Below are 72,089 nucleotides of genomic sequence, written 5' to 3' on the forward strand. Positions count from 1 at the left end.
GACACTTTTCCAAAGAGAAAATGGCTCAAAAGCATATGCAAAGATGCTCAACTTCACTAGCTATTAGGGAAATGCAAATTAAAACCACATTGAGATATGCCCTCACACCCACTAGAATGGCCATTGTTAAAAAAAAAAAAAAGAGAAAACTACAAGTTGTGGAGAGGTTGTGTAGGAAAAAAATACACATTCTCACTGTTGGTAGGAATGTAGAATGGTGCAAACACTTTGGAAGGCAGTGTGGTGGGTCCTCTGAAGCTAAGTATAGAATTGCTGTATAATCCAGCAATCCCATTATTAGCTATATACTCGGAGGAACTGAAGGCTAGGACACAAGTGAACATTTGTACACTAATGTTTATAGCAGCATTATTCACGAATGCCAAGAGATGGAAACAGCCCACATGTTCATCAATGGAAGAGTGGATAAACAAGCTGTGGTATATACAGATGATTGACTATTATACAGCTTTAAGACAGAATGAAGTCATGATATAGGCAACAACGTGGATGAACCTTGAGCAAAATTATTCAAAAACAAAAGGACAAATATTGTTTGGTCTCACTATTATGAACTACCTATGATGAGCAAACTCTGAGAGTTCAAGTTAAGAACAGAGGTTATCAGGAGGTAGAAAGAGTTTAGAGATTGGTACTTGATGCTGAAGGAGTACAGAATGTTCAACACGATTGTAAAGATCCAGAAATGGATACCTCAATAGTATCTGATGGTTCCCCAATATTTAAGTATAATGAACAAAGCTGAGTATAAGTATGGTTGAAAGAGGAAGGCTAGGGTCACATCTGACCCCAGAAGGAAAGACAGAGGATAAAAACCTGGTATTGTATAATTTAGCAAAAACTAGAGTGGACAATGATGATGATTAAATGTAAATATATAAGAATGTTTTTACATGAGGGAGACAAGTGAATGTCAACATTGTAAGGTGTTGAAAATGAGATGGTGTGTAGGAAAATGATAATCAATGCAAACTAGGTCTACAGTTAACAGTAACATTGTAATATTCTTACATTAATTTTAACAAAGGCAATAAACCAAAGCTAAATGTCAACAGAGGGGTATATGAGGGAGTATGGAATTCTTGTTCTTGTTTCTCCTTTTTTATTTTATTTTATTCTTTACTATTTTTTTTCTTCCTTCCTTTTTTTTTTTTGGCAGAAGAAAAAGTTCTCAGATTGTGGTGGTGAGAGCATAACTATGTGATTATACTGTAAGATATAGGTTGTTCACTTAGGATGGACTGTATGGTGTGTGAATAAAACTGTTTAAATAATGAACAGAAAGATACAAGTGCTGGAGAAGATGTGGTGGGAGAGATATACCTATTCACTGTTGCTAGGGAAATAGAATGGTGCAAACCCTCTGGAGGGCAATGTGGTGGTTCCACAGGAGTCTAAGTATGGGGTTGCCATACTACCCTGCAACATGTTATTTGGTATATACTTGGAAGACCTGAAAGCAGGGAAGCAGTATGCATTTGCACACTCATGTTATGGTGGCAATATTCACCATTTCAATGGATGGTGGTGGCCTAAGGGTACACTGATGGTTGAACAGAGAAGCAAAATGTGGTATACACATATAAGGGAATACTGAGCGGCCGTAAGGAGTCAAGTTGTGAAGCATGCAACTAGGTGAATGAACCTTGAGGGCATTATGTTGAGCGAAATAAGGTAGAAAAAAAAGAACAAATACTGTAAGGCTTCATTAATATAAATGAACTATAACGGGCAAATGCTGAGCATTGAATTTGGGAGCATAGGTTATTAAGAGATAGAAGGTGGGCACAGATTGGGCAAGCAATGATGCAGGAGTACAGGATGTTCAATATGGCTTATTGTAAAGGTTCCTAGATTGTAAGCTCTTGCAGCAGTCACCTCTATTCCTGAGTTTTAACTGTTATAAAAGACATGTTTATTTGGTACAAAATTTATATTCTCTTTAGCACACTTTCTAATTTAACTTGTATAGTCAGTTTATTTAAACAACATAATTACACGAACCTAGAACAGAGAATGAGATCTTGTTATTCTGTACAGGTTAGTATAATACCCTGATACATCCCAGAGTATTTTGGACAGAAAATAATAAATGTATGTGTGAAATCTACTTGAGGGCCTGGGGAAAAATGTGGAATATTAAACTTCCCCACCTGGGGAATTCCTGATATTCTAACAAGCATTGGGAACCACCAGTTTAATAGGACAAGTCCTCAGTCTTGGGGCTTGTCCTTATGAAACTCTGATGTGACCTCTCTCTTAGCCAACTCTGCAATGAACTCACTACCCTCTCCCTCTACGTGGGACATGACTCCCAGGGATGAGCCTTACCTTGGCATCATGGGATTGAGAATGCCTTCTTGACCAAAGGGGGAAAAGAAATGAAACAATATAAAGTTTTAGTGGCTAAGAGATTTCAAATAGAGTTGAGAGGTCATTCTGGAGGTTATTCTTATGCATTATATAGATATCCCTTCTTAGTTTCTAGTGTATTTGAATAAGTAGAAGGTAATACCTGAATCTGTTGTACTGTAATCCAGTAAGCAGACTTAATTCTTAATGATGATCATATAACTATGTAAGTATTACCATGTGTGTATATATATAAATAATAGTGGGGAATAAGGGGTATGGGATATTTTGTGTGTTCTTTTTTATTTTTGTTTTTTTTTTTTCTCTATTTTGGAGTAATGAAAATATTCTAAAATTGATTGTGGCAATGAAGGCACAGTTATATGATGAAACTGTGACCCTGTTGTATATGTTGGATGGATTGTATGTATGTGAATATATCTCAATAAAATTGCATTAAAACATATATATTTAATTTTTGGACTTTGACAAAATGATTTTAAGTTTACTTGGAAAAAAAAAAATCAGAAAACACACAGGAAAACTCACCAGGCTTTACTAGATTAGAAATAGCATGAATAGAGAAGACATAGAGAAGGGTTAATCCTATCTGGCATTAGTAGATGTTTTAAAGCTATAATAATTTAATCAATAGACTGGACATGCCAATGGAGGAAATAGAGGGCAGTATACCACAGTAGTTAACAGCATGGGTGTTAGTTTCTAAAGAAAACCTAGGATTGGATATTTCTGGTTTCAACTCTGGCATGTAAAGAGCTTGGAAGTCATCACTTCCATCCTCACAATGAGAAAAGAGCTGAACAAACTGAAAATCATGGCGTTTTCTTCAACCCTTAAGAGAACTGAAGTTCAATGTAAACCAACACCATGTTGGCAAATACAGATAATCATAGCCAAAATCAGCTTGCTTGGGGAAGCCTTTGGAGCCCATAAACTGGTAGGAACACTTAAATAGCAATTTTAGCAAATTGCTAGAGATTCAGTGTGGATTAGGTAGAGTGTGAGAACGTCTTGGGGGCCAAGTCTTGAGGAAGCCACCACATTTTTACTTCAAGGAAATCTCCCCAGAATCTCAAGAATTGAAAATCTGGTGAAAATCCCCTTGTGATTTTATGGGCAAGGAGTAGAGAAAAGAAACCATTTTGAAATACGCACAGAGCATTTTCCATAAGTAAAGTCTGCTCTCCAAGGGAAGCCAGAGCCTTACCTACCTGGAGAAGGGCAATTAATTAATTGCCTTCCTGTCTCACATGTGGGGAAACATTTCTTAAGGTCACACCCAGGGATTCAGGTCCATTCAAAAACAGGTTAGAATGTGGTAAAATAAAAGTGGGTTGCAATGAATAGAACTGCAAGACCCAGACTCTATTTAAGGTGGAATTCTTAGGGGCACACACACACACACACACACACACACACACACACACAGAGGAAACAAACAAAAGGATGCTAGAGAAAATTGAAGGCTTTGGCATCTACAGCTCTAGAAAACATTAAACATATCTCAGCTCTTAGCCAGATACATCTTGTCTTGTTTTCAACAAACATTTATAAAGTGTCCTAAAGTAGGGAAAATCACAGTCTGAAGAGACAAAACAAGCCTCAGAACCAGATTCAGATATAACACTTATTTTGGAATTTATCAGAAAGAGAACTTAAAATAATGAGAATTAATATGTTAAGAGCTCTAATGGGGAAAAGTAGAAGGCATGCAAGAATATAAGGGTAATAAAAGCAGAGAGAGAGAAATTCTAAGAAAGAATAAAAATGAAATACTAGAAATAAAAACACTAATAAAAATGACTAATTCCTTTGATGGGATCATCAGTTGACTGGATATGGCCAAGAAAAGAATAAGGTTAAAGATATATCAGTAGAAACTCCCCAACCTGAAATGAAAAGACCAAAAAAAAAAAAAAAAAAAAAAAAAAAAAAAGAAATTCAGAACAGAATATCCAAGAACTCTGGGACAATTTTAAAAGGTATGACATATATGTCATTGGGGTAGCAGAAAGAAAAGAAAGGGAAGGGAAGATAAATATTTGAAGTAATAGTGACTGAGAATTTCCCAAAATTAATGATAGGCACCACCCCACAGATCCAGGAAGCTCAGAGAATATCAAGTAAACTAAATACCAAAAATATCTATAACTATGTATATCAAATCCAAACTAGAGAAAACCAAAAAAGAGGCACAGGAAAGAAACATTGCAGTTTTAGAGGAACAAGGATAAGAATTACATTAGCCATCAGGGGAATGCAAATCTAAACCACAATGAGATACCATTTCACAGCCCCTAGAATGGTAGCTATTAAAATATGGAAAATAACAAGTCTTGGAGAGAATGCAGAGAAATAGCAACACTCATTCATTGCTGGTGGCAATGTAAAATGGCACAGCCATATGAAAGACAGTCTGGTGGTTCCTCAGGAAGCTAAATATAGAACTACCATATGACCTAGCAATCCCACTACTATATACATACCCAAAAGAGTTGAAAGCAGACACTAGAACAGATATTTTTCACATATCAATGTTCGTAGTGGCATTATTCATGATTGCCAAGAGATGGAAGCAACCCAAGTGTCCATCAACTGATGAATGGATAATAAAATATGGACTATACATACAATGGAATATTATTCAGAAATGAAGTCCTGATGCATGCGACAACATGGCTAAGCATTGAAAACATTATGTTGAGTGAGATAAGCAAGATACAAGGGGACAAATATTGTATGATCTCACTGATTTGTAATAATTAGAGTAAGCAAATTTACAGTCAGAATCTGGATCATAGGTTACCAGGGGTTAAGATGGGGATAGGGAATAAGGAGTTAATGGCTTAAAAAGTACAGAGTTCCTATGTGAAATGATGTAAATGTTTTGGTACTGGATGATAGTGATGGTAGAAGAACATCATGAACATAATTAACAGCACTGAAATATATACATGCATGTGATTAAAAGGAGAAATGTTAGATTATATATAATGTAACAAAATTTTTGCAAAATCCATGGAACTACACTACACAAGCAGTGAACCCTAAGTTAAACCACGGATTATAGTTAATAATACAATTATAAAATTGTGCTTTCATCCATTGTAACAAATGTTCCACACCAATGCAGTGTGTTAATAATAGGGCAAAATGCGAATCCTGTATTTTATGCATGATTGTTCTGTAAACCCACAACTTCTCTAATAAAAAAAAAAAAGAAAGTTACTGTCATAGTGGATAAAAAACAAGGCTCAACTATATGATGCCTACAAGAAACTCACTACAACTATAAAGACACAACTCAGATAAAAGTAAAAGGAGGGAGAAAGATATATCATGTTAACACTAATCAAAATAAGGTTGGAGTACTCTTCAAAAACATTGAAGAAGAGGGAAAGCTACCTAACTCTATGAAGCCAACATCACCCTAATACCAAAACCAGACAAAGTTACTACAAAAAAAGAAAATTATAGACCAATTTCTTTAATGAATGTAGATGCAAAAATCCTCAACAAAATACTCGCAAATCGAATCCAGCAGCACATTAAAAGAATTATACACCACGACCAGGTGGGATTTATTCCAGGTATGCAAGGCTGGTTCAACACAAGAAAATCAATTCATGTAATACACCACATCAATAAATCAAAGCAGAAGAACCACATGATCATCTCGACTGATGCAGAAAAGGCATTTGACAAAATTCAATATCCTTTCCTGATGAAAACACTTCAAAGGATAGGAATAGAAGGGAAGTTTTTCAATATGATAAAGGCAATATATGAAAAACCCACAGCTAACATCACAATCAATGGGGAGAGACTGAAAGCTTTTCCTCTAAGATCAGGAATAAGACAGGGATGCCCACTACCACCATTGTTATTCAACATTGTGCTGGAAGTTCTAGCTAGAGCAATTAGGCAAGAAAAAGAAATAAAAGGCATCCAAATTGGAGAAGAAGAAGTAAAACTTTCACTATTTGCAGATGACATGATTCTATATGTAGGAAATCCAGAAAAATGTACAGCAAAGATACTAGAACTAGTCAATGAATACAGCAAAGTAGCAGGCTACAAGATCAACACGCAAAAATCTGTAGTGTTCCTATACACAAGTAATGTGCAACAAGAGGAGGAAATCAAGAAAAAAATCCCATTTACAATAGCAACCAAAAGAATCAAGTATTTAGGAATAAACTTAACCAAGGACACAAAACACCTTTACATAGAAAACTATAAGAAACTGCTAAAAGAAATTGAACAAGACCTAAAAAAATGGAAGAACACACCATGTTCAAGGATTGGAAGACTAAATATAGTTAAGATGGCAATTTTACCTAAACTGATTTACAGATTCAATGCAATACCAATTCAAATCCCAACAACTTACTTTACAGAAGTAGAAAAACCCATAACTAAATTTATTTGGAAGGGTAAGGTGCCCGAATAGCCAAAAATATCTTGAGAAAGAGGAATGAAGTGGGAGGTCTCACACTACCTGACTTTGAAGCATATTACAAAGCTACAGTGCTCAAAACAGCATGGTACTGGCATAAGAACAGATATACTGATCAACGGAATCAAATTGAGTGTTCAGAAGTAGACCCTCACATCTACGGACAACTGATCTTTGATAAGGCAGTGAAGCTGAAGCAACTGGGAAACAGCAGCCTGTTCAATAAATGGTGTTTGGAGAACTGGATATCCATTTCCAAAAGAATGAAAGAGGGTGTCCTTCTCACACCTTATACCAAAATTAACTCAAAGTGGATCAAAGACCTAAACATTAGCACCAAGACCATAAAACTCTTAGAAGAAAATGTAGGGCAATATCTTAAAGATCTTGTGATAGGTGGTTTCTTAGACTTCATACCCAAGGTGCGAGCAACCAAAGAACAAATAGACAAATGGGATCTCCTCAAAATTAAACACTTTTGTACATCAAAGGACTTTGTCGGAAAAGTAAAAAGGCAACCTACACAATGGGAGATGATATTTGGAAACCACATATCAGATAAGGGTTAAATATCCCGAATATATAAAGGAATCCTGCATCTCAATAACAGAAAGACAAACAATCCAATTAAAAAATGGGCAAAAGATGTGAACAGACATTTTTCTGAAGAGGAAATACAAATGGCTCAAAAACATATGAAAAAATGCTCAACTTCACTGGCTATTAAGGAAATGCAAATCAAAACCACAATGAGGTATCATCTCACACCTACCAGAATGGCCATTATCCAAAAAACAGAAAATGACAAGTGCTGGAGAGGATGTGGAGAAACAGGCACACTTATTCATTGTTGGTGGGCATGTAGAATGGTGCAACCACTCTGGAAGACAGTGTGGAGGTTCCTCAGGAAGCTAAATATAGATTTGCCATGTGACTCAGCTATTCCATTGCTAGGTATATACTCAGAGGAACTGAAACTTAAGACACAAACAGACATTTGTAAACCGATGTTTATTGCAGCATTATTCACAATTGCCAACAGACGGAAACAGCCCACGTGTCCATCAAAGGACGAGTGGATAAACAAACTGTGGTATATACACATGATGGAATATTATGCAGCTGTAAGACAGAACAAAGACATGGATCATGTAATAATGTGGATGAACCTTGAGGACATTATGTTGAGTGACGTTAGCCAGAAACAAAAGGACAGATTCCGTATGGTCTCACTAATATGAACAGACATTAATGAACAAACTTTGGGAGTTAAAAGCTGACAACACAGGCGACCAGGAGATAGAAAGAGGGCAGAGACCAGCCATTTGATGCTGAAGGACTACAGAATGTTTAGGATTGATTGCATAGATCCAGAAATAGATAGCATAATACTGTGTGATGGTAGCACGGCATTGTAAGTACACTGAACAAAGATGTCTGTGAGTAAAGCTGAAAGAGGTGGGATAGGAGAATGTATGACACCAGAGGTAAAGATAGATGATAAAGACTGGGACGGTATAACGTGGCAAAAACTGGAGTGGCCAATGACTGTTACTAAATATACAAATATAAAAATGTTTTTGCATGTGGGAAAGCAAATGAATGTCAACCATGTAGAGAGTTGAAAAGGGGAAGGTATTCAGAAAAAAACAATCAAAGCAAACTGGAGTCTATGGTCAACAGTAACTTTGTAATATACCTCCATTAAATGTAACAAAGGCAATATGCCAATGCTAAATGTATATGAGAGGGGATATAGGGGAGGAATATGGGATTCTTGGTAGTGGTGTTATTTGCTGTCCTTATTAGTATACTGTATTGTATGATGTTATTTTTCTATCATTTTTTTATTGCTAAAAAAATTTTTTTTCTTGTAGTAATCAATATGTTCAAGTGCTGATTGTGGTGATAAATGTACAACTTTATGATGATACCATGAACAACTGATTGTACACTGTGGATAAATGTATGATATGTGAATATAACTCTATAAAATTGTAGGAAAATATATATATAGGAGTAAAAGTGTTGGAGAAAACATGGTGAGAGGGATGATGCCTCACCAATATGGACTAACTACAATGTGTAAACTCAGAATTGAATCTTAGAACATAGCCTAATGTGGACATAATAATTGTAATAGTCCCTAGATTGTAAGCTCTTACAGCAGTTAACTCTATCCCTGAATTCTAAGTCCTATCTCTAAACTTTGAGATGCTGATCCCCTAGTGTATAACCTGATTGGTCTCTGGAACAATGCATATCTCTGAGACACCTGAAACTCAGAGCTAGAGCTCGGCAGATATGAATGTCAGTATTAGTGCATACAGCCACTGTCAAAAAAAAAAAAAAAGAAGGCTGAAAAAGAGCCCAGACTTCAATTAGTGATATGAATGAAGCAGGTCTGGTTAAGACCAGGGCAAGCCAGGCCAAAGGGTAAAGGTTGAAACTGATTGTGTTTTAAAACTTCAACTTTCATATGAGACCAAGGGAATAGATATCCATTTGGTACAGGATCTAAATTTTCTAAACGGTACAACTCTACAGTCGATTTATTCAAACACCACAATTGCATGGAACTTTGAATAGGAAGTGAGATACGGTAGGTTAGTATAGGCTGGAGTGAAATAGTGACACATCCTAGAGTAATTTGGGCAGATAATAAAAAATATATTTACAGCCTCCCCCTCCCCAGCCCTGAGGATCTGGGGGAAGGTGTGGATGTGTTGGACATCCTCACCTGGACTGGTGTTGATGTTGTCACAAACACTGGGACTGGTGGTTTGATGTGCTGAGCCCTCGATTGTGGGACTTGCCCTTATGAAGCTCATTACTGCAAAGGAGAGTCTAAATTTGCATGTAATTGTGCCTAAGAGTCTCTCCCTGGGTACCTCTTTGTTGCTCAGATGTGGCCCTCTCTCTCTAACTGAGCCATCTTGACAGGTGAACTCGCTGCCCTCCCCACTATGTGGGACCCGACTCTCAGGGTTGTAAATCTCCCTGGCAATGCAGAATATGACTCCCGGGGATGAATGTGGACCCGGCATCATGGGACTGAGAGTATCTTCTTGACCAAAAGGGGGATGCAAAATGAGACGAAATAGTTTCAGTGGCTGAGAGATTTCAAATGGAGTCGAGAGGTCACTCTGGTGGACATTCTTATGCACTATATAGATAACACCTCTTAGGTTTTAATGTATTGGAATAGCTAGAAGTAAATACCTGAAACTACCAAACTCCAACCCAGCAGTCTGGACTCCTGAAGATGATATATAATAATGTAGATTACAAGGGGTGACAGTGTGATTGCGAAGACCTTGTGGATCACACCCCCTTTATCTAGTGTATGGATGACTAGAAAAATGGGGATAAAAACTAAAGGACAAATGGGGTGGGATGGGGGGATGATTTGGGTGTTCTTTTTTCACTTTTATTTTTTATTCTTGTTCTGGTTCTTTCTGATGTAAGGAAAATGTTCAGAGATAGATTGTGGTGATGAACGCATAACTATGTTATCATACTGTGGACAGTGGATTGTATACCATGGATGACTGTATGGTGTGTGAATGTATTTCAATAAAACTGAATTTAATAAAAAAAAATTCAAAAAAAAAATAAGGTTGGAGTAGCTATATAATTTCAGACAAAGTGACCAGATGAATGAGAATTATCAGGAATAAAGAGGTGCATTACATAGTGATAAAGAGGTCAATTCTTAAGACACAATAATCCTTAATGTATACACATCTAACAACAGAGCATCAAAATGTGAAGCAAAAACTGATATTACTGCAAGGAGAACAAGACAAATCTAGTATAGTGGGAGACTTCAACACTCCTTTATCAGTAATTGACAAATGTGGTATGCAGCAAATAGGAAAGGTTATAACTGAGCTGAAGAGCACCATTAATCAAACTGGATCTAGTGAATGTACATGGACTGCTTCATCCAACAACAGCAGAATACATGTCTTTTTCAAGCTCACATGGAACATTCACCAAGGTAGACTACAGTCTAGGTCATAAAACATACTTTAAGAAATTTAAAAGTATGAAATTATACAAAGTATGTTCTAGGATCACAATGGAATTAAATTAAAAATAAAAAATAGAAAGATAGCTGGAAACCTCACTCAGAAATAACACATGGGTCAAAGAAAAAATTTCAAGAGAAATAAAATATTTTGAACTAGGTGAAAATGAAAATACAACTTATCAAAATTTGTGGGATTCGGGGAAATTAGGATTTAGAGGGGGAATTTATAGCATTTACTGCATATATTAGAAAAGAAGCAAGATCTAAATAAGCCTCCACTTAAGGAAACAAGAGAAAGAAAAGTATTTTAGGCTTAAAATAAGCAGAAGAAATAATAAAAATCAAAGCAGAAATCAATGAAATTGAAACCAGGAAATCAATAGAGATAACCAGTGAAATGAAAAGCAGGTCATTTGAAAATATTTATAATCCCTAGTCATGCTGACCATGATAAAGAGAGAACAAGAAATTAGTAAAATATCAAAAATAAAAGGGGAATCATCACTTCTAATGGTCAGTAAAATGAAAAAAATGAATATTACAAAGAATTCTATACCCATAAATTTGATGACTTAGATGTACCATCTTTTTTTAAAGACACAAACTACCAAAACATAGACTTCTAACTATGAAAGGAAGCAACACAATAATTACTATTCAAAAAAAGTAAGCTCTAAGCCCATAGGACTTCACAGGTCAATTTTTGAAGCCTTTAAAAAAGAAATACCAATTCTGTACAATTTTTTTTCAGAAAATGGAAGCAAAAGGAACACTTCTTAACTTATTCTGAGACAAACATTACCCTAATACCCAAACACAAACAGACATCCCAACAAAGGAAAAATATAGTTCAATATCTCACATGAATATTGATGTAAATATCCTTAGCAAAATATTACCAAACTGAATCCAAAAATATGTAAGAACCTATAAACCATGACCAAGTGGGATTTATCCCAGGTACACAAGGCTGGTTCAACATTCAAAAATCAATTAATATAACCCACCATCTCAACAGACAAAAGAAGAAAAATCATATGACCATACCAGTTGATTCAGAAAAAGCGTTTGACAGAACCCAATACCCATTCATGATAAAAACTCTCAGCACACTAGGGACAGATGGAAACTTCATCAACTTGATAAAGAACATGTACCAATAAATAGATAAATAAATAAAAAACATCTAACTTCATAGTTATGGTGAGTAACTGAATTCTTTAAGACTCAGAACAAGTATGTTCCCTCTAACACTGCTATTCACATAGTACTAGCTAGTGCAATAAGATAAGCAAAGGAAATTAAAAGTATATGGGATGGTAAGGAAGAAATAAAACCATCTTTGTTCACAAATGACATGACTGTCTATGTAGAAAATCTCTAAGAATTGACCAAAAAAAAAAAAAAAAAAACAAAACTGTAGAATTAATAAAAAATTATAGCAAGTTTGCAGGATCAAAAGCTAATGTGCAAGAGTAAATTGCTTTCCCATGTAATAGCACTGAACAATGAGAATTTGAAATTAAAAACCCAATAACATTTTCAGTACCAAAAGAATGAAATACTTAGGTATAAATCTAACAAACTAAGCATAGTATCTATATGAGGAAAACTACCAAAACTGCTGAAAGAAGTCAAAGAAGAGCTAAATAAAAGGAGAAATATTCCAAGTTCTTGGATATGAAGCCATTTTGTAGGTACTGACTAATTGATTCTAAATTTCATAAGCAAAGGCAAAAAAAAATAAAAAATAAAAAATAAAACCAAACCCACACAGTGTAACTAATACAACACTGAAGAACAAAAAAGTTGGAGGCCTGATATTACCCAGCTTCAAGACTTACTATAAAGGCACAGTGATCAAGACTGCATGGTCTTGGTGAAAGAATAGACACGTGTTGTTGGAGAGAATGGAGAATCTATAAATACACCCACAGAATTTGGTTGCACTGGGTTTGTCCCTCCACATTTTTTTGTCCACCTAGGACCTCCCAATATGACCTTATTTGGAAGAGGATTCCTTGCAGTTGGAATTAGTTAAGATGAGGGCATGGTAGACCAGGGCCCTAAATCCAAAATGACCTGTGTCCTTATGAGAAGAGGGACATTTGGACATGGAGACACAGCTACAGAGAAGACAGCCATGTCAAGATGGAGGCAGAGACTGGAGTGAGGCTGCCACAGACCAAGAGAATCCTGGGGCTGCCAAAAACTGGAACAGGCAAGGAGGCGTTTTCCCCTGGAGGCTTTGGAGGGAACATAACCCTGCCAGCACCTTCCCTACAGACTTCCAGCCTCCAGAACTGTGAGACAGTAAATATCTGGTATTCTAAGATACTGTATTTATGGTGCTTTTTTAGGGCAGCTCTAGGAAACAAATATAATAGTTGATCTTTAACAAGGAAACAAAGGCAATTCAATGGAGAAAGGGTAGCCTTTGCCACAAAAGGTGCTGGCACAACTGGAAGACAGTTTGGCAGTTTCTTACAAAGCTAAACATGGTGTTAGCATACAATCTAGCAGACACACTCCCAGGTATTTACCCTACACCAAATGTTTATAGCAGTTTAATTTATAATTGACAAAAACTAAAACTAGACTCAATCAAGATGTCCTTCAGTAGGTGAATGGATAAACTGTGCCATAGCCATACAATGAAATATTATTCAGCTATAAAATAAAGGAGCTATTAAGCCATGAAAAGATATGGAGGAAACTTAAAAACGTATTGCTAAGTGAAATACACCAGTATGAAAAGGCTACTTACTGTATGGTTCCAATTATATGACATTATGGAAAGGGCAAAAGAATAGAGTCAGTAAAATGATCAGTGGTTGTCAGGGGCTTAGAGAAAGGAAAGAAGGGACGAACAGGTAAAACAGAGGAGAATTTTAGACTGGTAAAATTATTTCCTATGTTACAATAGTGGTGGATACATATCATTATACATTTGCAAAAACCCATAGAACTTTATAACATAAAGTGTGAACCTAATGTATGCTAATTAAAAAAATCATTTCGGAGATTGGGAGATCCCAGGAAATAATAAAGACTGTAAAGAGAGAATCTAACTATATTACAAATGTATGAATCAACTTTAATGAATGGAGTGGTGGAAAATGTGCTGATCTAAGTAACTTTGGAAATGAATGGAATTTGTAACACTAAAGGCGAAATGAACTCCATGTACTTACTCTAGTTGATAAAATTGGTTTTCACAGGGTTATGGGTTAATAATTCTGATACTGCTATACACATACATTGTAATTGAACAACTATGTAAATGGATGGTGAATGGTGGGAGCAAAGTTTCTCAGTCTTGAAGTGGGAAGTTACAGATGAAGCGGAGGAGGGTACAATGATACATGATGTAATAAATCTAAATTGGAGACATCAGTAAAGACTTATGCTTAAGTTAATGTAGATATAATGGCTGCATTTAGAAATATTTACAAATATATGTATATACATGGATTAGCATACACACATAGTTTTCTTTTCTCTGTCAGCTAAGAGGACCTAAATGCCAGTAGCAACGAGTATACCTAGCACCCCAATCTTCATTTTCTAATACCATTTTCCAATAAAAGGAACCAGGGCTCTTGGAGAAATTGCTAATTCTAGGACTGGGACAGAAAATACATAAGATGAGCCTGGAGTATCTTGTAGTGTCAGAAAATAAAGAAGTGCTTAAATAAACACACACATTGATAGGATAAAACTGAAAGAACCCTCAATGGCCAAAGGTGTAACACTTGAACAAGAAAATTAATAAAGTAATATTGGATTATAACCTGATGTATAAAATAAGTATACATAAATGACTGAATAAATTAATAAATGGGGGAGAAGAGGTAAGTCTGCCTGCAGAATAATTCCAAATAAATGAGGTAGATATTGTACCCTAAAAGACAGACAGCATAACTCTCCACTCCTTAGTGTAGGCTGCAGATAGGGACTTCCTTCCAAAGAGCATAGTGTGGAAAGAGAGGGGTTAACTTTGCAGTGGAAAAATCTGACAAACACTACTTCAGCAAGGTAATCAGGATGAACATCAACAGATATGAATTGTGTTGTCAGTATGTACCTCTGATATGATACAGTGAAATAACACTTTATTTCTAAGATCTCTCCAAACCCATAACTTTAGTCTAGTTATGATAAAAATATCAAAAAAAAAAACCCAATTGAGAACCTTCTACAATATATCTGACTATACTGCTCAAAACTGTCAAGATCATCAAAAACAAGGAAAGTCTGAGAACCTGGAAAAGCCAAGAGGAGCCTAAAGTGACATAACAACTAAATATACTGTGTTATCTTGGATGGGGTGCTGGAACATAAAAATGACTTGAGGTGAAGACTAAGGAAATCTGAATAAAGTATGGACTTTAGTGAATAATAATGTGCCTATATTGGCTCATAAATTGTAATGAATGTACCATACTGATGTACAATATTAATAATAGGGGAATTGCATGTCAGGGGCACATAGAAACTCTCTGTGTTGTGTGTTCAATTTATTCATAAATTTAAAACTGTTCTAAAAATAAAGTCTATTGTGGGGATCCATAATGGCAGATTAGGAGAGAGACAGCAAAATTCTCCTCCGTGAAAATCACTAGACAAAGGACAGAAAATGCCCCAGAGCAGCACTTCCAGGGTTCCACTGGCTGGGCACGGACTTCTACACCCATAGTGACTGTGTACTTGGAAAAACTGAGAGGCTGCATTCAGAAATGTTTTGTTTGGGCAAGAATACTTCCATGGAACGGGCAGCCATGAGTGTGGTGGGGAGCACCCTTCCACACCCCAGGCCCCCTCCTCAGGACCTGGCATGGATGATAACCCTTCACAGACCCATGAACAAGAGCCCCTGTACCAAGAACTGGCCATTGGAACAGGCAGACGATTGTGGAAGGGGGTCGATTTCTAGGCTCTGGGCAGCCATATTTGCAGCTGACTGGGAGACACCCCTACACAGGGCTGCGGCCGAGAGCTTCCTTGAGGGAATTTGGGGTTTGGCAGGCTTGTGACAGCATCCACTCTTCCTCCACAGAAACCCATGATGTGCACAGCCTAGAGGCAGGGGTGCTGCAAAGAAGTGCCAGAAGCCCTCCCCCAATCCCAGGGACTCATGGGTGCATGGCATAGAGGGACTGTGGCACAATTGAGCTGGGGTGTAAGACACGCAGATCTACAGCCCCAGAGTACTCCATCCACAGACCCAGGAATGGCCAGGACCACTGGGTCCTAGAGCAGACTCCCTGTCAAACTGCGCAGGGCAAGCCCCACCCACGGGGCTGGCAGTCCCCAGTGTACACGGAAAATTGGTGCACTGATTGGACCTCCACATGCTTTAGACTCCCAGTCAGTGCATAGACAAAGTTGGGGAGAACTGGCCTGAGGATAAGAGGTATCTCAGGAGCACCATCTGTTGGTAGGTCAGGGAAAGTGCACTCCACCAAGATGTTGCTCTGTCAAATTATAGATAAATGGTCAAATAAGCCTGAATATCCTAAAAAGAACCCTATCAAGATAAGCAAATGCCAAGAGGTCAAAAACAACAGAAAATTATAAAGCGTATGAAGAAACTAGAAGATACAGATAACCCAAATGCCCAAATTAAAAAGCCAGAGGAAACACAGAACTTGGAGCAATCAATGAAAGAAATACTCACAAACATAAATATCATAGCTCAGGATATAAAGGATATGAAGACCCTAGAAGAGCATAAACAATAATTTGCAAGAGTAAATAAAAAATAGCAGATATTGTGGAAATAAAAGATTCTGTTGATCAAATTAAAAAGATTCTTGAGACACATAACACCAGATTTGAAGAGGTACAGTAAAGAATTGGCTAACTCGAGGATAGCATGATGGAAAGTGAAAGCACAAAAGAATGAATGGTGAAAAAAACTGAAAAATTTGAAACAGATCTCAGAGAAATGATGGAAAACATGAAGCACACAAATATAAGAATCACTGGTGTTCCAGAAGGGGAAGAGAAGAGTAAAGGGCTAGGAAGAGTATTTTAACAAATTGTTGGGGGAAAATTCCCAAGTCTCAAAATAACATAAATATGCAAATCATAGATGTTCAATGAACTCCAAATGGAATATATCCAAAGAGACCCACTCCAAGACATATACTGATCAGACTGTCAAATGTTGAGGAGAAGGAGAAAGTTCTGAAAGCAGCGACAGAAATGCAATTCACCACATACAAGGGAAATAACTTAAGACTAAGCAGTGACTACTCAATGGGCACCATGGAGGCAAGAAGGCAATGGTAAGACATATTTAAAATACCAAAAGAGAAAAATTGCCAGCCAAGAATTCTTTATCCAGCAAAGCTCTCCTTCAATTTTGAAGGAGAGCTTAAAATTTTCAAAGACATACAAATGCTAAAAGAATTTGCTAACAAGAGACCTGCCCTACAAGAAATACTACAGGGAGCTATCCTGGCTGAGAAAGAAAGAAAGGAGAGAGAAGTCTGGAGAAGGCACAGAACTGAAGAGTTTTATTAAGGGTACCTTAAAGGAAATAAAGGGAAAGGGGGAAAAATATATCTGACAAGAAAAATCTGAAGGATAAGATGTCTAATTCAAGAACTGCCTTCATAGTAATAACACTGAATGTGAATGGATTAAACTCCCCAATTTAAAGATATAGATTGGCAGGATGGATTAAAAAATATGAACCATCAATATGTTGCTTACGAGAGATTCACCTTAGACCCGGTGACACAAATAAATTGAAAGTGAAAGGTTGGAAAAAATATTCCATGCAAGCTACAGCCAAAAGAAAGCAGGAGTAGCAATGTTAATTTCAGATAAAATAGACTTTAAATGAAAGGATGTCATAAGAGACAAAGACGGACACTATATACAAATAAAAGGGACAATACTCCAAGAAGAAATAACAATCATAAATGTTTATGCACCCAATCAAGGTGCTCCAAACTCAGTGAGACAATTACTGGCAAAACTGAAGGAAGCAATAGATGTTTCCACAAATAATTGTGGGAGATTTCAATATACCACTCTATCCTATAGATAGATCAACCAGACAGAGGACCAATAAGGAAACTGAAAACATAAACAATGTGAAAAAGGAATTAGACTTAACAGACATATATAGAGCATACATCCCAAATCACCAGGATATACATTCTTCTCTAGAGCTCACAGTACTTTCTTCATGATAGATCATATAAAGGGCCATAAAACAAGCCTTAACAAATTTGAAAAGACTGAAGTTATTCAAAGCACATTCTCTGATCACAATAGCATACAACTAGAAATCCATAATCATCAAACATCTAGAACATTCACAGCTATCTGGAGGTTAAACAACACACTCCTAAGCAATCAGTAGATCAGAGAAGAAATGGCAAGAGAAAATGGTAAATATCTAGAGACAAATGAAAAAAAGAACACAACATATCAAAACTTATGGGATGCAGTGAAGGCAGTATTGAGGGAGAAATTTATAGCTCTAAATGCATACATTAACAAAGGAAGAAACAGCTCAAATCAAAGAACTAATAGAACAACTAAAGAAGCTAGAAAATGATCAGCAAACTAATTCTAAAGCAAGTAGAAGAAAAGAAATAACAAGAATTAAAGCAGAAATAAATGATATGCAGAACAAAAAATAAAACAATAGAAAGAATAAATAAAAACAAAAGTTGGTTCTTTGAGAAGATCAACAAGATTTACAAGCCCTTAGCTAGACTGACAAAGTCAAAAAGAGAGAAGACCCCAGTAAACAAAATAATAAATGAGAGAGGGGACATTACTGCAGATCCCAAAGAACTTTAAAAAATTCATAAGAGGATACTATGAACACCTGTACAACAACAAACTAGATAATTTAGAGGACATGATAATTTCCTGGAAACACATGAACAACCTAGACTGACCAGAGAAGAAATAGAAGACCTCAGCAAACAAATCACAAGTAAAGAGATCTAATCAGTCATCAAAAAGCTTCCTACAAACAAAAGCCCAGGGCCAGATGGCTTCACAGGGGAATTCTTTCAAACTTTCCAAAAAGAACTGACACAAATCCTTCTTAAACTCTTTCAAGAAACTGAAGAAAATAGAACACTACCTAACTCATTTTATGAACCCAATGTCACTCTAATACCAAAACCAGATAAAGATGGTACAAGAAAGGAAAAATACAGGCCAATCTCGCTAATGAATATAGATGCAAAAATTCTCAACAAAATACTTGCAAATTGAATCCAAAGACACATTAAAAAAATCATATAACATGACCAAGTGGGGTTCATTCCAGCCATGCAAGGATGGTTCAACACAAGAAAATCAATCAGTGTAGTAAAATACATTAAAAATTCAAAAGGGAAAAATCAGTTGATCATCTCAATAGATGCTGAAAAGTCATTCAACAAAATTCAGCATCCGTTTTTGGTAAAAACACTTCAAAAGGCAGGAATTAAGGGAAACTTCCTCAATATGATAAAGGGCACATATGAAAAACTCACAGCCAGCATAGTACTCAATGGTGAGAGACTGAAAGCCTTCCCTCTAAGATCAGGAAGAAGACAAGGATGCCCGCTGTCACCACTATTATTCAACATTGTGCTAGAAGTTCTAGGCAGAGCAATCCAATAAGACAAAAAAGAAAAGACCCCTAAATTGGAAAGGAAGAAGTAAAACTGTCATTATTTGCATATGATATGATCTTATATTTGGCAAACCCTGAGAAACTGATCACTCAGCTACTTGAACTAATAAACAAATTCAGCAAAGTGGCAGGACACAAGATTAATACACATAAGTCAGTAATGTTCCTATGCACTAGAAATGATCTAACTGAAGAGACACTCAAGAAAAAGATTCCATTCTCAATAGCAACTAAAAAAACCAAGTACCTAGGAATAAACTTAAACAAGGATGTAAAAGACATCAACACAGAAAATTACATAACTTTACTAAAAGAAATAGAAGGGGACCTAAAAAGATGGAAAAATATTCCGGGTTCATGGATAGGAAGGCTAAATGTCGTTAAGATGCCAGTCCGACCCAAACTGATCTACAGATTCAATCCAATTCCAATCAAAATTTCAACATCCTATTTTGCAGAATTGGAAAAGCTTGTTATCAAATTTATTTGGATGGAAAAAATGTCTTGAATTGCTAAAAACATTCTAAAAAAGAAAAGCAAAGTGGGAGGGCTTATACTTCCTGACTTTGAAGCTTACTATAAAGCCACAGTAGTCAAAACAGCATGGTATTGGCACAAAGATAGACATATTGATCAATGGAATTGAATTGAGAATTCGGAAATAGATCCCCAGATCTACGGTCGACTGATTTTTGATGAGGCCCCCAAATCTACTGATCTGAGACATAACAGTCTCTTCAACAAATGGGACTGGTAAAGCTGGATAGCCATATCCAAAAGAATGAAAGAGGACCCCTACTTCACACCCTATACAAAAATTAACTCAAAGTGGAACAAAGACCTGAATATAAAAGACAATACCATAAAACTCCTAGAAGATAATATAGGGAAGCATCTTCAAGACATAGTATTAGGAGGTTGCCTCTTATACATTACACCCAAAGCACAAGCAACAAAAGAAAAAACAGATAAACAGGATCTCCTCAAAACTAAGCTTCTGACATCAAAGGAATTTGTCAAAAAGGTGAAGAGGCAGCCATCTCAATGGGAGAAAATTTGGAAACCAAGTATCTGATAAAAGAAATCCTACAACTCGATAATAGTACAAATGACCCTATTATAAAATGGGCAAAAGATATGAAAAGGCCTTTCTCCAAAGAGAAAATACAAATGGATAAAAAACACATGAAAACAATGTTCATCTTCACTAGCTATTAGGGATTTGCAAATCAAGACTATGGTGAGATATCATCTCACACCAATTAGAATGTCTGCCATTAAACAAACAGGAAGCTACAAATGCTGGAGAGGATGTTGAGAAATTGGAACTCTTTGGGACTGTATAATGGTTTAGCCACTCTGGAGGACAGTTTGGTGATTCCTTAGAAAACTTGATATCGAGTTACCCTACGATCCATTAGTTTCACTTTTTGGTATATATCCAGAAGATATGAAAGCAGTGGCACGAACAGATAATTGCACACCGATGTTCATAGTGGCATTGTTCACAATTGCCAAGAGATGGAAACAATCCAAATGTCCTTCAATGGATGAGTGGATAAACAAAATGTGGTATATATACATGACGGAATACTACATGGCAGTAAGAAGGAATGACGTCATGAAACATAAGACAACATGGATGAACCTTGAAGACATAATGCTGAGTAAAATAAGCCAAATACAAAAGTTGAGATATTTTATGTTACCACTAAAGTGAACTCTGTGAAAAATGTAAAATAATTGTCTTACGATGTAGAATATAGGGGACCTAGAGATGGTCAGAACCTATTAAAGAGTGAATGATAACATAATATGTACAGATGTGATAATGAAGGAAATCTTAATGGCATGGGAATGGTCAGGAATGACTGTGGTTCCTGTGCCAGTATGGATGTATTATGTCCCCCAAAATGCTATTATCTGTGATGTAATCTTATGTGGGCAGACATATTAGTGTTGATTAGATTGTAATTCTTTGAGTGTTTCCATGGAGATGTGACCCACCCAACTGTAGGTGATAACTCTGATTAGATAATTTCCATGAAGGTGTAGCCCTGCCCATTCAGCATGGGCCTTGATTAGTTTATTAGGGCACAATATAAGCTCAGACAGAAGGAGTGAGCTTGCTACAGCCAAGAGGGACACTTCAAAGAACACGGGAATTGAAAGAGGAGCTGCAGCTTACAGAGACATTTTGGAGACGGCCTTTGAAAGCAGACTTTTGCTCCGGAGAAGCTAAGAGAGGACAAACACCCTAAGAGCAACTAAGAGTGACATTTTTGAGGAGCTGCAGCCTAGAGAGGAACATCCTGGGAGAAAGCCATTTTGAAACCAGAACTCTGGAGCAGATGCCAGGCCACGTGCCTTCACAGCTAACAGAAGTTTTCAGGATGCCATTGGCCATCCTTCAGTGAAGAGATCCCTTTACCTTGGACACTTTATGGACTTAAGACTGTAGCTTTGTAACCAAATAAACCCCCTTTATAAATGCCAATCAATTTCTGGTATTTTGCATCCTGGCAGCATTGGCAAAATGGAACAGTTCCTTAATGGGATTATAACTATCAGTGATGCATTGAAGGTGAACATGTTCGTAAATGGTGGTTTAAAGGCATGTAACCCACAGAGTAGCACCACAAACCTACATAAGGGTTAGCATGATATAAGGTATGACATTGGTGCAGAGGGTTAACAACTGAGTGGTATGGAAAAACTACCCATTACATATTAATGACTATATTTAATAAGGATATCTTACCAACTCTATACTAATACTGGAGATGAATAATTAGCAGCCAATAAAAGCTCTGGGATGTATTGTTATGATAATTGCTTAAAGTTGAGAGTAATGAGGATTGTACAAACTGTAAGAAACTGCCTGTTTATCTCAGGATGGAATATATTAAGTCAAGTTAGGAACCCACTACTTAATAAATGAAGTGCTCGATTTGAGGCTTGCTCCTGTGAAACTTAGGCTTGTAAATGGGAAGCTGGGCCCCCCTATAATTATGCCTGAGAGGGCACCTCCAGGGAACGTCTTTGTTGCTCATATGTGGCCTTTCTCTCTCTAACCCCAACTCAGCAAAGAAATCATTAACCTCCCCTCAACAAGGAACATGACTCCCAGGGGAATGAATCTCCCTAGTGACATGGGACGTGACTCCCAGGAATGAGCCTTCCCCTGGCAGCAAGGGATTGAAAATGCCTTCTTGACAAAGTGGGGGTGGGGTGGGACGGTGGGGGTATACAAAAGAAAGATAGCAAGCTGAGTTCACAGTGGCTGAGATCACAAATAGAGTCGAGAGGCTATCCTGGAGATTTCTCTTATGGAAGCTCTAGCTAGATATCCCAAATGGCCACAGTAAGCCATGCCCTTAACAAAAGTAGTCCCCAAATACCTAGGTCCCTACCTGAGATTCTATAAAAGGTGCACTCACTAAGTTTTCTCTTTCAGAAACTTAAATCCACCAGAGTGTTCCTATATCTGACAAGTCCTAAAACCCAGAGACAACAGCCTCTTTAAGATCAACTATCAGTTGTGGCCCCCTTCCCCATACTGTCAACACCCCCTTTAATATCAACAAGTTAGGGTGCTCACTGCCTAGACACCCCTGAAGATGAAGAAAGAGACTGAGAGGAAGGAAGAAGGGATAGCAACACACAAGATAAGATGGAACAAAGGGCTATGAATACTGAAACTATATAATTATACATATATATTTTTGGGTGCTGGGGTGTTGGAATAGCTTGAAGGAGGTAAATAATATGGTGGAATTCTGGCCTATAGCATCCTCTGGGATTTACTCTATAGTTGCTCGTTGAATTGTGCTTTGAAGGTCTTTACCTTTCTGTATATACCTTGTATTGCACAATAAGGAAAGAACTGAAACTGTGGAACTATAACCCATAACAATTTTTCAAATTACCTATATGACTGCTTGTTGAGCTGTACATGGAAAGATGACACCTTCCTGTATGTATATTATATTCTACAATAACGGAAATGGCTGAAGTTGTGGAACTGTGACCCATAACATTCTTTGAGATTTGCTCTCTAACTACTGGTGAAATTTTACTTTGAAAGTTATCACTGTTATGTATATATATGTTAAATGTCACAATAAAAAATAAAAAATAAATTAAAAAGTAAAGTCTATTACTAATAAAAGAAACATCCTACCTTTGAATCCTGTCTCAACTATTTACTAAATACGCTACTTGTACAAGTTTTTCAAACTTGATTAAGCCTTAGTTTTCCCTCTGCAAAATGGGAATAACATTATAGTTTGCTTCATAATATTCTTGTAAATATTAAATTAAATAATGGACAAAAAGTGCTTACTGCAGTAAAAACATAGTAAATGCTCAATAAGTGTTAACTATACTTACAAATATCATTATTACCTCCAAAAAATATGAATACATTTGAAGATGTCTTAAAGAAGACATAAAAATACACTGGAGAAAGACAGAATTATTGGTTAGCCATTAGGGAGAAATTTTCCTTTTTCAGAGTTTTACCACTTATCATATACCTAAAATATTTCCATGGAGCTTAATGAGTTAGTAACAAAACACCAAACCATAAACAACGTAAGAAAATAGTGAATATCAATTCTCCAAATGTGGAATATATTTTAAGTTTAAAAGAATTGGAAAAAAGTCAATAGATTTGACTTTATATAAATTTACAACTTTAAAAACAATTAAATGGATTCAAGAGGCAGACTCCAATCTGGGGAAAATGTTTTTTAAAAAAAAGGTCATCTGACTAAAATCCATACTATTGATGTCTATAACTGAGCAAATTAACAGACAATTTAAAAAGTGAGAATATGCAGTGCAAATAGGGCTGGTGAGATGGGAAGTCCTAAATATTAATGGTTGGAGCAAAAATTGTTACAGCATTTTACTAAGCCACTTGGAAAAATGTATCAGAAATGTTAAATTACTCATTTTCTCTAACCTAGTAATTCTACAGCTCAGAGAATACTATTAAAAACATATAGTTTTCAAAGATTTATACACAACAATGAACACTATTATTTATATTGGTGAAAAACTGGAAATAATTGGATATTCCCCCAAATAGGGAGATGGCTAAGTCTTTTTTAATCATATTCATAATGTGTAGTGTTATATGGCAATTAAAATAGATAATTTCAAGTTTTCCAAAGGTCACTTTGTTTTTTGTAAATAATATAAACTTATTATGAAGAATTTAATGATTTAGAAAAACAGGACAAAGGTAAAAATTTACAAAATCCACCCACCCCAGTTCATCATTAACCAAAGCAAAACAGCATTTTAGGCATCTAAGTACATAAATATGTAGGTAGACAAATATATTTATATAAGGAACTACTCATGTATTAGAATGACTTTTTTTTTTGTATGTAGTTATTAGAGATATACTTTATTATTTTTTTAATCTTCATTTTATTGAGATATATTCACATACCACGCAGTCATACAAAACAAATCGTACATTCGATTGTTCACAGTACCATTACATAGTTGTACATTCATCACCTAAATCAATCCCTGACACCTTCATTAGCACACACACAAAAATAATAAGAATAATAATTAGAGTGAAAAAGAGCAATTGAAGTAAAAAAGAACACTGGGTACCTTTGTTTGTTTGTTTGTTTGTTTCCTTCCCCTATTTTTCTACTCATCCATCCATAAACTAGACAAAGTGGAGTGTGGTCCTTATGGCTTTCCCAATCCCATTGTCACCCCTAATAAGCTACATTTTTATACAATTGTCTTCGAGATTCATGGGTTCTGGGTTGTAGTTTGATAGTTTCAGGTATCCACCACCAGCTACCCCAATTCTTCAGAACCTAAAAAGGGTTGTCTAAATTGTGCATAAGAGTGCCCACCATAGTGACCTCTCAGCTCCTTTTGGAATCTCTCTGCTACTGAAGCTTATTTCATTTCCTTTAAAATACCTGACAATAGTAAGCACTGGCGAGATGCAGAATGAATGAAATTCTCATAAATTGCTGGTTTGGATGCAAAATAGTACAACCACTTTGGGTTTCTTATAAAGCTAAACAAAACACACATACTATATGACCCAGAAATCTCATTTTTAGGGATTTATACAAGAGAAATGGAAACATATATTTGCACAAAAAAACTTGTGTGTGAACGATTATAGCAGCTTCACTCATAATCATAACATCTGGAAACAACCCAAATGTCCTGAAATGGTGAATGGATAAACAAATTGTGGTAAATCCCTAAAATGGAATGATATTTAGCTATAAACAGGAACAAACACACAACAACATGGATGAATCTCTGATGCATTATGCTAAGTAAAAGAAGTCATACTCAAATGTACTATATGGTTCCATGTATATAACATCCAGAAAAAGGCAAATCTATAGAGATAAAAAACACATCCATGATGGGATAAGGTCTACTGGAGTGGTAGGGGGAATATGGGAGAGGAATGACTACAAAGAGACCTGAGGGAAAATTTTTGAATTGATGGAGATATTTCACATCCTGATTATGTTTACCTAAAAAGGATGAATTTTATTGTATGTAAATTATACCTGATGAAACGAAAAGAACAAGATATATATGTACTACTGTTATTTTTTAAAATATATAGAAAAATTTCAATTTTACTGGGATTTAATTATGGAATACACTATGATGAAACTAAAGGAAAGCTGAAATTCTACTCTATTATTCTGTATCACAGATTTTTTCATTTCCTAGAAGATCATTTTAAGGGTAAGAAAATAATCTATGAAGAATCGTAAATGACTAAAGTCAATATTTTTTAACTTTTTATTTTTTAAAAATTTTAAACCTACAGAAGAATTACAAAAATAACACAAAATCTCATACAGAGAACTCTAAGATACCCCTATATCCCCAGATGCCCAGATCCACCAATATTAACATTTTGTTACATTTGCCACATCATCTCTATCCATCCATCCATCCATAAATTTATTAATCCATTTTCAGAATATCTGAGTGTAGGTTGTATGTTTCTTGAAATCAATATTGTTCTTAATAAATATGTTATCCTTTGGCACAATACAGAATGACTCCTTACCTTAAAAATGAGGGCATTAAGATTTGCACTGCCCTCCTATGTTCTACTCTTTCCTCTCCAGATATTAATTAATTGTTTGCTTTATGTTGTCAAGGTTTCTTATGTTTACATTATAAATTGCATAATTATTTAGTATTAGATAACTCTATCTTTAAGATGATTGCATGTATTGACCTCCAAATCATATCTATATTCTTAAATTGTTTATTGCAAATAATTTCATAATTTAATTTTGTGGTCATATAGGATTTTAAAAAATTTCACAATGAGCACATTAGGGATGGCTTGTGCAGTTGTAATCCACGAGTTCCTTTAACATTTTTGAATATCTGCCTGTTGCCTTTAGACTTGATTTACATCACTCTGGTGCTTAACTTTCTTTGTCACAATTGCTTTCATCCAGAACTTTGTTGGAAAACCTGTGACTCCCATCACTGCATATTAATGAGGAGAACTTTGAGGATACTCTGCTCTTCACTGATGGAGGCTACTTACTTTTTCTGTCAAGATTCCTGAGGAATTGTTTATTTTTCCCTGAAGTTTAACACATCAAGATTGTCTTGCTATACAGTGGGCACTTTTAATTTGCAAATTCTATTTTTTCTCATTCCAATAAATTTTCTTTTAATATCTTTCAATGCCTTTTACTTTCAATTCGATGAGTTCTTTAATTTAGGGATGCCCATTATGTGGCTTTGTTCTTATCAGTCTTCAGTTTTTATCAGCTTTTCTCTGATTGCTTTAATTCTATGTTTTTCATGAGCCTTCACTTTGTTTATCTCTAACCTTTTTCTTTACCAATAATGTAATTATCAATTATGCACGCCATGTGCTTCACTGTTTCTAATTTACTTGTTAGTTCTTTAATGATATTTTTTGTTCTCAATTTGTTTCCTTAGGCTTGTATCTCCCTTCTCATTCATCTTTGGTTTATTAAATTTTTATTCTTAGGAAGTTTTCTATAAAAGAAAACACATGAATTTAAGTACATTATATGAAGAAATCCTCTGAGGTAATTTGCAGTCCATCTTTGAATACCAGGGCTCTGTCACCTTAAGGCTCAGTTAAATGTTCAATGCCAATGTCCACCCATCTAATTAGGAGGTGTACCCCGTTCTCACAGAAGGACTCCTCTGTCTGTAGGTATCTTCCCCAGACTGATATAAGGGGCTGGAACCTTGATGTTCTTCTGAAAATGTTGTTCCCATTGGCTCTTTATCATTTCATGTGTTTCTCCCCAGGAGTTGTTGCCACTTCTTTCTAGGAGGATATCTTCTTAGAATGGTACTTTAAGATGTGGGGGTACTGGTGAGCATACTGAGGTGGGGGTGACTCACCAGTGAAATATTTGTGGGTGAGGGGGGTAATTATTAGAATGAAGCCACTCTGCACTTTGTCTCTCCACCTGCTCCTGAATATTCCTCAGTAATTATGACACTGGAACATTCTCTCATAAAGGTTCTCTGTAAGAAAGGTCTATCTAAATAAGGAGATTCCTGCATTACTACTTCCAAGGCAGCACTATTGCTTTCCTGTCTGGGGGTGCTTAACTCTTTGAAACACAAAGACAAAATGTAATGAGCCATTCAGTTGTTCAGATGCAAATCATGAACTTGAATTATAAAATATCTTTCTTCAGTGTGTCTTTGAACCCAACGCTAGATATTCCCCTTAACATATTCATTCATTCATTCTGATAACTGAAAGGAGGGAAAGTCTTGATTAGTTTACTGGAGTACTCAAGAGAAACTAAGCCAACATAGTTGGCTTGGAGATGACTGGAGACTTAAAAGGATGATAAGATAAGAGATGAAGCCCAGAGTTTGCCCTGAGAAGCTAAGAGAGGACCCCCAGATGCTGAGAGAGAAACCCCCTGGGAGAAGAAGCAAGGACACACAGGAGCTTAGTGAAAGAGCTAAAACTGAAGCCCAGAGACATTTTGGAGATAGCCATTTTGAAATGCAACCTGGGAGCAAAGGACCAGCAGACAATGGCCACATGTCTTCCCAGCTGACAGAGGTGTTCCAGATGCCATCAGCCATTCTTCAGTGAAGGTATCCTCTTGTTGATGCCTTACTTGAAGCACTTTTATGGCCTTAGAACTGTAAAATTTGAAACTTAATAAATCCCCTTTTTAAAAGCCAATCCATTTCTGGTATGTTGCATAATGGCAGCTCTAGCAAACCGGAACATAAATTGATGGTCTAATACTGCAGTGTAATTACTTAATCTATGCTTGATAATGGATTTTCTTTCTGGAGTCCTACAAGCCAAGACCACAGAAAAATACCTCACAGGATCATTTCCCTTCATCTCACTTTTGTGTGCTTTTCTGTTTGTTAGGTTCAGAGAAATGAGAACAAATCAACATATTATTTTGGAATATAGAGTAAGACGGCACTTACCAGAATTTGAAACTTGAAATGGATTTATTTTGCCCACACTGTCACCCCTCTCCCCCAAAACAGACTCACACAATCAAAAATACAAATAATTTGCTGAAGTTCTTTCTAGGTTTCAAAGATGGAAGCAGAGTTTCTTGTTATCTCTAGGAAGTGCCCTTAAAAATCAAATCTAACTTTGTCTGACTTTCTTCTTAGTTAATGGATTTCCTAGAGCTGTGGAAAGGACAGCTTTGCACATTGCAAGCAGCAGGCTGCTTTGATCTTAGTTTGTAGCCACTCTCTTTCCTGCCCTTCTAGACCCTTCATAACCACCTGACATTCTTCTACTGGGATTACAAAGAGTGATCCCTATGGCCAGCAAGATAAGCAAATATGATTACAAAGAGTGGTCCATGTGGCCATCTCCATATGGTTAACCAAGCTGTAGACTGATGGAAATGAGAGGAGAGGAGATAAGAAGAGTTGCCATGCTATATAGTCCTTTATCTAAGCTATAGGATGTATCCACCTGCCTCCTTGGGAAAATAAAACCTAACTGCTTTGCACTGGGCTTACGTCTGAAAAATTTAAGAGAGTGGGGATGCATCTTCAATCAGGAAAGAACTTAGAGGAAGGGTCTTCTCCCCTCCAAACAGAAGTCCCTGTTAGCCTCAGTCTAGCCTGAGCTATGTTTACTGACTTAGTTCACTTGTACCAGGGCAAAGCAGCATCCTGGTTGAGGTAACCCTACAGCAGAGCTCTGGCTGGGCCTGCATATGGACTTTGTTGAGGAACAGCAGGGTGAGCTATTACTATAAAAAAGAAAAAGGTGTTTTCTCATTCACCTTTGAGCTGTAGGAAAGGAAAATAAAAACTGAATAAAAAACGTAATTATCTTTTATTCATTCATATTCTAATTGGTAAGAGAAAAATTTTATGCTTTTGGGCTTGGTACCCTTTAAAATATAAAAAAATCAATCAATCAACTAAATTAGGTACTTTGGAATTTTACTGCTGATGCCAAGGACACACCATAGGGATTACATATGAATTCAAAACAATTTTTTTCTAAACCATATTGCATTAAAAACATTTTGAAACAATTTTAGCAATACAATATAATAAAAATAAATGTGGAAGGAGAAATAATGACAACCAGGCACAGGCTTCATTTGGAAGGGAAAGAAAAATTCCTGCAAAACTTGGCTCTAGTAAATTTCAAAATGGCATGAGTGATTTATTTTTCAAATGAAACTTCAAATAGAGCAAAGCCTATTAAAGCCCATCAGTGGCCTTGTTGTATGGTCTGGAGAGTCTTTGCCACATACTCATTGGCCTGAGAGCTCTTCTGTTTAGAAGGGAAGGCAGAGGAATTCATTATGCAGGGTCACTCATTCTTCCCCAGGCAGTGCCCAAGTGCCTGGTAGATCTAAGGCTGGTCCCTGGACTGAAGCCCAGGCATATGCACCATGGACTTAGCTACCAAGGTGAAGGCAATGCTTTGTAACCCTGTGTATTTTTGTCCATCTATCCAGCTATCTTGAGATGCAACTATTCATTTATATGCTGATAACATTGGTGGGCACTTGCATATATGTTTTAAATCACACATTTGTCAGTTGCTTTGTATACTCTCTGTTATCAGAGCTTTAGTATCTAAAAATACTTATTAACTAACACTTTTTTTGTGCTCTTGGGACAATTAGCTGTGATACAGAGCAAGTTACTAATCAGTCTGAGCCTTAGGTTCCTCGTATGCAAAACCATGTACTATCAGGTAACTCAAACAGCTGTTGACAGGATTAAATGTGAAAAGTACCTAATCTGAGCCTGACTTACCAGTGATGTACAATACAATTTGTTCTCTTCATCTTTTCCCAAGGAGTCATCACCAAATGTTCTTAAGGATGTGGGGGTAATGTAGAGTCCAGAATCTGGGCAGGAAATGGCTGACTGTACCGTCACCATGACTCAAAGTGTGTCAATCAGAGCTAAGATCTGGATGTCAGGGCCACGAGAGATGGGAGATAAAAGCAGAGTAATACAGAATAGTTGGTATATCCTAGAATATGGATTGGCTTTGGGGGTTAGAAGGTTAAGAAAAGTCCCAGAGACTTACAGGCCAAATAATCAAAGTGTGTGGATCTAACAGTTCAGACATTCTGGCAAGGCAGGCTCTTTCCTTAGGATATGGAGATTCAGTGTTCAGTGCATCTCTTCTTGATTTATTTAATTTCTTGGAATCACAAACCTGTTTAATATAATTTGATTATTTCTGTGGATTTATATATTTCCCTTCATTTACCAGTGGGCACACAACATGAAAACCTTTTTTTGGAATGATCATATGCTTTTTCAAATAGAGTTTTCACATTCATTCATCCTGTTCTATACCCTCACAAAAATCCTGTATGGCTGGCAGGGTAACTGATTATCAAAGGGAATATCCAACTTCATGTATTCGACTCATGCAGTCAAATCTCATTTGCTAAGGGGAGGGGAAGATAATTCATGAATAATAGAGTCAAAGAATGTTTGAGTTGGAAATAACCATAGAAATCTTCTATAAAATCTTTATCATTTCACAGATGAAGTAATGAGCATGAGCAATGTGAAATGGCTCCTGGCCACCTGGTCAATCTCAGTTCATAACAGTCGTCTTCTTGCTAGTATGAACCTGCTTTCCTTTCGGCCAAACTTTGATCATGCCAAACCTTTCTGAACATTTGCACTTGTTGTACCCTCTGTCAGGAGTGCTTTTAAATTTTTGCAGGGACAACTGGTTCTTTTAAGAGACACCTCAAATGTAGCCTTTTTAAAGGGACCTCTCATTATATAAAAGGGTCCTCTTCCAGCTCCTCTCATTCCCCTCATAAACAATCTGCAATTACTTTTTTCATTGGTTAGTTATTATTCATGTCCTCTCATAGAATATATTCTACCCAGTGGTAGGGATTTTATCTGACTCTTGTTAACTATAATTCAATCATAGTACCTGTGTTCCTGTTTGCTAATGCTGCCATTATGCAAAATACCAGAAATGGATTGGCTTTTATAAAGTGGGTTTTATTTGGTTACAAAGTTACATTTCTAAGGCTATCAAAGTGTCCAAACTAATGTGTCAACAATAGGGTACCTTCACTGAAGAATGGCCAATGGTGTCTGGAACACACCTCTGTTGGCTGGGTAGGCACATGGCTGGCATCTGCTGTTGCTATGCTCCCAGACTGTGTTTCAAAATGGCTTTCTCCAAAATGTTGCTCTTGTTTGCTCTTAGCTTCTCTGGAGCAAACTTTGGGCTACCATCACCAAAGCATCAGCAAAAGTCTGCTTTCAACTGCCGTCTTCAAAATGTGTCTCTCAGCTGCTGCACTGAGCTCCTTCTGTATGAGCTCTTATAGGGCTCCAGTGATTTAATTAAGACCCACACTGAATGGGTGGGGTAACACTGCCATGGAAATAATCTAATCAAAAGTATCACCTACAATTGGGTGAGTCACATCTCCATGGAATATATGCAAACTGGCACATGTGTGGTACTTAATAAGTGATCCAAGAAATACTAACTAAAGATCACATGCCTTTAGCTGAGTCACAGACTAAGCTGGCACTTAGACTGTTTCTGGAATGGGGCTCTGTTCTTGCCCCAAATCTTACATTCTGTCAAATAGTGGATTTCAGTTGAAGGCAATCAGTGAATACCCAGAATAGATATTACCATGTTTTTACAAATAACTTTTGGTTGATGTACTACAGCATTTCTTGTCAAGATGTCTAGATTTTGATTTTGGGCCCCCAACCTAGTTTCAGAAACTGCATCTTTATATACAAAACAGTCTTTTTCTCTAATAGAAAGAAATGGCCATCTCCCCTTGTGAGTCACTTGTAATGTAAAGTTTATATGACAGTATTGGTTAGGATTGCATTCAGCTTCAGGTAACAGAAACCTGACTAGAGAGGCTTAAGCAAAAAGGTGATTAATTTTTGCATGTAACAGTAAGTCCAATGATAGGGAGTTGAAGGTTCTTGTGGCAGCTCCACAATAGCCCAATGGGACCCAAGCTCTTTCTTTCTGTTCTTTTAGTTTTAATGTATGTTTTTCCCCTCTTATCTTGGTTTTAATTTGCCTCCTTCAATTCCAGGCATCATATCTGAATTCTAGAAAGGAAGACAAGAGCAGGAATGGAAGGCAAAAGGTCAATGCCTTCTGTTTATCTTTTTTATTAGGGAATGGTAGGAGCTCATTGGCCATGAGCTACCTCCAGTTGCAAGGGCATCTAAGAAGGTGAATATTTTAAAAATAAGTATAGTGCTGCTGCTAACACAATCAGAGATTTAATAATAAGAGGTAGAGAATGGATATTGGGTAGGCAACTACTAGAGAGTTGGTCAAAAGGGGAGACACTTAAAGAGATGTCAGCCCACTCTGATACAGGGTCAGGGTCACAGAAAAAGCACAACTCACACAGGCTCTGACGGGAAGACATTTTACTCACATGGAGAAGAGAAAGAGAAAGCTCAGCTTCACTAGTGGGCATGGGTTCCCCGTGGCCCATGGGTCTCGATATGTGGCCAAAACAGGGAGGTGTTCTACACAAAGCACCCCTCTCTTGAGTTTGCAAACTGTCACAGCGAAGGAACCCAGTTTCCTCCCTGCTGGGACAGATATACCACTGGGGTGTGAACTGGAAGTCCGAAAACATGCCAACCGGAGTCAGACTGTCTCCAGTGAATATTTACACGTGCTCACAATCTTCTAGGGGATTGTGTTTTACCCTATCAGGCTGACATACTTTGTCCTGAGCACAGGATGTATTTGTGAGCCCCAGGGAAAGTGGCAGGACATGCTAGGACTGCCCCTCTCACAGAGTCAGCGCAAATGACCCAGATGAGTGATTTTCATACTTTAGTCGCTAGTGTGTTAAGAAATTTGTTTAAATAAACTCAAGAGCTTATGAGTTAGTAGGTTTGGGTAGGGGAAAGGGACTTACATTAGAAAATAATACATATATATAATTCTATAGCAGGTGATGAGGGGACTGCACTTTGTGAAATCATTCAACAAACATTATTTCCTATGAAGACAAATGTAGATCAAACTGTGTGACCCAAAAATTCCTTCCAGAGGGGCAATCTCAACACAGGCAGAGCCAACAAAGATTCTCAAGGTATCAGAGAACCTCCTCTTCCAAGAATTTTAAACTTTCTTCCCTGGCCAGTCTGTTGTGAAGCTCTGATGCCCAAAATGTGCATCTCATTAGAGCCTCTTCAAAAAGCAGCTCCCATTGGTTACTGAATGGAGGCAATACACTTGAATATTGTGCATTCACTGAGTAATTATTGGGACCAATTGTTATTTCTTATTGTGACTATCTTAGGTAACCATTAGTATCCCATGGTTTCTATTAAATCTTCAGAACTATTTTCCAGAATAATCTGCATCTATTTTCCCTTAGATCTGCCTCATAACATCACCTAGACCAACACTGGGATATTATGATCCACACAAAGAGTATTATACCAAGAATAGGACAACTCTAGTCTTCCCTTTCACTTCACTTCCAACTCTTCTACCTGCCTTGTTCCAAAAGTTCTGGGATTAGCAAAGTAATTTGGGCAAAGAATAAAAATATATTTGCAGGGCCCCCCTAAGGAACTGGGGAAAAATGTGGAAATGTTGGACATCCCTACCTGGGTTATTACTGATATTCTCACAAACATTGAAGACTAACAATTCAGTATGCCAAGCCCTTGATCTTGGGGCTTGCCCTTATGAAACTCATTACTTCAAAGGAAAGGCTAAGCCTACTTATAATTGTACCTAAGAGTCACCCCCAGAGAACCTCTTTGTTGCTCTTTGCCCCCCCACCCCCAAGCCCACTTGGCAGATGAACCCACTGCCCCTATGTAGGACATGACTCCCAGGAGTGTAAATCTCCCTGGCAACACAGGATGTGACTCCTGGGAATGAGCCTGGATCTGGCATCATGAGATTGAGGACATCTTCTTGACCAAAAGGGGGATGCGAAATGAAACAAAATGAAGTTTCAATGGCTGAGAGATCTCAAATGGAGCCAAGAGGTCACTCTGGAGGGCATTGTTATGTGCTATATAGATATCCCTTTTTAGGTTTTAGTGTATTGGAATAGCTAGAAGTAAATACCTGAAACAGTTGAACTGCAACTCAGTAGCCTTGATTATTGAAGATGATTGTATAACAATGTAGCTTACATGGAGTGACAGTGTGATTGTGAAAACCTTGTGGATCACACTCCCTTTTCCAGTGTATGGATGGATGAGTAGAAAAATGGGGACAAAAAGTAAATGAAAACTAGGGTGGGATGGGGGGTGGTGGTGGAATGATTTGGGTGTTCTTTTATACTTTTATTTTTTATTCTTATTTTCATTCTTTTTGGAGTAAAGAAAATATTAAAAAATTGATTGTGGTGATGAATGTACAACTATATGATGGAAGCGTGAACAGTTGATTGTACACCATGGATGACTGTATGAGTTATGTGAATATATCTCAATAAAACTGAATTAAAAAAAAAAGTTTGGGGGTTAGGGTTTAGGTTCTATCACTGAGGCATATATGCCTTTGGCAGGCCTCAATTTCTTTGCCAATTTCATGGGGTTTCTATGAGGACCAGATGACATGATACACGGAATGTGTCTTGAAAAGTAAAAAATGCTACACAATAGAAGCCACTGATATAAAAGAATCTTGGGAGTGAGTGGTGGATATTCTCAGAGGCAAAGGATAGGTTTATCTCTCTTCTTCAGTACCTTCCTCCCTCTTTAGTTTCTGATTCTCCTTTCGCCATCATCTTTACAAATAAATTTGGTCATCCTTACCCTTTAATTCATCCAGAAGCTTCTGCTAACGATGCATGTTACTTTTCTCCTCCCTACTTCAGCAAATTAGTAGGAAGGAATGATAACATGGTGACTGATTGAAAACATTACTTCTCTCTGTAATGGCCAGTGCACTGCAGTAGGCATCATCTTTCTTTTGATATTCTTGGTTACTAAGGGGTGAACATAAAGACTGACACACAGGGCTGATTTTCAAACAATCCCAAACCTGGATACAAAAAAAGGAATTGACCCTGTGGACCTAGTCACTATTGAAAGGGACTTTAGAAGCCAATGCAGAATTTTCAAATATTTACTTCTATAACATCAACAGATAGCAACAGAAGACTCAAATGTCGAGGCAACACTGTCCTCCAAGAGGGTGGGAGAACATTACAGCATGTTCATAAAAATAAATTTATTAACTTAAATGTAGAGGCAGTACCTAAAATAACCACTTGCATCATTTGAGCCCATATGTCTTGGGTGAAGATATCACACGTGGCTCCTTTAAAGAGCTGCATGACCCCATGGATATCAATAATTGGTCCTCAACAATTTTTTTTTTATAAATTAATATACTAATAAATGTAAATGTATAATTTAAATCAGTGGTTCCTCACTTCCACGATATAACTGAAAAGGGTATTACACTTATGAACTGAGAAAATTATAATATGATTTTATAGGCATCTACATATCTCAGCCAATAATTGGCTTTTTGCACTGGAATTGAGTTTTTGCACTGGATCTACAGTCAGACAAAAACCCAAGAATTAAACTGTGGCCTGCCACTAATAAATGGAGAGATTTCAATTTATCTCTAAGTAGAAAGACAGGGCTTGAACATTCTATTCTTCCATTTACCATATAATCTTATACAAATACATATAACAAAGAGATCCTGACTGATGGTCAAGGAAAATCCTGGAGTCACCAGATGGTAGCCCAGGAGTGGGTTGCCAAGTTAAAGAGTGTTTCAAGTTCATGATGGGCTCTTTATTGCAGAAGAACCTTGGAGAAAATTATATAAAGGACTTAAACCAGACTCTCTTGTTTAAATCCTGATAGGAGCTTTTGATTCAACCTTCAAATATTCCTAATAAAATTTCTATATTCTATTTCCAGGGCCTCAAGATCAGGCTTTTATCTACCACTGCTCCTAGACTTCTTAAGTATAGAGAGGTTGGGTGTGGTTTTGTAGAGGTAAAGAAATAAAGAGAAGATGACATTCCCCAGGGAGAAGCTGTGAAGATTACCTGATTAAGGGAAAGGAAGACAGAAAAGTGAAGCAGCTTCAGTTCTAGGTCTCCTTAAGTGATTGGGGAAAGCCTGAATCAGTGGCTCACACTTTTTAGGAAATTCTATAATTCTTTAACCCTTTCCTATTTTCCTCTCCTCCCTTCCTAAACTGCATTCCATTCCAAAGCACTTGGAAAAATCTCATGGCAAATCAGTGTGGATTCTTTGAGAGTCAGTGAGCAGAACTTAACTACAATCTAAAATCAGCATGGCAGTAGCAGTGGACGTGCAGGATGGGGTGGGAATAGGATGTTACAGAAATGTGCTAAATCCCAATGTGCCAGACCCCATGTGAAAGGCTAATATATACATTGTCACTTTACTCCTTTTTAAAGGTTATTGTTTCCTTCATCATTAAAAATTTCAAACATACAGAAAATAATATATCCATGGACTCACCACTTACATTCAATAAATGTTAATATCAATGCTAATATTTTGTGACATTGAGAAAGGTCTTCTTAAAAATATAGAAATAAAATCTTATAGACCCAGTTGAAACCCCCTCTTCACCCTCCGATTATGCTTCCCTCTCGCTCTTTTTACCACTAACCTGAAGAGCCCAGGGGTTGTCCATCTGCAGGATGCTCAAGGTCTGAGGGAGGAGTCCAAAGTGGCTAAAAGGTGGCCAGCAGGAGAGGTGCTGTGGGTCCAGGGGTGGGGAGTCCCTGCAGAACCCATCAACATGCCCTGGGAAAGAAAGGACAGCAATTGTGCATGTGTTGGTCCAGACCACCCAATGTTCAGATTACAGCGATAACAAAAAGCAACACCACGTCTGCCCTTTTTCTACTTCCTGCCTCTCTGCAAGAGCGTACAGGTTTTCAAATTAAATCGATATCACTGATTCAGTCATGGTCCAACAGGAAACAGATGGCACTCTCAAAACAGGATAATTTGAGGAGGATTTATTTACAACAGGACTGTGTAGAAAGATGTGAGTTTAGGGGAACCACAGGAGATGGGGAGGTAACCCAGGGCGAGTAGCGGCTGGGCAGTTAACCTTCAGGCCCAATGGGATAAGAGGAGCACGGGGTGGTGGAACCAGAAGCGGGGGGAGTAGTGCAGAGTCCTGGGCCTGGAGAGGAGAGAGCTAGCCCGAGGCAACCTTTTGGGCTGGATGCCAGAAGAAGGAATCCCTCAGCATCACTTTCTCGGCCCTCTGATCCCCTACTGGGGCTCCATCATGAAACCAGAGGGCACTAGAACTCATTTCCATAAATCTATACAGATCAGCCATAAATTTACATGCCAAAATCAGTTTAGCAGCATTATACAAGTTTTGTTATGTGATATTTCATTGCTCAACTCTAAATGCTTTGCAATTTCTATTACATCATCTTTGACCCAAGGATTATTTAGAAATGGATTGCTAAATTTTCAGATATGGAATTTTATGGCAATCATTTCATAACTGAATATCAACTGTATTGCATTATAATCAGAAAGCAAGGTCTCTGGTATATAAATATTTGTTATTTGTTCAGTCCTTTGTGACCTAGTACATGATCAATAGAAAATGTTCAGTGAGTGATAAGACTGCATAGTCTCTAATTGTTGATTATAGAGTGCAATAATCTAGTTTATATTATCCAGCCATTAGATATAACTTATGAATTTTATTGCTCAAATTCTGTATAGTCTGACTTTTTCTTCTTCATTTTAATTTTTTTTTTTATTTTTTAGAATTTTAATGTTTTATTTGCTTAATGATCCAGGTTTGTGTGATTGGGTCAACACCTTTCACTTTGCATTTTTTAGTTCCTCCTTGTGGATATTTATGTAATTAAAAGTTAGGTTGCTATGTGCCCAAAGAGTTTAGCATTGCTATGTAAATCTTGCAAACATTTCCCTTCATTATTAGGTCATGATTCTTTATCTCCTTATAACATGACTAGGCAAGCTTTCTTTTAACAGTATTTTCTTAGATATGTTTTTTGACCTTTAATTTTCAAACTTTTTGTATGCTTATGTTTTAGATGCCTCAGAAGTAGCATACTGTTTGATTTTGTTCTATATTTCTGTCACTCTGACAGAAAACAACAAGCAATTTTAATCTGTTAATTTTATTGAGATTACTAATACAACTGAAATCATTTTTTCCCCTCTAACTCTGCTTTTCTTTGCTTTATTTTTCTTCTTTCCTGCCTTCTGTTGGATTGATTGAACTTGATTTCTTCCTGCCTCCCTCTCTTCCTTCCTTCTGTCTTTTCTTACTTTCTTCCTTTTCTCATTTTTCCTTTCTTTTCTCTTCCTTCTTTCCTTTTTCTCTTTCTTCCTTCTTCTTTCTTCCTTCCTTTTTCTCTTTCTTTATGGCTTTGAAATCTATACATTTATTTATTCTATTTCTATATTCTATGGCATTCTCAATTCAACGATATCGAAATTAAATAATTTCTCTACTGCATTCACACAAAAACAAAGGCATTAAAATGCTTTAAACATTCCATTCCATTTTCCATTTTGTTATTACTATTTTTTGTTTTATATCCACCTTGTTCATAAACCCCACCAAAATTATTCATTTTAATTATTACAGCTTTTTAGAAGCAATGCTTCCTTAGTTTTACCCATCAGTTCTTCTGCTTACTTTTACTTCTTGGTCTCACTTCTTCCTTCCGGGTTAAATTGCTTTGTTATTGAAGTGCATTCTTCTGTAGTTTTTACAGCAAGGGTTTGGGTAGTAAATTCCCTCAAAACCTTTTTCATAAAATTATCATTATTTTACCTTTATTTTTGGGAACAGTTTAGCTGGCACTGAAATTCTAAATTCACAGTTATTTTCCCTCGGTCCTTTGAAAAATCTTATTCTTTGTCTTTTGGCTTCTTTGGTGATAATTTTTATTTATTGTATATAATATGCCTCATCTCTTTGTTTGCTTTTAAGATATTTTTAAGATTTTGGTTTCTTCACTTCTACCACAATCTGTTCAGATGCAGACTTTAAAAACAATCTTTCTCAGCATGCTACTTTAATCTGAGGACTCATGATTTTCTCAATGCCAGAAAAATCTCAGACGTTACTGTTTTGAATAACACTTCTCCCATTCTTTCCAATCTCTTTTTCTGGAAACCTATAATTTATATTTGGATCGCTCTAATTCAATCATCAATTTTTTTAATCTCTTTTGGTTGTTATTAATATTATTCTTTTCCAAAGTATTCTGTGTTATTTCCTCATATTTTAGTAATAACCTCTGCAACTGTAGTTTTTCTACTGTTTGACCTGCCCATTGATTTTTATTACAATGATATTGAATTTATTTTTATTTCTACTTGGTTGTTTGGCAAATCTGCTTCTCCCTCATGGAAGCATATTTGTCTATTATGGTTTTCATGTTTTCTTTTCTGTCTTTAATTATGTTCAGCATACTTAGTTTTTAAAAAGTTTTGAACACATCCTCTGTGGAGCTTGTTTTTCTGTATTAGTCTCCTTCACTCTTGTTTGCTTATTTTATTCCCTTATGGGGTCTGGGATATCTTCAATTTAAGGTCAGTTTTTATACATTAATTTATCATATATGATTCTTGAAGTGTGTCACTAGTAGAAATTCAGACCCCTTTTTTCCACTAGGGACTCAGGTGGAAATTCAGCAAATTTGAATTTCACAGAGGGAGAATCTCTTCCAGGGTTCTTTATGCAGAGATCTCAGTTATAGGTCTTGATCTTGCATGGGCCCGAGGCCACATGTCCTTTCTCCAACACGGGCATTAATACTCTAATATCTAGCTGTTAGGGTGTCTATTCTCATCCAGTGTCCCTTGGGCCTCCTTGGCATCAGTCATGCTTGAATTCTGGCTTTGACTTCCTATTTATTTTAGCAACATGAAGATTTTCCTTTCTTCAGTTTTCACCTATGTTATATACACTGAATGCATCACTTTGCTATATCACATCATGCATTTCTCAGTATTTGAAAAAGAAGGCAAGTGCACATTTAGCCTCAGGCCATTTAACAACTGCTCTTAATATACATAGCAACTTTGTGAAGGAGGAACATTTTGAATGCTTTTTATAAAACTTCATGAAACATCTATAGTATTCAATGTTCTAAATTCTGGGCTACAGAAGAGGCTCAGGTGCAGTCCATAGTCTTAGTGACAGGCAAATAGATCATCATAATGAAAGGTGATAATTTCTAAAATAGAAATATGATACACTGATACTGGAGCACACAGAAAGGAGCCCATGACTTTCCATTTCAAAGAAAAGAGAACTGATTTCAAAGTACCGATAATGACTTGCTCAATTTCAAACACGTATTAAGGTTAGAACTAAGGTGCATGTTCTACTTTTCTAACACAAAATCTAGTGCTTTTCATAACAGCTGTAGTAACAGAACTTCAATATAACGGTGTTCTAGTTTGCTAATGCTGCCAGAATGCAAAACATCAGAGATGGATTGGCTTTTATCAAAGGGGGTTTATTTGGTTACACAGTTACAGTCTTAAGGCCATAAGGTGTCCAAGGTAACACACATCAGCAATCGGGTACCTTCACTGGAGGATGGCCAATGGTGTCCGGAAAACCTCTGTTAGCTGGGAAGGCATGTGACTGGTATCTGCTCCAAAGTTCTGGTTTCAAAATGGCTTTCTCCCAGAATATTCCTCTCTAGGCTGCAGTTCCTCAAAAATGTCACTCTTGGTTGCACTTGAGTTATCTGTCCTCTCTTAGCTTCTCCAGAGCAAGAGTCTGCTTACAAAGGCGGTCTTCAAACTCTCATCTGCAGCTCCTCTCAAAAGTCCTTGGCATTCTTCAAAGTGTCCCTCTTGGCTGTAGCTCCTCTTCAAAATGTCACTCTCAGCTACACTGAGTTCCTTCTGTTTGTCAGCTCATTTATATGGCTCCAGTGATTTAATTCAGACCTACCCTGAATGGGCAGGACAACACCTCCATGGAAATTATCTAATCAGAGTTGTCACCCACAGTTGGGTGAGGCACATCTCCACGGAAACTCTCAAAGAATTACAATCTAATTAACACTGATAGGTCTGCCCACACAAGATTACATCAAAGATAATGGCATTTGGGGGGACATAATACATTCAAACTGGCACAAAAAGTTATATAATGAGTAGAGATTTCCTTAGGAAGAGTGTTAAGTTACATATCAGATATATGATGAGTAAACAGCTATTAATTAAATACTCCTCAGAGGGCCTTGCACCCTTGACCCTGACCTCCATTTAAGGACAAAAAAAAAAAAAAAAAAAAAAAAAATGTTGCTCTAAGCCTGAGCCTTCCGCTACCACTACCCACCCAGCACCAAGGATAGAGAACTCAGGCAGGATGGGGAGACGGATGGGAAACCAGAAGTTGGGGTTCCAGAAAGTCGGAGGCCATAGAAAACTGCAGGGAATAAAAAAGGCCTAGCAGGATAAGAATTTAATTTTGGAGAAGATTTATAGAGTTTTATATAAGGTGAGAGGGAAAGAGATAATATCTGGGAGTTTATAGCCTCACAAACAAGGACTTCACATTGAAAACGTCTGGGGAATAGCTTCTAAGCATTCTGCAGTTCCCTCCTAGTGAATTACAGAGACTTCTCAGAGACCTCACCTTAGTTTCCTGCCCACTTGGCAGCCTTTGATTTTTCAATAAGTTTTATGTTAAATAAAGTTTTTTTTTTTTTTTTTTTTTTGCCTCTTTAAATGTCAGGTTTGTTGTGTGTGTGTGTATGTGTGTGTAGTTGATCCAGAAAATGCTCTGAGAGGCATGGATTGTTTCATCTGATAATCATTTGAGAAGAAAAACAAAAGAAGGGGCAGGCAGATCTGTTACACTGATGATACTTTGCAGCTAATTTGATTTATTGGGTAGGAAGAAATTTCAGGAATATCTTATTTAAGTCTTTATCTACTAATAATTTAGGAGTTGATAGCCATGGGCAATAGATAAACGGATCAAAGAAAAGGAGTTTTTCTGAAGGACTAAATGAGACATGGAAAGGAGAAGGTGAAAGCATTGCTTTTAAAAAATATCTTGCTAATACAGTATTTATTAGTTTTTCCTCTGTTAAACCCTGAGCCAAGCACTTTCCCCAGGCTGCCTGGGTAAGTATAGGAAAAGGAACATACAGGGCAGATGAGACACAGGAGAAAGGACTATGGGAGGTGGAGATGGCTCCTTTGCATGGCAAGGAGGATGTGAAAGACCACCATCAGGCCAAAAAGTCCCATGGCCTCTGATGGGGCAAAGCCCAGAACAGTGTAGGGGAAGTGCTGTCGGTTCCTGGCATAACCAGTGATGAGGCTCCCAAACCCAGTCACAATCCCAGCTCCAGAGCCAGCCACCCCGATTGTGGCAGCTCCAGCCCCAAGGAACTTGGCTGCTGTGTCAATGTTCCTTGACATGGTGCTGGCTTGAAAGCTGTGACTAAGGATAGGTGAGATCAGGGAATGTGAGGCTGCTGAGGCTCTCACCTGTCAGTGTCTCAGGTTATTTCAGTACCACTGCAGATAGTAGTCAGCTGAACAGCTGGGAGGTGCTCCTGACCAGGGAGGGGTGACAGATAAGCCTGGCGCAGGGGGTGAGGGGCTGAGGCAGGAGAGCTGCTCCTAGTGCAGAGAAGACAGAGAGGGCAGGGGGGCCTGAAGGCATTATTTTTTTATGCTGAAAGGTGACTAGCTCGACATATGCATGGAGAGTTGAAAACACATCCTTCAGCCCAGAATCTCTCTTTTATTCCAGATACATACAGTTATCCTCATTATTCATGGATTCTGTATTTGTGAATTTGCCTACTTGTTAAAATTTTTTTTTAACTCCCAAATCAATACTCACAGTGCTTTTATTGTAATTCACAGGACACGTGCAGAGCAGTGAAAAATCTGAGTCGCTTAACATGCACATTCCCAGCTGAGGTTGAACCGGGCAATGCTCTGCCTTTTTCTTTTAGCTCTCATACTGTAAGCAAGTATCCTTCTTATGGTATATGTACAGCCATGTTTTCATATGTTTGTGCTTTTTCGGGTTATTTTGCTTTTAAAATGGCTCCCAAGTATAGTGCTGATAAGTGTTAAGTGCAAGAAGGCTGTAATGTGCCTTATGGAGACAATACGTGTGTTAGATAAGCTCCCTTCAAGCATAAGTTTTTGTGCTGTTGGTCATGAGTTCAATGTTAATGAATGAACATTATGTATTAAAGTGTCTTTAACAGAAACACATATAAAACAAGGTCATGTATTAAGCAGCTGATGAAAATGTGTGACCAAAGGCTTGCAGGAAACTACCCCTGTATTTCTTCTAGAAGTGATGGTTCCATATTTGCAAATTCAATGTCCATGGTGAATTACAGAACATAACTACTGCAAGTAACGAGAACCGAGTGTATATTAAACCACATCCTGGACACTTCCTCTGTTGGCTGTAATTACACCTCCAAGTTAACATGTCCAGAATTGAATTTATTATCTTGCTATCCCTGCCTACTACATCTTCCTTTTCTTCCTATATTCCTAAATAAGTGAATGGCAACACCAATTTAACCAATCCCTGAAGCTAGAAACTTGGGCAATATCTTGACTCCACTCTTGTCCTTATAAAGTCTGTCACCATAGTACAATAATTTGCTGTCATTTATTGGACACCTCCTATGTGGTAGACTCTGTAGTCTACATACATACCAACTCATTTAATCTTAACAACCATACTCTGTGCAAACCATCATTATTCCATATTCTAGGTAAGGAAACTGAGGCTCTGAGATTAAGTAACACACTCATGTTGTCACAGGCAGTAAGTGGCAAGAGTCGTAGGCATGACTTTCCATTTCCTGAACAAGGCTCAAGTGGCTGTCTAGGATTTATCTTCCCCTTTCTCATTTTTCCAACAGGGCTTCCTCCAGGGCATCTTTAGGGCTTTCTAAGCCTGATTTACATGGCTCCCCCATCCCCAATCCCCTATAGTCCCCTTCCTTAGCCACTATTATACTATAAGCTTTATGAGAATGAAGACTGAGCTATTTCCCTTACAATCTAATCCTCATCCTTTGTGGAAGATGCTAAATATTTGCTTACTTAATGCATAAGTGAGTGGGAGACTAAGAAACAAAAAATATGTTGATATTAGAATTTTGCTTAGGACTGGCCCTTTAATATTTTTTCTTTTTTTCTAGAATTATTTCTTGTCCATAGAGCTGTTCTACCTTAGTTCTCATATGTTAAATTCATTGCTAGGTTCTAGAGTTTGCTTACTAGCACAGACCAAATAAAAATATTTACCATGTTTATTTAATAAAACAGAAGGTTTTGCTTTTTGATGTTCTCATATACAGATTATAAGGGACATGGATTTATCTTTTTCATCTTTCCTTCATGGTGCCATTTCACAGAATTATTAAGTAATAGTCAGTTTATATTTGATTTACTCTACATCTCTCCACAGTTTTGCCTTTCTTGGGGTCAGAAAAATTCCCATTTGAGAAGGTGGCCACTCCTGTTCATCTGGGCTCTTCTGAACTGCCTCAGTACACTCTAGATGGCTTCAGCTCTGTGCCCCACTTCTCTGAAGTCATTCAAAATGTCAACCACCATATTAAAAGACAATCTTTCCCTCATCTGGCATGACAACTTTTAGAAAAGCCAACGGAGGATCGGTGAGTCACCAAAGTATTTTCCCAGTCCAGTGCTGCCCTCACTGAAGCAGTGCATGCACATCTGCAGTCTAGACTGACCGGCTCTCTCATCTGGGTGAGAGCCCCTTCCTGACTCCTGCACCTTTCTCTCTGACTCTCTCACATCACTTTTTTTTTCACTTCACCAAAGCCTCTTTTTCTATCTGCCTCTACCTTCTGATTTTTTTCTCCTTTCTTATTTTTTTTCTTACTTCTCTCAAATCATTTCTGGCTTAAGTTTTTCCAGGTATTCCTAACACACATGTTAGAGAAAAGGTTTCCCAACAATGAGAAGTCTATATCCATAGGGGCATCACATCAGGGTGGACAATGCCCTAGGAAGGTTAGAGTACAAGGTCTTCTATTAACCAGCCACATGACCTAAAACTCTCTTTCTATCACTGGGATTCAATTACTTTTTTAATCTTTAAAATGAAAACCATACTGTGGTATTCAAACTTTTTCTTCAAGCAACAGAATCTTATGAGGAACATCAATATGGAAGAAATATTGAAGAAAGGTTTTTCTGGTTTTCTGGGGTGCACAATTCCTGTCTGATAATAGCTCTCGAGACTCTTCCACCTTCAGGTGTCCCTAAAGGATGCTGGCAGCACGAGAGTTCTTGGAGGGCACGGTTGGAAAACCCCTGGCCTGCATGATATTTATGGTCTCTTCTATTTGGTCATATTTTTTGATCATCAAATAGTCTTCCCACTCCTTGATATTTTACAGCCCCCTATAATTAGGCAGTGCAGTTATGAATAGTTCTGGCCAGTGAAATGTGGGCAGAAATGATATGTCACTTCTGAGTCGAGGCAGTGAAAACTCATGAAGGCTGTTCATGGTCTCCTTGCTCTGTGACCGAGGAGGCCGCCTCTTTCATAGGGTAGAGCTACAAGATAATGGACACCTTCCCAGTCTGGGTCCTTAAATGACTCTGTGGAGCAGAGACTCTTGGTTGTCCCACAGTGGCAATGTGGTGAGACTGAAAAACAACCCTTTGTTGTATTAAGCCATTGGACTGTGGAGGTTAATTTGTATGCTGGATTAAATCTAGCCTATGTTGATTAACGTGGCAGGTAAGGAGAACAAAACTGGGAGAATGAGATCAAACTCTCTTTTTCACATCAGGTCTTTTACAACCATCTATAGGTTGTAGAACTACTGCTTTTACTGGGTTATATCATTAGACACACTGTGTTCCCACCTTGGATTATTTGAATGCAATTCAGCAGGAAAAGGATCTCCTGAATAACATCAATTGGAGCACTTTGAATATTATTAAATCAAGGGCTCTTCAAATCTAAGTATACAATTTTCAAACAAAACCCTTTCCCAAAATAGAAGCCCATATCTTTTTTACGGAATTCTGTGCCTTGGGGATAGAGCTATTGGAGCATCTTTGGATTGGCGGGCATCAGAACAGATTGTAGTGGAAGGTGCTTCCCCACTGCAATGCATGACACCATTGCAGGAAGCTAAGGGCTTTCTCTGCTCCCCTCCCTCTGCTCAGGGGCAGTGCTAGCTGAGGGCAGTCAGCAGGAGTAGAGACTTCAGTTCCTTCCTTGAAGGAGTTGGGTGGGGATAATTGAGTCACGTGTTCTATATTGAACCCCTGAGTTCTCTAGCAGGAGTTAGCTGCAGTTACTCATCGTGTTAACTGGCATAAAAACACACACTTCATTTCCTGCCTTTCTTTCCCTGTCTCACGTCCCTTTTCCCCCACTTTTGTTTCCTGGTGTCACTACCAAATAAACCACTTGCACTTGAATTCTTATCTCAGGATTTTTGGGGACCTCAAAGTAAGACAACAGCCATCTAGCCCAAACTCTCAGCCTTCAATAGGTTCAAGTCCTCTCTCTCCCTAGGAGATTTTGAAATGCTATGGATTCACTGGACAAGTGGGTAATTTCAGAGCAGTGAAAGGGCTTTTTTTTTTTTTTTCAAACAAACACCCCCTCATCTCCCTTCCTCCCTTTCTCCCCAGTAACCTCTCATCTAATTTCTATCTCTGCAAATTTGCTCTTCCTAGTCATCTAAGTGACATTATAAAATATTTGTTCTTATATGCCTTGCTTCACTGAGCATAATGTTTTCAAGGTTCTTCCATGTCGTTGCATGTCTCATAACTTCTTTCTTATGGCTGAATAATATTCCATTGTGTGTATGTACTACATTTTGTTTATCCATTCTTTTGTTGATAGACACTGTGCTGTTTCTATCTTTTAGCTACTGTGAATAATGCTGCTATAAACATTGGTATACAAGTATCTCTTTGAGACCCTATTTTCATTTTCTTTGGGTATATATCTGGAATTGGAATTGCTGGGTCATAGATAATTCTATATTTAACTTCTTGAGGAACTCCCATACCGCTTTCCACAGTGGCTACACCATTTTACATTCTCACCACAATGCAGTAGAGTTCTAATTTTTCCATATCCTCAACAACTCTTATTTTCTGGTTTTTAATTTGTTTATTTTTAAATAATATCCATTGTTGTAGGTGTGAAGTTGATTCTTATTATGGTTTGGATTTGCGTTTCTCTAGTGGCTATTGGTGCTGAGGATTTTTTCATATGCTTATTTCCATTTGTATAGCTTCTTTGGAAAAACATCTATTCAAGTTGTTTATTCAAGTCAAACTCAACATGTTAAAGCAGAATTTGCAACCCTATGCACCCCTACGAAAACCACAAAACATTGTTTCTGTTCTAGTTTTCTCTCTCAATGATTGGGAACACTGGGAGCCAAGCTCCATGACATCAAGGAATATTTAATTTTTATTTACTAACAAATCTCCAGTGACTAGAACCATGCCTAAAACAGAGTGGTTATTCAAAAATATTTGAACGAATGAATTCTTGACTCCTCCATCCTCTATAAAATCAGTCAAAAAATCCTATTTTGTTCTGGCTCTGATTAATTACTTGCTAAATTTATGTCCTCCTCATTAGAGTGCAAGAACTTAGTAGGAATCCAATAACAGGAAATAGGTTTATCATGTCATTATGACTAGCAGTAAAATTTGGTATTAATATGTATGACTTTCAACAGAGAATAATTAAATACACAGTCAAAGTATTCCTATGCAATATCAATCCATGAGTAATAACAGTACTTGAAAAGAACTTTGAATATTATGGGAAATAAATATTATAAAATGTTACATTTTTAAAAAGGAGTATGGATTATTTCAAATATAGGATGTTTTTAGCTACACATACATAATCACACTTATGTTCAAATTAGAAAGAAATGATTAGGAAAAAATATAGCAAAATGTTCCAACTGATTATCTCTAAGAAAACATCTGGAATAATGGGTGATTTTCACTTTATTCTTAATGCTTTTAATTATCTACAAATAAATATACTTTACTTTTATAATCAGAAAAATAATATAATCTAAAATATTTCCATTTAATAGAATCAGGGCTATTCTTGCTCTTTTCTGACTTTTTTCATGTTTTCTTTTACTATTCAGTGAATTTTACTGAAAATATTTTCTTTTGATTTGTAATAATGGAGTCATAGAATAATAATGGAGCTATAGAATTCTTATATGGCTTCTTTTATTGCCTGTGCCTCATTGTTTTTTTTTTTTTTTTAAGTGCCAAAATAAAGTGAACTGTGGTATTCTTTTTATTTTATGTAACTACCTACAAAGGACCTGGACTCTTGATGCTTCTGTAAAGAATTTAGAGCCAGGCAACAGATTAACCTTGCTTTTTATATTAATGAAGGTGTAGATGAAATACCATTATCCTGAAATCCACTACCATTTTTGAACTTATGGTTCTTCAGCGAGTAAGTCTATAAATTCCAAAGAAGCAGTACCCACCACAAGTAAGACCACATTGTGCTCTCTTCATAGATATTGAAATATTATTAAATGGGCTATTATAAATTTAAATGGTTATACATTTAACCTGCTCTGAGGAAGGACTTTTTAAGAGAGGAAATTTAACAAATGAACGTTGCAAATTTAGAGAGATTGTAAACATTCCTATATTTAAAAAATATGAGTGTACATGACATCTTTAAATGTGACCCATGTTGGACATGATTCATGTTGATGCAGGAAGGTAAGTTTTATATCTTAATTTCAAACATCTTAGATTTCAGAGAAGAGACAGCATCTAGGACAAGGAGCCTATCTCAGTTCAGCAAGGTTCAGAACTGAGAAAGAAGATGGAACAGATTCCTTCTTTATCCCCTTCTCAACCACTTCTGAACTTAGCCATACGGCAACCAGAGTTTTAAGGAAGGCTCTTCACTGCTTCCATCGTGCTCTCCAGCGGATGTGCAATCATTCTGCTCTATTTTGGAATAAGCAGACACGGAATTTTGCTGAAAATTTCTCACTGTGCCTTTGAGATTAATTCTCCCAATTAAGTGAACATGGGTGGAAATAATTAACCTTCCACTTGGTATTAACAGAAAAAAGTACGATTTCGGTAGCACTAACCCACTTTACATCCTATTATCTCCATTGCCTCCATCCCATCTCTGTTCCCATGTGTGACCATCTGGTTTGAGGAATGCAGCTGCTCATTTGTGTCATGTACATGACCACGGGCCCAAAGAACATGATAGGAGATAAGGGAAACCGTTCACATGTTGGAAGAGGAAAGCTGAGTTATGAACCCCAGGCATTCTCATTTTGGATAATTTCAGAAAATCGATAGTAATATCAATGCTGGGTGTTGTGCTTGTTAAAATTGCTGTTGTGACCTCAGAAAAGGAGAGTGAGCACAGCAATTGATGTTTGGGAGAAGAAATGTGCTTATGATGCTATATGTTCAAATGTCAAATGAAACATAATGAGCAGGAATCTCTTTATATCTTCTGCTAGTGCAATCAACCCACATGCCTTTACTGCTCACCTCCTCCAATCATGGGTTATGAAAACTGTACAGTATAGTCCCTGACATTAAGTGTTAAATATATACTATTCCCTTCTATAGAACCCTGAGGACATCTCTGCCTCTGTGCATTCCATATATAAGGGGGAAGAACTGTGGAGCTGGAACCCAGAAGTCTAGTTTTTAACAAGCCCTGCAGGTGATTCTGGTGGACGTTCAACCATTGCCGTAATTGGTCAACCATTAACTCCAGGTGATGTTTCTTTTTACTGTCTTAGATCCAACTGCTTTATTTTTTTTTTTTAAATCTGTTTTATTTTTTAAATCTCCTCCATTCCTTTTGCTATTACAGACATTCAAAACTTTTTCCTGGAGAATTGAAATGATTGCTAAAATTTGTTTCCTGCTTTGACTATCCCCCTTTGACCATTCAATCTTTCTTAAACACTCCTTTCATCACAGCCTGGTCAACTCCCCAGTGATTCTCCCCTGCTAGCTGGGTGAAACTGAACTGCCTTAGCCTGTGCTTCTTTCTAACCTACCTTAAGAACTTATTTTTCCTTTCTTCTCAATGTGGTTTTCACTCTAGTGAGGTTTATTTTCTTAATTTCTATACCATTCCTTGCACATATTTATTCCTCTGTGCTTTTGTTTACGTTTCTCTTCCAGGCCTAGATTCTTCTTCTTTAACACTCCCAGTGTTTTCAAATCCTAATCACTGTTCAAAGTCCCATCCTTCAGAGAGACCATCCATCACCTCATCACAATGTGATCCCTCCCTTATTGCTCATTCCTTTCCTCTGACAACTACTTATATATGTGTGTTGTTATACACACATCCTCCCTGACAGTGATACTCAGTTTAAACAAATTGTTACCTAACTTTCCAAAAGACATCTTGAAAGACTGATGTTTAGATTTCTGCCCCTTGCTGTGGCAGGTAGTGGGGGGAGGGAAGGATGAAAAACTGAAGTAGCTGGAGAATTGCACTTAGATTTTAGAACGTACAAGGTCTTCTCCAAAAATGTCTAAGAGACAAACACAGGGAAGAGACTGTGTTACTTGAGAATCAGAGTGGCAAATACTTTAAACGAAATGTCAAACTGACAGAACAAGTTGATAAACCCTAGGAATTCATTCCCCAGTCAACAAATAAGAATTACACAAATAAATCACACTTCCTACACATCTCTGAAAATCTCTAACCTTTTTTTGGAGTTGGTTCATCATAATGCAAATAACCTCAAAAATAAATAATTTCTGACAGGTAGCTCTTTGAAAGGTGATAGAAATGAAACTGAAGTAGCAGAAATAAGAGAGTTGGACACAAGAGCGCCTCAGGGCAGTAATGAAAATGACAAATTTTCAACCCAGCGGTGCTAAACCTTATTAAAGAAATGTCTAGAAACGTGTAAAATGCCTTAATAGTTCATAAAAATAATTAGGGTTCTCAGCAACTTTAACCAAATGGATGTCACAGGCATCCTTCAAGGATGGGGGCTAAAATACGCTTTGCCTGTGAAAGGCTGTCTTTTCAGAAAGGAGTATGGTCTAATGGAAAGAGCATGAGCTATCTCCTTGCTGGGTGCAAGTCTTGCTAAGCCTCTTGGTTCTGCCCAATCTCATTTCCAGGTAAACAAGATCAGCCTGAGAGTAACCCAAAGGTTCATATAGCTTGATACCAGGACAATCAGTAAAGGAAATCCTTTAAATGCCAAGACCTGGGGTACTTCTCTATAATTACATATACAGAATTGCAATTTGGCAAGAAAAAAAATTAGTCACTCTTTACAAAGTGCATTGACTTTATCAGTGCTGGTAGAGGCCCAGGAACTCTGATCAGCAGGGAATGGGAAGTCCTCATTTGGGGCAAAGTTGGGGGCTGGGCAAGTCGTTATGTCCCTGACTCACACCTAAGAATAGTAACTGTGCCACCCCCTTGGCCCTTGACCTTTTCCTTTTCTTTCTTACTTTCTTTTTGCTTTATTTCCTGACTGCTTCCTTCTACATTTTTTTACACCCCACACCCAGCATCCTTTATTCTTACATATCAATGACCTAAGTCACTCCATGGCTATAAAGAGCACTGGCCTATTCTACATATCCCAGCCTAAATGAAAAAAAACATGTTTAGTGCCAGGTTTTATAATAATTATTAACATTAATAACAATTAATAATACAAATCATGATTGCTTCCTTTATTACAACTCCTGACACTGCTAATGATATTAAAAAAATAAATGAAAAGGTACACTAGGAAAATTTAAAACAGTATACAGCTAAATGGAGGGGGTTATAGTTCCTGTTATTATCTCGTGTTTTCCTCAAAACACACTTGGAAGATATTTAGTTTCAATGTTTTAACACTATTTTTCAGGGCCAAGATTATGAACAATCAGTAAAATTTATGTCATATTCAAAATTAGTACCTATTGGCAGTTTGCCCCTTCTCCTACAGTATGTGCCTTCCTGGGGCAGAGAGAGACTCAAATTGCCAACTCATAAAATAAATCTGCAAGCTTCCTTCCTTAGTAGAAGTCCATGGAATGTGTTCCTCCTGCTCTATTTCGGTCCATGGAATTGACTACCTTGTTACTGGATTCAGTTAACAATTAAGAAAGCACACTCTTTCATATATAAGCTACAGTTAGTCTGACTGCTTTACGCCCAAGTGATTTATGGAACTGACAGCAGACCTTCAGCTGTCCTCAGAAAACAGAGAAGTACCAAGGCCTGAGTTCTTATTTAATGCGATTTCATGGAAAGTCCCCTATTTCTTTTGGTTCAGAGGTGCTGTGAAGTATAAAACCTGAGCTGCATATCAATTTCTGATGATGCAGTTTAGTAATTTTGCTTTCCATGATCAGTTTTCACGGCTGATTCTCTTCCTTGCTCCAAATCTGGAGAAACAGTAAATTTACTGACTCCAGCTTTTAGTAAATGAAAACCAAACTTAGAAAATCTATACTGAAACATGACTTATTATGTTAAATATTTGGTACTTTTTGCTAAAATCATTAAACTCAAATACAGCCATTATTTTTTTTTAAATTAATAGATTTTATTTCTTTGAACAGTTTTAGATTTACTAAAAAATTGAGCAGATAGTACAGACAAATTCCCATATACCCCCCATCCACTCACACACAGAGTTTCCCCTTTCAATACTATCTTGCCTTAGTGTGCTACATTTGTTAAAATTAATGAACTAATATTGACACATTCTTATTCACTAAAGTCCATAGTTTCCATTAAGGTTCACTCTCTGTACAGTTCTTCGGGTTTTGACAAACGCAGAATGAAAGGCATCCATTACAGCATCACGCAGAATAGTTTCATCACCCTAAAAAACCCCATGCTTCACCTATTCATCCCTCACCCTTTACCCCCAACCCTGAGCAACCACTAATCTGTTTTTACTGTCTCTACAGTTTTGTTTTTTCCAGAATGTCATAGAGTTGGAATCATATAGTGTGTAACCTTTTAGGACTGGCTTCTTTCACTTAGACATATGAATTTAAGGTTCCTCCATGATGTTTCATGGCTTGATAGCTCATTTCTATTTATAACCAAAATAGAATTTGTTGTATATTTCTGTTGTATAGACATGTAACAGCTTATTTCTCCATTCACCTATGGAACAACATCTTGACTGCTTCCAGTTTTGGGATATTATGAATATACCTACTACAAACATTCATTTGCAGGTTTTTGTGTGGACCTAAGTTTTCAGCTTACTTGGGTAAATAACTCAGAGAACGATTGCTGGATTGTATAGTAAGACTACGTTTAGCTTTGTAAGAAACTGCCAAACTGTTTTCCAAAGAGGCTGTACCATTTTGCATTTCTACCAGCAATCAATGGTACTTTCTGTTGCTCCGTATCTCATCAGCAATTGCTATTTTCAGTTTTTTAAAAAAATTTTTTATTTAGCCATTCCAATAGCTGTGTAGTGGTATCCTGGTGTTGTTTTAATTTGTAATACCCTAATGACATATGATGTTGAGAATCTTTTGATATGCTTATTTGCCATCTGTACATGTTCTTTGTACATCTTGTATATCAGATCGTTTGCTCATTTTAAAAAATTGAGCTGTTTGTTTGCTTACTGTTGAGCTTTAAGAGTTCTTTATATAATTTGGATACAAGTCCTTTATCAGATTTTTGTTTTGCAATTTTTTTCTTAAAGTCTGTGGCTTATCCTTTCATCCTCTCAACAGTGTCTTTCATAGAAGAGAACTGTTTAATTTTAATAAAGTCCAAACAATCAATTCTTTCTTTCATGAACCATGCGTTTGTTTTTATATCTAAAAACTCATCACTGAACCTAAGGTCACCTAGATTTTCTCCTATGTTATCATCTATAAGTTGTATAGTTTTACATTTCATATTTCGGTCTATGATCCATTTTGGGTTAATTTATGGGAATGGTGAAAGTCCTGTGTCTACATTCATTTCTTTTCTTTTTTTTGGTATATGGATGTCCAAGTGTTCCAAGTATCATTTGTTGAAAAGGATATCGTTTCTCCATTGAGTTGCCTTTGCTCCTTTGTTAAAGATCAGTTCACTATCTTTTGAACAGTTGAAATAGTAAATTTAATGACTCTGGTTTAGTAAATAATTGGTAAAACCAAGTACAGAAAATCTATACTAAAAATGACTTCTTATAATAAATATTTAATGATGTTTATTAAAACCTTTAAACTCAAATAGAGCCATAAACTTTTCCTCTTTTATCAGAGACATAAAGGTTTCACTGTGGTTGGAAGTTATAATAATAAAGTGACCATTTATTGAGTGTCAGATATTAGAGTTAAATATTAGAGTTAGATATTAGAGTTAAGTATCATTTATTGAGTGTCAGATATTAGAGTTAAATATCTTTATCTATAGGTAGATTCTGATACAGATATATTCATTTTATCCTCACAAAAACCCTATGAGGTATTACTATTATTATTATTATTTAATATATGTTAAATATTCCCATTTAACAGAGCAGGAAACAGTGGCTTAGGAAGTTAAATAACTTGTCTATGGTCACCCAGGTAGTACATGGCAGAGCCAGGATTGGAAGCCATCAGGTGATTCCTGAAACAGAGGTCTTAACCACCTTGTGACATTAATTTTATGTTCCCATCTAAAAATTATTAGCCATTGCCTCAGTTGGTTTCTCCTCTAGGCTGGTGGTGAAATGACTGCTGCAAATCTGGGCCTCACATCTCTTCCAGGAGCTCTTTACTTCTCTTTCTTTAAGACCAAGTGTGCCGGTTTGAGTGTATTGTGTCCCCCAAATGCCATTATCTTTGTGGTCTTGTGTGGGGCAGACGTTTTGGTGATGGTTGGATTTGCTTGGAATGTGCCCCACCCAGCTGTGGGCAATGATTCTGATGAGATGTTCTCATGGAGGCGTGGCCCCACCCATTCGGGGTGGGCCTTGATCGGTGGAGCTATATAAATGAGCTGACTGGGTGGGGGGGGAACTAACAGAGTGCAGCTGGGAGTGATGTTTTGAAGAGGAGCAAGCTTGCTAGAAAGGAACGTCCTGGGAGAAAGCCGTTTTGAGGCCGGAGCTTTGGAGCAGATGCTAGCTGCCTTCCTAGCTAGCAGAGGTTTTCCGGACGCCATTGGCCATCCTCCGGTGAAAGTACCCGATTGCTGAGGTGTTACCTTGGATGCTTTGTGGCCTTAAGACTGTAACTGTGTAGTGAAATAAACCCCCGTTTTATGAAAGCCTATCCATCTCTGGTGTTTTGCATTCTGCAGCATTAGCAAACTAGGACACCAAGGAAACTTTTCTCAGATGATCTCTTAAACTCCTCCTGCCATCTCCTTGGGCCACGTGAGTCATCTGCCAATTGAAGTGAGCCGTATGCCCATTTCTAAATCAATCCCGAAGGGCTAGGGAATGAGTGCTCATTGACTTTGATCTATGCTCCTGAAACAATCACTGGCAAGGCATTTGAAATTATCCTTAGGAAAAAAAAGGCCTCTTGAGCTGGATATGGCCAGATTCCCCTGCATTTGTTGGTTATGATGGGAATATACCTATTTGGAAATGAACTGGATTCTGGTAGACAGCCAGCAATTTCCATTGAACAGGTTTCCATTATACCTATCCCTTATCATGTTCTATCTTTCAGACTCATCCCCTGTGTGCATTTCTTACTTTCAATTTAAAATTAGATTATCGAGGAGGCGGGGCAAGATGGAGAAGTGAGGTGTATGTTTTAGTTACTCCTCCAGGGAAGTAGGTAGAAAGCCAGGAACTGCATGGACCAGACACCGCAGAGCAGTTTGACTTTGGGCATACTTCATACAACACTCATGAATACGTGGAACTGCTGAGTTCAGCGAAATCTGTAAGTTTTCGCAGCCAGGGGACTCGTGCCCCTCCCTGCCAGGCTCAGTCCTGTGGGAGGAGGGGCCATCAGCACTGGAAAAGAGGAGGGAGAACTACAGTTGCGGCTCTTCTCGGAAACTCATTCTACTGATACAAACTCCAATCACAGACCAACTGACACCAGACACCGGAGAATCCAGGAACAGCCAGCCCGGTGGAGAGGAGATAGGGATCGCAAAAACAGCAAGAAAAACCCAAAAATAAAAGTGGAGGCTTTTTGGAGTTCTGGTGAACACAGAAAGGGGAAGGGCAGAGCTCAGGCAGAGTCAGGCTTCTATGCAAAACCAGAAGAAAAACCAGTTTCTCTGCCCCCTGGACCTTTCCTTAATGGCCCTAATTATTTTGTCTCTCAGCATTTCAATAACCCATTAGATCTGCAAGGAGGGCTTTTTTTTTTTTTTTTTTTTTTTAAATCTTTTTCTCTTTTTCTAAAACAATTACTCTAAGAAGCCCAATACAGAAAGCCTCAAAGACTTGCAATTTGGGCAGGTCAAGACAAAGAGCAGAACTAAGAGGGCTCTGAGACAAAAGGCAATAATCCAGTGGCTGAGAAAATTCACTAAACACCACAACTTCCCAAGAAAAGGAGGGGCGTCCTCTCACAGCCATCATCCTGGTGGACAGGGAACACTCCTGCCCATCGCCGGCCCCAAAGCCCAGAGCTGCTCCAGACAACCCAGTGTGACGGAGGTGCTTCCAATAACACACACACACACCACAAAATTGGGCGTGGAGCTTAGCCTTCCCTGCACCCTCAGCTGGTTGTCCCAGAGTTGGGAAGGTGGAGCAGTGTGAATTAACAAGCCCCATTCAGCCATCCTTTCAGCAGACTGGGAGCCTCCCTACACAGCCCTGCAGTCCAGAACCACCCTGGAGGGATGGCACTCACCTGTGACATAGCATAGTCATCCCTCAACAAAGGAACTGAGGGTGCACGGCCTGGAAGAGGGACCCACTCACAAGTCTCAGGGGCCATAGCCAATACCAAGGACTTGTGGGTCAGAGGCACAGACAAACTGTGGCAGGACTGAACTGAAGGATTAGACTATTGCAGCAGATTTAAAACTCCAGGAACACCAGGGAGATTTGATGGTTAGAGCCGCCCCCCCCTTCCTGACTGCCAAAACACATGCCCCATATACAGGGCGGGCAACACTACACACGCAAGCTTTGTACACCAATTAGACCCCACAAGACTCACTCCCCCACTCACCACAAAGATAAAGCGGGGGAGAACTGGCATGAGGGGAACAGGAGGCTTGTGGACGCCACCTGATGGCTAGTTAGCGAAAGTGTACTCCACGAAGCTGTAGATCTGACAAATTAGAAATAAGGATTTCAATTGGTCTACAAATCCTAAAAGAACCCTATCAAGTTAAGCAAATGCCAGGAGGCCAAAAACAACAGAAAATTTTAAAGCATATGAAAAAACCAGATGATATGGATAACCCAAGCGCAAGCACCCAAATCAAAAGATCAGAGGAGACACAGTACCTGGAGCAATTAATCAAAGAACTAAAGATGAACAACGAGACCATGGCAAAGGATACAAGGGACATGAAGAAGAACATGGCACAGGATATAAAGGACATCAAGAAGAACCTAGAAGAGCATAAAGAAGACATTGCAAGAGTAAATAAAAAAATAGATGATCTTATGGAAATTAAAGAAACTGTTGACCAAATTAAAAAGATTCTGGATACTCATAGTACAAGACTAGAGGAAGATGAACAATGAATCAGTGACCCGCAAGATGACAGAATGGAAAATGAAAGAACAAAAGAAAGAATGGGGAAAAAAATTGAAATGGACCTCAGGGATATGATAGATAATATAAAATGTTCAAATATAAGACTCATTGTTGTCCCAGAAGGGGAAGAGAAGGGTAAAGGTCTAGGAAGAGTATTCAAAGAAATTGTTGGGGAAAACTTCCCAAATCTTCTAAACACCACAAATACACAAATCATAAACGCCCAGCGAACTCCAAATAGAATAAATCCAAATAAACCCACTCCAAGACATATTCTGATCACACTGTAAAATACAGAAGAGAAGGAGCAAGTTCTGAAAGCAGCAAGAGAAAAGCAATTCATCACATACAAAGGAAACAGCATAAGACTAAGTAGTGACTACTCAGCAGCCACCATGGAGGTGAGAAGGCAGTGGCATGACATATTTAAAATTCTGAGTGAGAAAAATTTTCAACCAAGAATACTTTATCCAGCAAAGCTCTCCTTCAAATTTGAGGGAGAGTTTAAATTTTTCACAGACAAACAAATGCTGAGAGAAATTGCTAACATGAGACCTGCTCTACTGGAGATACTAAAGGGAGCCCTATAGACAGAGAAACAAAGAAAGGAGAGAGAGACTTGGAGAAAGGTTCAGTACTAAAGAGATTCAGTTTGGGTACATTAAAGGATATTAATAGAGAGAGGGAAAAAATATATATGACAAACATAAACCAAAGGATAAGATGGCTGATTCAAGAAATGCCTTCACGGTTTTAACATTGAATGTAAATGAATTAAACTCCCCAATTAAAAGATACAGAGTCCCAGAATGGATCAAAAAAAAAATGAACCATCAATATGTTGCTTACAAGAGACTCATCTTAGACAGAGGGACACAAAGAAATTGAAAGTGAAAGGATGGAAAAAAATATTTCATGCAAGCTACAGCCAAAAGAAAGCAGGTGTAGCAATATTAATCTCAGATAAAATAGACTTTAAATGCAAGGATGTTATGAGAGACAAAGAAGGCCACTACATACTAATAAAAGGGACAATTCGACAAGAAGAAGTAACAATCATAAATGTTAGTGCACCCAATCAAGGTGCCACAAAATACATTAGAGAAACACTGGCAAAACTAAAGGACGCAATTGATGTTTCCACAATAATTGTGGGAGACTTCAACACATCATTCTCTCCTATAGATAGATCAACCAGACAGAAGACGAATAAGGAAACTGAAAACCTAAGCAATCTGATAAATGAATTAGACTTAACAGACATATATAGATGTTAAATATATATATATATATACACATATATAGATGTTAAATCCAAATCACCAGGATACACATTCTTTTCTAGTGCTCATAGAACTTTCTCCAGAATAGATCATATGTTGGGACATAAAACAAACGTCAATAAATTTTAAAAAATTGAAATTATTCAAAGCACATTCTCTGACCACAATGGAATACAATTAGAAGTCAATAACCATCAGAGACTTAGAAAATTCACAAATACCTGGAGGTTAAACAACACGGTCCTAAACAATCAGTGGGTTAAAGAAGAAATAGCAAGAGAAATTGCTAAATATATAGAGATGAATGAAAATGAGAACACAACATATAAAACATATGGGATGCAGCAAAAGCAGCACTGAGGGGGAAATTTATAGCACTAAAAGCATATATTAAAAAGGAAGAAGGAGCCAAAATCAAAGAACTAATGGATCCACTGAAGAAGCTAGAAAATGAACAGCAAACCAATCCTAAACCAAGTAGAAGAAAAGAAATAACAAGGATTAAAGCAGAAATAAATGACATAGAGAACAAAAAAAAATAGAGAGGATAAATAACCATAAAAGTTGGTTCTTTGAGAAGATCAACAATATTGACAAGCCCCTAGCTAGACTGACAAAATCAAAAAGAGAGAAGACCCATATAAACAAAATAATAAATGAGAAAGGTGATATTACTGTGGCTTCCCAAGAAATAAAAAAAAATTATAAGAGGATACTATGAACAACTGTATGCCAACAAACTGGATAATGTAGAGGAAATGGACAATCTCGTGGAAACACATGAACAACCTAGACTGACCAAAGAAGAAACAGAAGACCTCAACCAACGAATCACAAGCAAAGAGATCCAATCAGTCATCAAAAAGCTTTCCACAAATAAATGCCCAGGGCCAGATGGCTTCACAGGGGAATTCCACCAAACTTTCCAAAAAGAACTGACACCAATCTTACTTAAATTCTTTCAAAACACTGAAGAAAATGGAACACTACCTAACTCATTTTATGAAGCTAACATCAATCTAATACCCAAACCAGGCAAAGATGCTACAAAAAAGGAAAACTACCAGCCAATCTCCCTAATGAATATAGATGCAAAAATCCTCCACAAAATACTTGCAAATCGAATCCAAAGACACATTAAAAAAATCATACACCGTGACCAAGTGGGGTTCATGCCAGGCATGCAGGGATGGTTCAACATAAGAAAATCAATCAATATATTACAACACATTAACAAATCAAAAGGGAAAAATCAAATGATCATCTCAATAGATGCTGAAAAAGCATTCGACAAAAATACAACATCCCTTTTTGATAAAAACACTTCAAAAGGTAGGAATTGAAGGAAACTTCCTCAATATGATAAAGAGCATATATGAAAAATCCACAGCCAGCATAGTACTCAATGGTGAGAAACTGAAAGCCTTCCCTCTAAGATCAGGAAGAATACAAGGATGCCCGCTGTCACCACTGTTATTCAACATTGTGCTGGAAGTGCTAGCCAGGGCAATCCAGCAAGACAAAGAAATAAAAGGCATCCAAATTGGAAAAGAAGAAGTAAAACTGTCATTGTTTGCAGATGATATGATCTTCTATCTGGAAAACCCTGAGAAATTGACGATACAGCTACTAGAGCTAATAAACAAATTTAGCGAAGTAGCGGGATAAAAGATTAATGCACATAAGTCAGTAATGTTTATGCTAGAAATGAACAAACTGAAGAGACACTCAAGAAACAGATATCATTTTCAATCGCAACTAAAAAAATCAAGTACCTAGAAATAAACTTAACCAAAGATGTAAAAGACCTATACAAAGAAAACTACATAACTCTACTAAAAGAAATAGAAGGGGACCTTAAAAGATGGAAAAATATTCCATGTTCATCGATAGGAAGGCTAAATGTCATTAAGAGGTCAATTCTACCCAAACTCATCTACAGATTCAATGCAATCCCAATCAAAATTCCAACAAACTACTTTGCAGACTTGGAAAAGCTAGTAATCAAATTTATTTGGAAAGGGAAGATGCCTCGAATTACTAAAGACACTCTAAAACAGAAAACAAAGTGGGAGGACTCACACGCCCTGACTTTGAAGCTTATTATAAAGCCACAGTTGTCAAAACAGCATGGTACTGGCACAAAGACAGACATGTTGATCAATGGAATCGAACTGAGGATTCGGAGATAGACCCCCAGGTCTATGGCTGACTGATCTTTGATAAGGCCCCCAAAGTCACTGAACTGAGCCATAACAGTCTTTTCAACAAATGGGGCTGGGAGAGTTGGATATCCATATCCAAAAGAATGAAAGAGGACCCCTACCTCACACCCTACACAAAAATTAACTCAAAATGGATCAAAGATCTTAGTATAGAAGAAAGTACCATAAAACTTCTAGAAGATAATGTAGGGAAACATCTTCAAGACATTGTATTAGGCGGACACTTCCTAGACTTATACCCAAAGCACAAGCAACAAAAGAAAAAATAGATAAATGGGAACTCCTCAAACTTAGAAGTTTCTGTACCTCAAAGGAATTTGTCAAAAAGGTAAAGAGGCAGCCAACTCAATGGGAAGAAAATTTTGGAAACCATGTATCTGACAAAAGACTGATACCTTGCATATATAAAGAAATCCTACAACTCAATGACAATAGTACAGACAGCCCAATTATAAAATGGGCAAAAGATATGAAAAGACAGTTCTCTGAAGAGGAAATACAAACGGCCAAGAAACACATGAAAAAATGTTCAGCTTCACTAGCTATTAGAGAGATGCAAATTAGACCACAATGAGATACCATCTCACACCAATTAGAATGGCTGCCATTAAACAAAGAGGAAACTACAAATGCTGGAGGGGATTTGGAGAAATTGGAACTTTTATTCATTGTTGGTGGGACTGTATAATGGTTCAGCCACTCTGGAAGTCAGTCTGGCAGTTCCTTAGAAAACTAGATATAGAGTTACCCTTCGATCCAGCGACTGCACTTCTCGGTATATACCTGGAAGATCTGAAAGCAGTGACGCGAACAGATATCTGCACGCCAATGTTCACAGCAGTATTATTCACAATTGCCAAGAGATGGAAACAACCCAAATGTTCTTCAACAGATGAGTGGATAAATAAAATGTAGTAGATACACACAATGGAATACTACACGGCAGTAAGAAGGAACGATCTCGTGAAACATATGATAACACGGATGAACCTTGAAGGTATAATGATGAGCGAAATAAGCCAGGCACAAAAAGAGAAATATTATATGCTACCACTAATGTGAACTTTGAAAAATGTAAAACAAATGGTCTACAATGTAGAATGTAGGGGAACTAGCGATAGAGAGCAATTAAGGAAGGGGGAACGATAATCCAAGAAGAACAGATAAGCTATCATGGGTAAATTTAATGTTCTTGGAATGCCCAGGAATGACTATGGTCTGTTAATTCCTGATGGGTATAGTAGGAACAAGTACACAGAAATGTTTCTATATTAGGTTACGTTCTTCGGGTAGAGTAGGAACATGTTGGAAGTAAAGTAGTTATCTTAGGTTAGTTGTCTTTTTCTTACTCTCTTGTTATGGTCTGTTTGAAATGTTCTTTTATTGTATGTTTTTTTAAATTAAAAAATTTTTTTTTTTATTTTTTATACAGTTGATTTAAAAAAAAAAAAGAGTTAATTAAAAAAAAAAAAAGGAAAAAAATATGCAGAGCCCTCTTGAGGAGCTGGTGGAGAATGCAGGGTGTTGGGCTTCCCCACCTCAGTGGTTGCTGATGTGCTCACAGTCATGGGGACTGGTGATTTGATGGGCTGAACCCTCTACCACAGGACTTGCCCTTGGGAAGACTGTTGCTGCAAAGGAGAGGCTAGGCCTCCCTATAATTGTGCCTAAGAGCCTCCTCCCAAATGCCTTTTTGTTGCTCAGATGTGGCCCTCTCTCTCTAGGTAAGCCAACTTGGCAGGTGAAATCACTGCCCTCCCCTCTACATGGGATCAGACACCCAGGGGAGTGAATCTCCCTGGCAACGTGGAATATCACTCCCGGGGATATTGAAAAGTTGAGGCCTGGGAGAAATATATTCAGAAAATATTTATGACAAGAAGAGAATGATATAGAACATAGGCTTTGTATTCAATTTTCCTGGTTTAAATTCAGATGATTTTCAGTGAGCTATTTAGATCTCTCTGACACTGTTTTTGAAGCTAGTTAATAGGGAGAATAATGTCTACTTTATATTATTTTTGTTTGATTCAGAAATAATATACACCAACCCCCTGCAACATAAATAGCAAGCACAATAAATAGCAGATTTAATTTTATTGTGTATGATGATAAGAAACCACCTATTGTCAAGAAGACAACAGGATGCTTCCTTAACATGGGACCCATTTATTTCAACATTAAAAGTTAGAACCACCATCAGCTACAAATGCTCAGGTAAAAAGCAATATATTTGGCAGGTACAGAATAAAGAAATGGCTCTTGTCTGCTACAAGGTGCATTTGTCATAAATACTGCTGACAGCTCTGGTAAGAAGTCCCCAAAGGAAAATATTTGCAAAACTAGGAAATGCACCGAGGACTTAAAGGAAAAAAGGGCATGAGTGCCAGCAAAACTGCCAGCAAGAGAGCTTTGTTTTCATTCGAACTTTTTTCTGCCGCTCTACAAATACCAGTATCTCCCACAAAGTGCACACACGAATAGAGGAAACATAACTGATGCATGAGTTCAAAGCCAGATATCTTTGAGCCTGCATTGACAGCAGAGTCAGGGCAAGGATTCCTCCTTGAAGTGATCTGATTACTTGAACTTAATTTCACAGTCTATCAGTTACCTGAGAAACATTATTTTCTTCTGCCTGGTCAAGTCAAAAGTGAGATTTCACAGGTATAAATAAAGGGAGTGAATAATGCCATCTCTCAGGGGAACACTAACCTCTGGAGACATGAGCCAACTTCTTACAGCTTCTTGCACTTCTGGTGTACTCTGATATGTTGGTTAAATCATGGAATACCTTTAATAGCTTTAGCTTCTGCATGTGGAAAAAGACACCTAACAATATCTTAAATGTGCAAATGAAGGGTACTGCACTAGTAGATAGAATGGAAGCTTAAGATTTATAATATCACTGGCGGTATTATTTGCAGGAATATTAACATGCCTTTAACATATTTCTCTCAGATAATCTGAAAAACACACCTTTGGCTAACTGACATGATACCAAAACAATTTTCAGAAGATATTAACGTCTTGTGGTAGATTTGTGGACTGTGAAATATAAGAGGATTAGAGGTGAAAGTTCTGATATATGTATGTATTAATTCATTTTTATATATTTAGGCCTTGCCTCATTCTAAAAAAGATTTTAGATGTCTTAAAAACAGTATATGATTTTAAAAACCTAAAAATAACTGAGTGAGGAAATCAGGGCAAAGTAAAACACGAGAAAGAAAAATAAGATAGATTTGAGGTTTGTATAAAAGCTGCTGCCATGTGGTTTTTGTCCATTTGTGGTTTTGTCTGTGATTCTGAATTGATTTTCAGTGTGTAACCAGTTGCCCCAAAAGCTATGACTCAGCAGAGTTTTTACTTTTCAAAGACCAGTAAAGAGTAAACAACCCTAACATGTTGCTCTGGAAACTCCAGCTTACCCCACCTCCCCCCACCCAAATGATAGGTGGCCCAGTCTGTGTTGTTGAGGTTTCTGAGCTTGACAGCCTATGTATCCTATTGCTTGATCACCTGTGAAACTTCAGCAGAGGGAAAGGGTAGTCTATAGGTAAGGAAAGTTACACTTCTTTTTCTATCATGCCCTTTATCCTTCATGTGCTCATCATAGACTTGCCTGCCAGCAAAGCATCGGAAAGCTTCCTGAGGCAAAGTCACATCAGAAGAAAACTTCAACAAGAATACAAATGGCAGCTTCTATTGTAGAGATGACCAACTGAATCTAAAAGGATTTCTAAGGTCCAGACTGTCTAATACTCACCCAGAGATTTTCTATGTCAGGAAAGACAAATAGATATTTTTGTGGAGTTGCAACCTAGTTCAACTGTCAACTGGTAGCAGACATCTAAAGCTCTGTGTTGAGAATCATTCTATAGCCTAATCTGGACCCAATGGGAGACACTAATGTGATTACTTGGTATTTGTCAAGAGTGTGGGAAGGAGAGAGGGGGCAAGTATGTTGAGCATTTCTGGTTTAGGCAGTGCTTCAATTCTGATTATACTCCAGAGTTGTAGGACAGGATTTATGCTACCTATATTCCTTTCTTTTGACCCTTTTAGAAAGGAAAATCAAGAGCCAGGCATTTTTTCCCTCTTTATATGACACGGAAAGACTGATGACTACTCCATTCTATGATTGCTTCCACATGTATCTGTTATTGTCAGAAAAGTGGCAAGATGCCCAACAGCATATTCTATAACTTGAAAAAATACCCCCAATTCAAACAGAATCGATTTGGAATATAGATGAAGAACAAGAAAAGGGATCCCAAAGGCCCATATATTCAGGGATATGTCTTTTCTTTCATTACTTTTCAGACCCTTCCACTCAATTAATTTGCCCTTGAGCCACAAATATGCAGTTTCTGACAGTCTTCTGCTTCCAGTATGTGAGTGGTTTCCAACTTTAGACTCTTCTTATTAAGGGTGCTAGAATGATTTAAGGCCCAACATGAGTCGTGCTTGCCTGCTAAGATTCTGAAGGTATTACTCAATCCTTTAGGAATATGAAAAGCATTTTGGATGTTATCATGACTAAAAGGGTAAACACAGATGTGTGCTGCCAGTGAATTTTTGAACAGGCATAGTGTGAGAACATCAGCGACGGAATTCCAAGAACTCTAAATGCTGTGGGAAACTGGCTTTCAAGGAGTTATACAACATTTGATATGCAACCATCCTTTCACTAATCATTTCAGTAAGAGTTGTAAGGTACTCATAAGGCAAGCTGGTTGCTGAAAAGTATTTATGGGAGAATACTGAAACTAGAATGAAATTGTAACTACAGATCTATATTTGTAGATGATGATAACAATAATAGAATACTGGAGGCTATTGCTAATTTTCTATAAATGTTTCATGTTTTAATCAATGACTGGTATCATCTCAATGTTGTTGTAAAGGATCAAGCTTTCTCAGAGAGATAAGGCATCCTCAAATTGGTAGGCGAATTTCTTCTATTGATGTTGGCTATATTTACATTTTTATTATTGGAAAACAACTCTAGTAGGATGAGAACAGGTGTCTATGAAGAAGTATCACAGTGGGAAATGTTCATGGAATTTCCATACTTGGTTTCAACTCAATAGTACATATTTCATAACATTTCAGCTAAATTATCACATCCATTTTTGTGTTATTGAGGGTGGGAAAAAACTAACCTCTTCTTGCTCTTGAAAATTAATGAGACTTTTTTTAGCTTGCTTTCTCATTTTTTTTGAAATGAGAAAAAGTTGCAAATATGAATTTCCACCTTGGTAAAATAAAAAAACCTATTTAAGCATGATGAAAATCACAGTTATGAAGATTTGAAATTAACACCTGTGAATGATTCTCATCTTTTTGATGCCATCCCTGGTTGGCAGAGTTCCCTATAGAGACAGGGACTATGAATCAAGAAGTTGATTAGAAATTGGTCAATGGAAGATGCTTAAAGGGAAGACTCTACCAGAGCTGCTGTGTCTTGGGGGACGCTCACAGCCATCACTAATTTCTTCTAATGTGGGCACTTCAGGGATGGAGGCTTGACTATAATGTTTGCAACTGATATTCATTCCAGTGGCATCATCAAGGCGTGTCTTAAAGGGTGGAGTTAAGGTCTGTGGCAGAGATTGTGAGCCCATCACCAAACCTATTTGTTATGGATTGAATCACGCCCCCCACAAAGTCATGTTCAAGTCCTAACCCCCAGCCCTGTGGTTGTGAACCTATTTGTACACAATATCTTTGAAGACGTTATTATTTAAGGTCAGGCCAGGGTGGGCCTTAACACAATATGGCTGGACTCTTTATGGGCTTAGGAAATTTGGGCACAAAGTGAGTAGGAGACAGGAGGAGACAGACGGCCACGTGACACAGCAGGGATTGAGTTATGGATTGCCGGCAAGCCACCATCAGAATGCTACAGACTTCAGAGAAAGCATGGCCTGGTTGGGACCTTGATTTTGGACCTCTAGCCTCCAAAACTGAGACAACAAACTCCTTTTGTTTAACCAACTAGTCTGCAGTACTTGTTAAAGCAGCCCCGGCAAACCAAGACACTATTGTTCCTTCTTCCTGGTCACACAACTAAATTTCCCAGCCTATCTTCCAGGTAAGTGTGCCCATGAGATTGAGTTTTACCCAAAGGAATGGGGTACTTCTATAGTTGATCCACTAAAACAGAAATTCCTCCCTCCTCTTCCCCTTCCGCAGCTTGATGTCCTTGGAAGCCATTTGTTGACAATGTCAGAGCACAAGGATGGAAGGAGCCTGGGCCATGAATAAGTACTTGGAGAAAAACCACCTGACCCAGAATTTTCATTAGACTTACATAAAGAAGAAATAAAATTTCATTGAAATTTTGGAAGTTAATTTCAGTTGCTAACTTTGCCTTAAATAATATAGCCACTTCCCCTTATAATCTTAAGAAACTCCTCAAAGACTTCTCAAAATAAACACACAATCTAAATATAATGAGGTGCTTGCTTGGCAAAGGCAGATTTCAGACAAGACCCCTTGACCTGAAATCCCTCCTGGATAAAAATTAAAAGAGTAGCTCCCGATTCCCCCACCTCTCACTAAGGAATAAGCAGTGGAGGATACGTCAGGTACAAAGGTATCATACAGGATGGATTACCTTGAGAGTAGGATCCCCAACTCAGTTCAGTTCTAGATAACTGCCTTTCTTTTTCTAAAAAAAAATAAAAAATAAAAAATAAAAAACTCAACAATGAGCACTGTCTGAGGAGAACTTAACCAATTTAAGGCCTAAGAAAGTCAAAATGCTTTGTCCAAGGCAATAGGTTGCATAGTAAAGTTTCAGGAGATTTTGTTTGTTTATGTTTCTTTTCCTTTTCTGCATGGAGTGTTGTGGCAATGGAAAAATCGTCACGTCAGGCTAATAATGTGACTGAAACATGAAATTCTCAGAAATAATGTAAAAGCAATGATTTATATTCTAAATGCAAGAGTAACCATGTGAACCAGCCTGGTAGAATTAAAAGTAAAAATCTCTATTAGTCATCTGGAAGTTTCCAGATATTCTGATGTTTGGCACTAGGTAAATGAAATATTTGTATGAGTCACTGATTTGTTTTTTTTTTTTAACTTTTGGGAAAAATTTTTTTTTTGTTATAAATGTTAAACATTGAGATAATGTATTTCACATACACATTATAAATTATAGAATAACATAGTAGCTATCATTATATAAAAGCCTTCAGAAATAGTTTTGATAAGAGGGTTATTTCAAAATATGTTTTACATTTTTTGTTGTCTGAGTCTGCCCATATGTTTCTAAAGTATTCTCCACAGATATGACAATGGAGTAATTTTGCTAAAAAAATTTGTATTAAGGTTTTAGTGTTTCCCAATATATTCTGAAAAAGCATATGGAAATGTGAACTTGTCAATTAACTACATTAATTTAAAATTTCTTGCAGTTCACTGAAAGCAAAATGGAAAAATTCAACTTTGTACCTAGGCTCAGAGGTGAACAAAATCCAAGTCCTAACGAATTTCAGGCCGCCCTGCTTCATGCTCTGGCTTTGATGTTCTACAGGATTGTTGCTAGAACATCTATAAGTGTCAGGAGCTACATTTTAGTTGGATCTAGGATACTTCTAATTGTTCTGAGTATGTGTTAGGAATAGGGCCCAGAAAGGGAAGAGTAGAATCTCTCAAGTTACATTCTTTTCACTTTATGAGATCTTACATTAGAATCTTAGAATTACAACAGTGGGAGAGAACTGAGCGGTTGGTTGACTTAACCAGGTTATTACCTGGTGTCACAAAAATAATTGTAACAAGTATCTAGGCAAATGTCAACCAATGACCTTACATCAGGTGCTATTGTGAGATTCTTTTTACCAAAAGAAAACAAATTCCCTATTTTTGAAAGCACTTGCAATTTAGGCTAAAATAAAATAAAATTTAATTTAAATTTAAAAAAGCAAACTCCTTAAGGATTGATATAAAGCAAAATTTCAAGAAAATAAGTGTTATCAGGATACAGAGGAGAATGGGTATTCATTGGTTATGTTAACCCAAACAGCTGAGTTTTTGAGGTTAACCTTAAAGGGTATGACAGGCATAAATTACTGAAGGTTAAGGAAACAGAATTTCAGACTGCAGTAGGGCGAGAACGGGAAAGATTCACTGGTGGAAATTTACAGTTATAGAATCTTCTGTTTAGGTGAGAGTTCAATTTATTTTGAGGATGCTATATCTAGGAATTGTGCTTTTTATGCCACTTTCAGCAGATTTTTTAGTTCATAATTTTCCTCTGGCCCTGGCTGTAAGATATTTATGCTTCACTGTGTTCATTGTTTTCCTCTGAACTTATAAAAATTGCTTTTTTATTAGTCTATAAAAGTCATGTTTGGAGACAGGCTAAAATAAAAATTAATGCAACTTATCACCCTACAGCACGGAACAAGTGCCTCTTTCACTCTCTTATTTAAGTACCACAGATGCATTGAAACCTCATAAAAATTTTTCCCTGGCCCGTCAGCCCTAGTCAGGGAGCAGGAGGCTGAAATCTGTGAATTGCCCATGACTAAAAGGGAAGTCTTTTGAAAACTGCATGGTTAAGACTCTGAGAACAAGTATGTTATGGTTGGGGGCAGAAAGTCTGGGCTTTGTGAAGAAGCATCTAATTATTACTTAATAAATATTCTTCCTTCTCCATCACCGTGGTTTTTTAGTTTTTAAGTTGGTCCTTTTGATTTAGTACACTTCACTTTAGCTTTGAAGCCCATTTTATTGCACAGAAAAAGAGGCTGCATTCTCTCTGGCCCTTAAGTAATAGTTGGCAAGAAGTAAGGCATATGAGATCGGCTAGTTTAAACCTGGTCAATATCTATCTGCCCATGTTCATTAGGAAATGTGAACTGTGATAGGAAATTCCTAAAATGGATTGGTTTGATAAAATCATAGGTACAACAATAATAACAACTATTAATATATTATTTAAAAAACACAGCCCATCATCCTGCAGATGTGATTGTTTCCCAGGCGATAGCTTGGACCTCCCAGTCCACTTCTAAATGGTGCCCAGGGATGTCTTGCACTTGCAAAGTAAACCAGGCCCTGGCACACAAAGTGCTGAAAGATTAGAGGGACAAAGTAAAATACAGTGAATATTTCCCAGGCTTTCCTATCAAGTCTTCTGCCGAGATCTGTCAACAGCCTTCGCGAGGTTGATACTCCCTACACTATCCCCCAGTTGTGTGGCATCCAGTCCCCGATGTGTGTCAGGAATCTTGGTGCTGCACAGGGTGCCCTTGTCTTTATAAAAAAAGCATCCCTAGGGGTGGGAGAGGCTAAGAAGGAATTGACAGGGAAATGCCACCCAACATCTTGTTCCTTCAGGTGCTTTTCAGAAATATTCTTAAGGACATATCCACCTTTGAATGTGTGTCTTCATTCCTATTCTTGTTTTCAACACACTCCCCAATCCTTTATTTGAACAGTGAAAATCAAAGCTCTGTCTGGTTACTCTTTACAAAAAGTATGCTGGCCCTCCCAAATGTGATAAGAAGCCAGTTAAAATGATCTGGGCATTAAAGCAGCCACAGTGGAAGAATTTTAGTTAAATAGATACCATCTGTCCCCCCAAAGTGAGCACATCTTGTCCAGCTTTCACTCCGATCACCACTCAGCTATCGCTCTTGCAACTTAGTTCGTGAATACACGCCTGGGGTTCCCAGGACACAGACCAATTGGTTGTGCATTGAAGACTTTATGAGAAACTTTTTTTCCCCCTCTTTTTTCT

General features: G+C 37.4%; 1 pseudogene; it reads right to left on the reverse strand.

The window, feature by feature from the left end:
• Positions 1-43,287: 43,287 nt before the first annotated feature.
• LOC119540827 lies at positions 43,288-43,783 on the reverse strand (annotated as a pseudogene).
• Between the last annotated feature and the right edge of the window lie 28,306 nt (positions 43,784-72,089).

This window comes from Choloepus didactylus, chromosome 7, assembly GCF_015220235.1.
Source record: "Choloepus didactylus isolate mChoDid1 chromosome 7, mChoDid1.pri, whole genome shotgun sequence".
Lineage (NCBI taxonomy): Eukaryota > Metazoa > Chordata > Mammalia > Pilosa > Megalonychidae > Choloepus > Choloepus didactylus.